Source organism: Ammospiza caudacuta, chromosome 5 (genome assembly GCF_027887145.1).
Source record: "Ammospiza caudacuta isolate bAmmCau1 chromosome 5, bAmmCau1.pri, whole genome shotgun sequence".
NCBI lineage: Eukaryota > Metazoa > Chordata > Aves > Passeriformes > Passerellidae > Ammospiza > Ammospiza caudacuta.
Genome location: NC_080597.1, coordinates 78,086,863 through 78,147,542, shown reverse-complemented (window position 1 = coordinate 78,147,542; position 60,680 = coordinate 78,086,863). Strand labels below are relative to the sequence as shown.

The 60,680-nt window shown below is 69.4% G+C and overlaps 4 protein-coding genes across 4 annotated transcripts; 3 read left to right on the top strand and 1 right to left on the bottom strand.

The window, feature by feature from the left end:
- Positions 1-23,024: 23,024 nt before the first annotated feature.
- IMPDH1 (inosine monophosphate dehydrogenase 1) lies at positions 23,025-34,686 on the top strand. The gene is made up of 16 exons (XM_058805143.1): positions 23,025-23,059; positions 24,295-24,390; positions 24,837-24,885; positions 25,067-25,168; positions 26,078-26,152; positions 26,788-26,994; positions 28,001-28,088; positions 29,887-30,086; positions 30,764-30,854; positions 31,556-31,651; positions 32,478-32,621; positions 33,083-33,227; positions 33,303-33,446; positions 33,529-33,612; positions 34,287-34,303; positions 34,455-34,686. Exons 1-16 carry the CDS (start codon positions 23,040-23,042, stop codon positions 34,553-34,555), a joined length of 1,659 nt encoding a protein of 552 aa, XP_058661126.1. The 5' UTR covers positions 23,025-23,039; the 3' UTR covers positions 34,556-34,686.
- A 3,555-nt stretch (positions 34,687-38,241) lies between these two features.
- Positions 38,242-43,517, top strand: LOC131558338 (collagen alpha-1(I) chain-like). The gene is made up of 9 exons (XM_058805988.1): positions 38,242-38,434; positions 38,499-38,789; positions 38,871-38,963; positions 39,746-40,169; positions 40,565-41,442; positions 41,845-42,442; positions 42,620-42,752; positions 43,286-43,329; positions 43,427-43,517. The coding sequence occupies exons 1-9, from the start codon at positions 38,242-38,244 to the stop codon at positions 43,515-43,517; spliced, it is 2,745 nt and encodes a 914-aa protein (XP_058661971.1).
- A 157-nt stretch (positions 43,518-43,674) lies between these two features.
- RBM28 (RNA binding motif protein 28) lies at positions 43,675-52,478 on the top strand. The gene is given in 19 exon segments (XM_058805569.1): positions 43,675-43,801; positions 44,445-44,710; positions 45,197-45,272; positions 45,354-45,447; positions 45,786-45,859; positions 46,046-46,273; positions 46,344-46,436; positions 46,811-46,874; positions 46,945-47,054; positions 47,765-47,838; positions 48,435-48,570; positions 49,220-49,284; positions 49,368-49,532; positions 50,153-50,287; positions 50,827-50,901; positions 51,016-51,455; positions 51,897-51,996; positions 52,128-52,208; positions 52,210-52,478. Coding segments are annotated over 19 exon segments (2,454 nt in total). The 3' UTR covers positions 52,261-52,478.
- A 954-nt stretch (positions 52,479-53,432) lies between these two features.
- Positions 53,433-54,448, bottom strand: LOC131558019 (leptin-like). Its single transcript, XM_058805568.1, is given in 3 exon segments — positions 53,433-53,554; positions 53,557-53,797; positions 54,293-54,448. Coding segments are annotated over 3 exon segments (519 nt in total).
- Positions 54,449-60,680: the final 6,232 nt, after the last annotated feature.

The window sequence follows — 60,680 nt, the reverse complement described above, 5'->3', positions numbered from 1 at the left end:
AGTTGAATTGGGACAATATGAGACCATAGAAACAAAGAGTTACGGACAGCCCGGGTACCTCTTATGGGCAGCACGAGCCCGAAAAAGGCTCCACGTGAACAGAGGATTAACCCTTAAAAACAATAGCCCGTTGCATATTCATACACCTCATCCATGATGCATAAATTCCATTTAAACACAGGATTCTGTCTGGTAAGTGTGAACTTCTTCCTCTGAATCTTAACATCACCTTCGAGGCGAGAAGAAGTTCGTTTCTTATGATAAGGGGGCAATAAATTATTTTTCTCTGAAAGATTCAGGTGTCCTGTGGCTGCCGTCTGGTGCGAGTACTTCATTCTTTTATTAAAAAAATAACTCACTTACAAAGTTCTTATTTTAACTACAAAAGTTACTTTTTAACCACAAGACTACATTTACCATATTATTAAAATGTTAATACAGCACTACTAATCAATACAACAAAATACATATGGTTAATATCTGCCTGGAGCCATATAATGTGCACTTTTCACACCAGTCCCACCGGGCTGTCCCACGGGGGTCCTGCTGCCCCTGTGAAAAATGCATATTTTATGATTGGCTTTTGTCAAGTATTAAAATGAATGTTATATGTGTTATGTTAGAAAGTAAAGCTGTGTTAATTCTCTTAAGTAGTGTGGTGAATATAGTTTCAGGTTATAACAAAATGTCGAAATAGAAACTGTGCTATGTAAGATACTGATCCTGCCTTGCTCCTCAATCAATGTAATTTTGGGGTGGGGGGGTTTCCCTGGAGCCCTGACCCCACCTTGTTCCTCATCTCGATGCTGGTTTGGTGACCAGCCCGGAGTCAAACCCAATGTGTCGGCAGGCAGGGGAACTGGATTGGGAAGGACTTTGGGGAAAAACTCCTTTAATTTCCTTTCCCCCACAATCACTGTTGAGTAACGCTGAGGTGGCTTCTGAGGCCACCAGTGCTCGCTGCCTCTGCCCAGGCTGGACAGCCCCGTCACCTCGTGGTGGTGCCCATGCCAGGGGTGGCACAAGGCCGTCTCATGCTCTTTGCCAGCCCAGACCATGGTGAGACTCCACGATTCTGTGGTCAGCCCATCTGCAATTGTGATTTCCCTGGTGGTGCCCATGGTGGTGCCATGGCAGGGGCGTGGTGGTGGTGCTCATGGTGGTGCCCATGCCAGGGGTGGCACAAGGCCGTCTCGTGCTCTTTGCCAGCCCAGACCATGGTGAGACTCCACAATTCCACGGTCAGTCCGTCTGCAATTGTGATTTCCCTGCTGGGTCACGGGTCAGGTCACCCTGTGGGATGCTGAATTTGGGTGCTGAGCAGAACAAGCGTGCTGGTGTCACCCCGAGCTGGGGCAATCCTGCTCAGCTCCCGGTGACGGAGCTCGGGGCATTCAGGTGCCCCAGGGCACGGCTTCAGCCAGGCAGGAGGGAGCTGGGGTAGTTAACGCCCAGCCTCCATCGCAGCCAGCTCCCACGGCACACACAAACAATTACCCACCAATCCGAAATGGAAACGGTGTTTCTGATAGCCTGGAGCTCTGGCCCGCGGCGCCGGGTGTGACAGGGCTGGCCGAGGATGCAGGAGTGGAACCGGTCCTTGCCCCGAGCAGCTCCCAGCAGGGTGGTTGGGGCACACCGTCCGGGCAGTGCCACCCTCCCCTCTGGGTGAGGCCAATCGAGCCAGTAACGGGCTGTGGCTGCTCTGCCGGCCCACAGCACCCACGTGGGCAGCGCCACCACGGCCACAAGCGGAGCTGGTGGCCCAGCCTCTCCCAGGGCAGGTGGCACTGCCTGGGTGGCACCGAGGGCCCAGGATCCCCAGCCGTGGTGGGCAGGGCCATGCTGTGTTCTGTGCCTGGCTCTGTGCCGGGTCTGTGGCCGGGTATGTGCCCGCTCTGTGCCTGGGTCTGTGCCCGGCTCTTTGCCCGCTCTGTGCCTGGGTCTGTGCCCGCTCTGTGCCCACTCTGTGCCCGGGTCTGTGCCCGTGTCTGTGCCCAGCCTGTTCCCGGTCTGTGCCCGGGTCTGTGCCTGTGTCTGTGCCCGGCTCTGTGCCCCCTCTGTGCCCGCTCTGTGCCCGGCTCTGTGCCCGCTCTGTGCCCGCTCTGTGCCCGTGCCTGGCTCTATGCCCGCTCTGTGCCCGCTCTGTGCCCTCTCTGTGCCCGCTCTGTGCCCGGCTCTGTGCCTGTGCCCGGCTCTGTGCCTGTGCCCGGCTCTATGCCCGCTCTGTGCCCGGCTCTATGCCCGCTCTGTGCCCGGCTCTGTGCCCGGCTCTATGCCCGCTCTGTGCCCGGCTCTGTGCCCGCTCTGTGCCCGGTCTCTGCCCGGTCTCTGCCCACTCTGTACCTGTGGCCGGCTCTATGCCCGCTCTGTGCCCGGCTCTGTGCCTGTGCCCGGCTCTATGCCCGCTCTGTGCCCGGCTCTGTGCCCGGCTCTGTGCCCGCTCTGTGCCCGGCTCTATGCCCGCTCTGTGCCCGGCTCTGTGCCCGGCTCTGTGCCCGCTCTGTGCCCGGCTCTGTGCCCGCTCTGTGCCCGGTCTCTGCCCGGTCTCTGCCCACTCTGTACCTGTGGCCGGCTCTGTGCCCGCTCTGTGCCCGCTCTGTGCCTGGCTCTGTGCCCGGCTCTGTGCCCGGCTATGTGCCCGCTCTGTGCCCGTGCCCGGCTCTATGCCCGCTCTGTGCCCGGCTCTGTGCCCGGCTCTGTGCCCGCTCTGTGCCCGCTCTGTGCCCGGCTCTATGCCCGCTGTGTGCCCGCTCTGTGCCCGGCTCTACGCCCACTCTGTGCCCGGCTCTGTGCCCGGCTCTGTGCCCGCTCTGTGCCCGCTCTGTGCCCGACTCTGTTCCCGGCTCTATGCCCGCTCTGTGCCCGGCTCTATGCCCGCTCTGTGCCCGCTCTGTGCCCGGCTCCGTGCCCGCTCTGTGCCCGCTCTGTGCCCGCTCTGTGCCCGGCTCCGTGCCCGCTCTGTGCCCGCTCTGTGCCCGGCTCTACGCCCACTCTGTGCCCGGCTCTGTGCCCGCTCTGTGCCCGCTCTGTGCCCGCTCTGTGCCCGCTCTGTGCCCGGCTCAGGCCGAGCGCAGGAGCTGCCCCCGGGCGATCCCGGCACAGTTCCAGCCCGGGAATGGGGGCACGGCCCTGGGACGGGGCCGCAGCCCCCCGAACCTGCTCGGTGGGATTGCTGCCCGCAGGAGCAGCGGCCCCAGCACCGGGGCCGGCCATCCCCGGTGCCCGAGGAACCGGCACCGGCACCGGCACCGGCACCGGCACCGGCACCGGCACCGGCACCGGCACCGGCACCCCGCCCCTGCCCTGCCGCCCCCGAGCCGCAGCCCCGCCCGGGTGCAAATAACGCTGCTCGTGCTCCCCGTACACACACAGCTGGCTCACACACCTGTGCACACACACACCTGTGTCACACACACACACACACACACACACACAGCTGGCTCACACTCCTGTGCACACACACACCTGTGTCACACACACACACACACACACACACACACACACACACACACACACAGCTGGCTCACACACCTGTGCACACACACACACCTGTGTCACACACACACACACACACACACACACACACACACAGCTGGCTCACACACCTGTGCACACACACACACCTGTGTCACACACACCTGCACACACACACACACACACACACACACACAGAGCTGGCTCACACACCTGTGCGCACACACATGCCTGTGTCACACACACACACGCACACACACACACACAGAGCTGGCTCACACACCTGTGCACACACACACGCCTGTGTCACACACACACACACACACACACACACACACAGCTGGCTCACACACCTGTGCACACACACATGCCTGTGTCACACACACACACGCACACACACACACACACACAGCTGGCTCACACACCTGTGCACACACACACACCTGTGGCACACACACACACACACAGCTGGCTCACACACCTGTGCACACACACATGCCTGTGTCACACACACACACGCACACACACACACACACACACACAGCTGGCTCACACACCTGTGCGCACACACATGCCTGTGTCACACACACACACACTCACAGCTGGCTCACACACCTGTGCACACACACACCTGTGTCACACACACCTGCACACACACACACACACACACACACAGCTGGCTCACACACCTGTGCACACACACACCTGTGTCACACACACCTGCACACACACACACACACACACACACACACAGCTGGCTCACACACCTGTGCGCACACACATGCCTGTGTCACACACACACACGCACACACACACACACACACACACAGCTGGCTCACACACCTGTGCACACACACATGCCTGTGTCACACACACACACACACACACACACACACACACACACAGCTGGCTCACACACCTGTGCACACACACACGCCTGTGTCACACACACACACACACACACACACACACACACACACACAGCTGGCTCACACACCTGTGCGCACACACATGCCTGTGTCACACACACACACGCACACACACACACACACACACACAGCTGGCTCACACACCTGTGCACACACACACGCCTGTGTCACACACACACACACACACACACACACACACACACACACAGAGCTGGCTCACACACCTGTGCACACACACACGCCTGTGTCACACACACACACACACACACAGCTGGCTCACACACCTGTGCACACACACACCTGTGTCACACACACCTGCACACACACACACACACACACACACAGCTGGCTCACACACCTGTGCACACACACATGCCTGTGTCACACACACACACACACACACGCACACACACACACACAGCTGGCTCACACACCTGTGCACACACACACGCCTGTGTCACACACACACACACACACACACACACACACACAGAGCTGGCTCACACACCTGTGCACACACACACGCCTGTGTCACACACACACACACACACAGCTGGCTCACACACCTGTGCACACACACACCTGTGTCACACACACACACACACACACACACAGAGCTGGCTCACACACCTGTGCACACACACATGCCTGTGTCACACACACACACACACACACACACACACAGCTGGCTCACACACCTGTGCACACACACACGCCTGTGTCACACACACACACACACACACACAGCTGGCTCACACACCTGTGCACACACACACCTGTGTCACACACACACACACACACACACACACACACACACACCTGTGCACACACACACACCTGTGGCACACACACACACACACACACACAGCTGGCTCACACACCTGTGCACGCACACACACCTGTGTCACACACACACACACACACAGAGGTGGCTCACACACCTGTGCACACACACATGCCTGTGTCACACACACACACACACACACACACACACACAGAGCTGGCTCACACACCTGTGCACACACACACACCTGTGTCACACACACACACACACACACACACACACAGAGCTGGCTCACACACCTGTGCACACACACACGCCTGTGTCACACACACACACACACACACACACACACACACACACACAGAGCTGGCTCACACACCTGTGCACACACACACACCTGTGTCACACACACACACACACACACACACACACAGCTGGCTCACACACCTGTGCGCACACACACGCCTGTGTCACACACACACACACACACACACGCACACGCACACACACACACAGAGGTGGCTCACACACCTGTGCACACACACACGCCTGTGTCACACACACACACACACACACACACACACACACACACAGCTGGCTCACACACCTGTGCACACACTCACAGAGCTGGCTCACACACGTGTGCACACACACCTGTGGCACACACACACCTGCACACACACACAGGTGTCACTCACATACCTGCACATACACACAGCCGTCTCACACACACACACACACACACACACACACACACACACACACACACACAGGTATCACACACACAGGTGTCACTCACACCCATGTCACACACACACAAGTGTCACACACACAGGTGTCTCACTCACCTGCACGCACACACAGGTGTCACACACACACCTGCACGCGCACTCTCACCTCATTTTCACACCGCGCTCCCCCCCCTTGGTGGCCCCCGTGTCATTTCCCCCTCCCCCAGCTCATCCTCTTTGTCCCCAAAGCGGATTATGGCGCTGGCTCAGCGGGACACGAGTGTGCCAGCGGGGCCACACCCCCGCCGGCCGGGGGCCTCAGGTGTGCAGGGGGGTCACGCCCCTCACAGGTGTGCACAGGGAGTGACAGCCCTCACAGGTGTGCAACGGGGTCACGCCCCTCCCAGGTGTGCACAGGGGGTCACGCCCCTCCCTGGGCCCACACCTGTGCAGACAGCACGGGCAGGTCATGCACAGCCCAGCAGGGCAGGCAGGGCAGGTACTGTGGGCAGGGAATGGCCCAGGTGTGCAGGGAATATCCCAGGTGTACAAGGCATGTTCCAGGTGTGCAGGGGATGTCCCAGGTGTGCAGGGGATGTTCCAGCTGTGCAGAGGATGTCCCAGGTGTGCAGGGAATGTCCCAGGTGTACAAGGAATGTTCCAGGTGTGCAGGGGATGTTCCAGGTGTGCAGGGAATGTCCCAGGTGTACAAGGAATGTCCCAGGTGTGTAGGGGATGTTCCAGGTGTGCAGGGAATGTCCCAGGTGTGCAGGGGATGTTCCAGGTGTACAGGGGAAGCCCCAGGCAGAGCCCTCGGGCAGGTGGCAGGAGTGGAGACAGCAGGCAGGTGCCAGGGGCTGCTCTGGCAGCACAGACAGGTGGCATGTCCTGAATGAGGCAGTGCAGGCAGGGATGGGGCACACAGGTGATCCCTGGGCACGGCAGGTGGGGCAGGTGCGGCTCAGGGCAGCGAGGGCTGAGGGCAGGACAGGTGATGCCCAGGGGGTGCCCTAAGCTGGGCAGGTGCTGCAGGTGATGCCCAGGCATTGCAGGGGATGCCCAGGAGAGAGACGTGATGTTCAGGTGGTGCACGTGATGCCCAGGTGGTGCCCAGGCTGAGCAGGTGGTGCAGGCAATGCTCAGGAAGGACAGGTACTGCCCAGGTGGTGCCCAGATGGTGCAGGTGATGCCCAGGCAATACAGGTGATGCCCAGGAGATGGAGGCGATGCCCAAGCGACTCAGGTGCTGCCCAGGTGATGCCCAGGCAGTGCCCAGGCGATACAGGTGCTGCCCAGGCGGTGCCCAGGTGATACAGGCGGTGCCCAGGCGGTGCCCAGGTGATACAGGCGGTGCCCAGGTGCTGCCCAGGCGATACAGGTGGTGCCCAGGCAGTGCCCAGGTGATACAGGCGGTGCCCAGGTGCTGCCCAGGCTATACAGGTGCTGCCCAGGCGGTGCCCAGGTGATACAGGCGGTGCCCAGGTGCTGCCCAGGCGATACAGGTGCTGCCCAGGCGGTGCCCAGGCTATACAGGTGCTGCCCAGGCGGTGCCCAGGTGATACAGGCGGTGCCCAGGTGCTGCCCAGGTGATACAGGTGCTGCCCAGGCGGTGCCCAGGTGATACAGGCGGTGCCCAGGTGATACAGGCGGTGCCCAGGCGGTGCAGACCCCGCCGGTCGGGCCCAGGCCGCAGTCCCGGGTCAGCCCCGCCCCCGGCGCGGCCCCGCCCGGTGCCGCCCCCGCCCCCCCCGTGCCGCCGGGCCGGGGCAGCAGCGCCGGGGGCGGCGGCGCCGGGCAGGTACGGGGGGGCGGGGGCCGGGGGAGGGCACTGGGGGGGCCGAGAGCCCGGGGAGGGGGTCCCGGGCTGGGGGGGGGGGCCCGGACACGGACGGGTGACACCGGGGAGCGCACGGTGGGAACGGGAGCGCCCCGACCCCCGGCCCCTCCTGTGCCCCCAGCAGGGAGGGGGTCCCGGGGAGCAGAACGGGGACCCCGCACCGCGGGCCGGGGGTGGCAGACGGGGAGCGCCCCCCTTCCCCGCCCTAATTAATTACCTGCCGCTAACTGGGGGGGGGGGGGGGGGGGGCGCGCGCCATTTGTCTGCCATTGCCGAGCGCGGGCAGTGTCCCCCTGCAGACCCCCCTGCAGACCCCCCTGCAGACCCCGGGCTGGGGACCCGCACAGCGCGGGGGGGGGGGCGGCATCAGTGGGGTCGGTCCCGGGGACACGGAGGGGACACGGGGAGGGGGGGGACACAGGTTGAGATGCCGGGCTGGCACCTGCCGGTGAGACCCTCGGGGGGGACAGGGACACCCTGGGGACACGCTGGGGACAGGGACACCGCCCTGGGGTCTGGGGAAGGGGACGGCGGCCCGGCTGGGTGACACGGGCAGGGACAGCCGGGCATTGAGGGGAAGGGGAGCCCGGAGCGGTGACAGCGCTGGGAGAGGGCAGGGGGACAGGGATGGGGACGCGGGCACAGGGGCCCGGGGAAGGGGAGCCGGGGCGGTGTCCGCGCTGTCCCGGGGCTGTCCGGACCGGGGGTGGCAGCCCCGCTCGTGCCTCCCCCGCCGCAGGCGCCCCCCGAGGTCCCCGTGTCCCCATGGCGGCCGCGTCCTGCCCGGCGCTCCTGGCCGCCTGCCTGGCGCTGCACCTGGCCACAGGTGAGCTCCTGGGGACACTGAGGGGACACCGCGGCTGGGAGGGACCCGGGGGGACCCTGGGAGGGGCAGCCGCGAGAGGTGGAACCCCGGGCACGGGGACACAGGGACCTGGGGGGGACCCAAAGGTGTCACCCGAGCGCAGGACACTGGCGTTGGTGGCCCACCGTTCTGGGGACCGCGACTCGGGGTGGGGACCCTGGGGACACACGAGCGACCACGCCGGGGGGTGCAGCGAGCGGGGCTTGGCTGCGGGGGACACGGGGGGGACCGAGGGGGGCGGTGGCAGTGCCGGGGATACGGGGACCCTGGGGGGGGACACGAGGGACCCCGGGGGGGTCAGCAGGACTGGAGAGGGGCCGGGAGTGGGACACGGGGACCCCCATGTGTGTGTCCCCCCCGGACACGCGTGTGCCCCCCGGCAGCCCGGGGCGACAGCTGCAGCGGCTTCGGGAACCTGTTCACGGAGATCGCGGAGAACAGCGCGCACGGCAGCCTGGTGGCGCGGCTGCCGCCGCCGGGGGACGCGGGGGGCGCGGGGGGCGGCCCCGGCCTCCAGCTCTGCCTGGTGGGCGCCGACGCCGCCTGGTTCTACCTGGACGGGCGCAGCGTGCGCCTCAACGTGTCGGCAGGGCGGGCGCTGGACCGCGAGGTGACGCCGCGGGGACACCCCGGGCCTGTCCCGTGTCCGTCTGGTGTCTGTGTCCGTCCTGCATCCATCCTGTGTCCGCCGTCCGTCCTGAATGCACCCCCATCCGCCCTGTGGCCATCCTCCACCCACCCGTGTCCATCTACCTCCACCATCCATCCCTCCATCCCTCATCCTTCCGCGTCCATCCTGTGTCCATCTGTCCATCCTGCATCCTTCTGTGTCCATCCTCCATTCATCCTATGCCCATCTTCTGTCCATCTGTCCATCCTGCATCCTTCTGTGTCCATTCTCCATTCATCCTGTGTCCATCTGTCCGTCCTGCATCCTTCCCTGTCCATCTTGTGTCCATCCCTCCATCCCTCATCCTTCCGTGTCCATCCTCCATTCATCCTGTGCCCATCTTGTGCCCATCCCTCCATCCCTCACCCACCTGTGCCCATCCTGTGTCTGTCATCCATAGTCCATCTATCCTGGGGCCTGCCATCATCTGTCCATGTTCCATTCATCCTCCTTCTTCTGCCCATCCTGTGTCCACCCCATACTCCTGTGCCCATCCCGTGCCCATCCCGTATCCATCCCATGTCCATCCTGTGCCCATCCCGTGCCCATCCCGTATCCATCCCATGTCCATCCTGTGCCCATCCCGTGCCCATCCCATGCCCATCCCGTATCCATCCCATGTCCATCCTGTGCCCATCCCGTGCCCATCCCGTATCCATCCCATGTCCATCCTGTGCCCATCCCGTGCCCATCCCATGCCCATCCCGTATCCATCCCATGTCCATCCTGTGCCCATCCCGTGCCCATCCCGTATCCATCCCATGTCCATCCCATGTCCATCCCCTACTCCTCCTGTGCCCATCCCGTGCCCATCCCGTATCCATCCCATGTCCATCCTGTGCCCATCCCGTGCCCATCCCGTATCCATCCCATGTCCATCCCGTGTCCATCCCCTACTCCTCCTGTGTCCATCTCGTGTCCATCCCACACTCCCATGTCCATCCCATGTTGATCCCGTGTCCATCCCGTGTCCATTCCTTCAAGCTCCCTCTGCGCTGTGTCCATCCCCCAGCCCCTCTCTCCCAGACCCTCCTGCCCCACCCCATGGGACCCTCCTGTTTGGCTGGGGACCCAGCATGTCCCCGTGGGGCACCCCCTGTCACCCCTGTCACCCCTGTCACCCCCTGTCCCCACAGGAGCTGGAGTCCCCGGTGCTGATGGTGGCCCTGACGTGTGCCGAGGACGGCTCCTCCCCGGTAGGGCCACATGCGGTGGGGACCCCGGGGGGCTCTGGGGGCCCCGTGCCACCCTGGTCACCGCCGGTGTCCCTGTCCCACCCCGGTCACCGCCTGTGTCCCTCCCCAGGTCGAGTTCCGGATCATTGTCCAGGTCCTCAACGAGAACGACAACCGGCCCCACTTCCAAGGGGCCGCAGTGCTCACCCACAACGTCAGCGAGGTGACAGGGCCACGTGCTGGGGACAGGGGGGGGGACACGTCCTGTGCATGGTCACGGTGCTGGGGCAGGGATGGGCACCGGGACGGGGAGCGGGATGGCTGTGTGCTTGGACTGGGGACGGGGACAGGGATGGGCACCAGGACGGGGAGCGGGATGGCTGGGGCATGGACTGGGGACGGGGACAGGGATGGGGACAGGGACGGGGAGCGGGATGGCTGTGTGCATGGACTGGGGACGGGGACAGGGACGGGGACCGGGACGGGGAGCGGGATGGCTGGGGCATGGACTGGAGACGGGGACAGGGATGGGGACGGGGAGTGGGATGTCTGTGTGCTTGGACTGGGGACGGGGACAGGGATGGGGACAGGGAGCGGGATGGCTGTGTGCTTGGACTGGGGACGGGGACAGGGATGGGGACAGGGACGGTCGGGGTCATGGGCACAGTGATGGGCACGGGCACAGGGACGGTTCGTGCCAGGTGGGTGCCCAGGAGGGATGGGGACACCAAAAGCAGGAACGGGGATATCGGGTGTGTCTGCGGGTTCTGGGGGTGTTGGGGGACCCCCGGTGATCCCCGCGAGGCAGCTCAGGGGTGTTTGGGGGTGCGGGGTGTGTTTGGGACTCCCGGGTGCGCTTGGGGACCATAGGGGGTGCTTAGGGGTGCGGGCACTGGTGCGGGGGGCGCTGGTGGCGCCGGCGGCCCCGGGGCGTGCCGGCCCCTCGGTGACCCCCTCGGGCAGCTGGCTCCGGTGCACTCGGTGGTGTTCAGCGCCCAGGCCGAGGACGCGGACGGGGACACGCTCATGTACGTCATCGAGCCGGCCTCGGTGAGCCGGGGCGGGGGCGGGGGGCGCGGGGGGGCCGGGGCCATCTGCCGGCCTGACCGACCCCCCCCCAGCCCGACGCCCGCTTCTTCCGCATCGACCTCCCGAACAGCGGCCGCGTGGTGCTGGCCAGGGCCCTCGACTTCGAGAGCCGGCGGCACCTCGAGGTGGTCGTGACCGCCGTGGTGAGCCCCCCGCGGGCCCCCGCCCCTGCCCACGGCCGTGGGACCCTCCCCCGGGGCGCTCGGACACGGGGCCCCCTCTGCGAGCCCCCGCTGTTGGGCCCCGGTGCGGGACCCTGATATGAGACCCCTCCTGTGGGACCCCTGCCCACCCCGCCCGCGGGTCTGGGGTTCCCGCGCCCCCCGCCCCTCTCGGGGTCACGGCCCCGCCGCGGGGGGGCTGCACAGGGGGGACCCCCCGGCCTGGCCGCCCCCCCACGCCCGCCGCCCGTCCCCGCCCGCCCCGCTAATTGGGGGTGACGTGATCCCGTCACCTGCCCTCAATCCCCCTCATTTCCTTAATGGGCCACCTGCGCCCCCTCCCCCCGCCGGCGCCCCGCCCCCTCCCGGCCCCCCCCCTGCACCCATGGTCCCGCAGGGACCCGCAGGGACGCCCATTCCTGCCTGGGGCCGGGGGCTCCTGTCCCTCCAGGTCCCCTTTACACGGGGGTCCCTGTCCCGTGGGGTCCCTGTGTGTCCCCACGCCCTGAGGGTCTCTGTACCTGGGGGTTCCCTGTCCCTCCAGGTCCCCTTTACACGGGGTTCCCTGTCCCGTGGGGTCCCTGTGTGTCCCCACGCACTGAGGGTCTCTGTACCTGGGGGTTCCCTGTCCCTCGGGGTCCCCTTTACACGGGGGTCCCTGTCCCGTGGGGGTCCCTGTGCCATGACGGTCCCTGTACCTGCAGTGTCCCTGTGACCGTGGGGTCACCATGCAGTGGGGTCCCCATTCCCTGAGGGCTCCCGGACCCCCAGGTGTCCCTGTGACTGTGGGGTCCTGTGCCGTAGGGTTCCTGTCCCACGAGGGTCCCTGTGCCATGGGGTCCCCATGTCGTGGGGGTCCCGTGCCCCCGTGTGCCCCCAGCAGGTTTTGGGGCCCCGTTTCTCCCTGTGCCCTGGGGGTCCCCGTGCCCCCGTGTGCCCCCAGCAGGTTTTGGGGGCCCGGCCCCGTTTCTCCCGCAGGAGATGAACACCCGGGAGCGGTTCAACGCCTCGGCGCGGGTGCGGGTCAACGTGCTGGACGGGGATGACCAGTACCCCCAGTTCCTGCCCTGCACCCCCCGCGCCCCCCACGGGCCCCCGGTCTGCACCAGCCCCGTGTACACGGCCAACGTCACCGAGGGACAGCTGCAGGTGCGACACGGGCCCGGGGACACGGCGGGGACGGGGCAGGGTGAGGGGACATGCAGGGCTCAGCCCGACACCCCCTGTCCCCTCCTCGTCCCCAGGGCGGACCCCTGAGCTTCAGCCCCGGCGCCGTCTATGCCGAGGACGGGGACAGGGGGCTGCGGGCGGCCATCACCTACTCCCTGCTGGCAGGTAGGGCACACCGGGACACGGGGACACGGGTAGGCCACGGACGCGTGGGCAGGAACACAGGGACAGGGGTGTGCGGTGGGTGGGGACATGGGAACCAGAGGGGCCATGGTGCCCGGGGAGGGTCCCAGGGCCGCCCTGTGCCCCCCGGTCCCTGGCACTGCCGGGGTCCCCATGCAGTGGGGGGGTCTGTGGTGAGGGGTGTCCCCACACTGGGGGGTGTCTCTGCCAGGGGTCCCCGTGCCGGGGGGTCCAGGCCAGCACAATCCAATTGCCAGATCCATCGGGGCAAATTGAATAAAGGGATTGAGCTGGGGGGGCCCTAATCCCCCCTCTGCCGCGGGGGGGGGGGGGGTGAGGTCAGCCCCCGGGGCACCCAAGGGTGCTCCAGCACCAGAGGGGTTAAACCTCCTCCACGCCGGGGTTCAAAGGGTTAATAACGCCCTCCCCGTGTGCGTCCCCCAACTCAAAACAAGGGGGTCCGCTCGCCATGGTGGCCCAGGAATGGATGGGGGGGACATCAGGGCTGCCCCAGGGGAGTTTCCCACAGTGCCCCGGGGCAGGAGGCGGGGGGGGGGGTCCGGGGGGGTGGGGGGGTCTCGGGGGTCCCCATGTCCGCGCCCCCCCAGGCCAGGAGAGCAGCAGGTTCCACATCGACAACGTCACCGGGGCCATCACGCTGCTGCGGGCGGTGGAGAGCAGCCGGCAGACCCCCGAGATCTGCCTCAGCGTCATGGTGGGCGGGGGGCGTCACGGGGGACACGGGGGCTGGGAGGGGGGGCTGGGATGGGGGGCTGGGACGGGGGGGGTCCCCGGGGAGATGGGGGGGCTGGGACGGGGGGGGTCCCCGGGGAGATGGGGGGGCTCTCCAGGGAGATGGGAGGGCCGGGCTGGGGGCTCTGCAGGCATCTGGGGGTCCCCAGGGAGATGGGGGGGCTCTCCAGGGAGATGGGGAGGCCCGGGCTGGGGGTCCCCATGGGAGGGGGTCCCTGGGATGGCGGGAGCTGCGCGGGGTGCTCCGGGCAGCCCCCGTGGGTGCGGGCAGCGGGTGGCGGTGGGCGACACCCGGGTGTCCCCCGTGTCCCTCCCCGCCCCGCGTGCCCCCCAGGCGTCGCAGGTGAACGACCCCTCCAAGTACGCGGTGGCGCGGGCCCTGGTGCGGGTGCTGGCCCCGAACCGGCACCCGCCGCGCTTCCCCCGCGCCCGGTACCGCGCGTTCGTGCCCGCGGCCCCGCGCCGCGCCGCGCTGCTGCTCACCTTCGGCGGGCAGGCGCTCGCCCTGAGCGCCCACGACCCCGACTTCCCCGAGGTGAGCGGGACAGGGCGCGGGCTGGGGCGCTGGAGGCGGGGGGGGAGCGGGGGATGCAGGTAGGGGCGGGCAGGTGGGGCTGCCGACAGGGCGGGAGCGGGGGGCGCAGGTAGGGGCGGGCAGGTGGGGCTGCGGACAGGGCGGGAGCGGGGGCGGGCAGGTAGGGACGGGCAGGTGGGGCTGCGGACAGGGCGGGAGCGGGGGGCGCAGGTAGGGACGGGCAGGTGGGGCTGCGGACAGGGCGGGAGCAGGGGATGCAGGTAGGGGCGGGCAGGTGGGGCTGCGGACAGGGCGGGAGCGGGGGGCGCAGGTAGGGACGGGCAGGTGGGGCTGCGGACAGGGCGGGAGCGGGGGCGGGCAGGTAGGGACGGGCAGGTGGGGCTGCGGACAGGGCGGGAGCAGGGGATGCAGGTAGGGGCGGGCAGGTGGGGCTGCGGACAGGGCGGGAGCGGGGGGCGCAGGTAGGGACGGGCAGGTGGGGCTGCGGACAGGGCGGGAGCGGGGGATGCAGGTAGGGACGGGCGGGGTGCAGGGAATGGTGCAGGTAGGGAGGAAGGCAGGGATGGATGCAGGTGGGATCACAGGCAGGGGTCACAGGTAAGGATGCAGGTAGAGGTCACAGGCAGGGGTCACAGGCAGGGATCACAGGTAGGGGTCACAGGTAGGGGTCACAGGTAAGGAGCACAGGTAGGGATCACAGGTAGGGATGCTGTAGGGATCACAGGTAGGGGTCACAGGTAAGGAGCACAGGTAGGGATCACAGGTAGGGATGCTGTAGGGATCACAGGTAGGGGTCACAGGTAGGGGTCACAGGTAGGGGTCACAGGTAAGGAGCACAGGCAGGGGTCACAGGCAGGGGTCACAGGCAGGGGTCACAGGTAGGGGTCACAGGCAGGGATCACAGGTAAGGATGCTGTAGGGGTCACAGGCAGGGGTCACAGGCAGGGGTCACAGGTAGGGGTCACAGGTAGGGGTCACAGGCAGGGATCACAGGCAGGGGTCACAGGTAGGGGTCACAGGTAAGGAGCACAGGTAGGGGTCACAGGTAGGGGTCACAGGTAGGGGTCACAGGTAAGGATGCTGTAGGGATCACAGGCAGGGGTCACAGGTAGGGGGCACAGGTAGGGGTCACAGGTAGGGATGCAGGTAGGGGTCACAGGCAGGGGTCACAGGTAAGGAGCACAGGTAGGGATCACAGGTAGGGGTCACAGGTAGGGGTCACAGGTAAGGAGCACAGGGAGGGATCACAGGGAGGGATCACAGGTACGGGTCACAGGGATCACAGGTGCGGGTCACAGGGATCACAGGCAGGGATGCTGTAGGGATCACAGGTACAGGTGTGGGCAGCGATCAGGTGCCTGCCCTGGGGGATGCAGGTAGAGCTGACCCCCCCGTCCCGCAGGGGGTGAATCCCCAGGTGCGCTACACCCTGAGCCACGGCGCCAACCAGAGCCAGCAGCTGTTCCAGGTGATGCCCAACGGGCTCCTGGTGGCCCAGGCGGATCAGCTGCAGCCCGGGCAGAGCTACAGCCTGCAGGTGAGGGGGCAGCAGGGAATGGGGGGCAGCGGGGCCTGGGGGCACTGAGTGGGCATGGTGGGGCTAGAGGCTGTGGGTGTCAGAGGGCACCAAGGGCTGGTGGCACCAGAGAGGGGACACGGGGTGCAACAGAGGGGACACTGAGGCTTGGGGGCACCTCCATGTGCCCTTGTGAGGCTTGGGGGCACCTCCATGTGCCCTCCCGTGCCACAGCCGTGTCCCTGCGCACCCCCCTGTCCTCACCACGTCCCCTCCCTGCCCCTTCCCCTCAGGTGCTGGCACGGGACGAGGAATCGGGCGAGACCACAAACACGACGGTGGAGCTGGAGGTGCTGTGGCCGGGGCAGGCAGGTACGGAGGAGGGGGAGCCCCCAGAAAGCCCCTAAGCGACCCTCTGTGACCGTCCCCATCCCCACAGCACCGGGACACTGAGACACCCTCCAGGGACCCTTTACAGGGACCCCCTGCCCCGTGGCACTGGGAGACCCCCCTAGGGACCCTTTATGGGGACTCCCCTGCCCCACAGCGCTGGGCACCCCCCAGAGACCCCCTGCCCATGGTTATGGGGTCACCCCAGAGCCCTGCCCAGTGAATAGGAGCCCCCCAGCACTGCATCCCTCTGTGGATGGGGTCACCCAGAGCCAGCCCTGTGTCCCCCCCGGGATGGATTTTCCCCAAGCTCCCCACAGTGACAGAGTCCCCAGGCCGTCCCCGTGGGGTCCCCCCCCCAGGATGGGATGTGTCCCCCCTCCCCTCGGAGCCCCCTGGGATGGGATGTGTCCCCTGCTCCCCGCACCTCCCGGGACCCCTCGGAGCCCCCCGGGCTGTGCCAGGGTTTGTCCCCCCCGTTTCTCACATGTCCCCCCGTTACTGTCCCCCCGTGTCTGTCCCCCCCATTGCTGTCCCCCCGTGTCTGTCCCCGTGTCTGTCCCTGTCTCTGCCGCCCCCCGTGTCTGTACCCCCGTGTCTGTCCCCCCGTGTCTGTCCCCCCGTGTCTGTCCCCCGGTTACTGTCCCTGTCTCTGCCGCCCCCCTGTTTGTCCCCCCGTGTCTGTCCCCCCGTTACTGTCCCCCGGTTACTGTCCCTGTCTCTGCCGCCCCCCGTGTCTGTCCCCCCGTGTCTGTCCCCCCGTTACTGTCCCCCGGTTACTGTCCCTGTCTCTGCCGCCCCCCTGTTTGTCCCCCCGTGTCTGTCCCCCCGTTACTGTCCCCTGGTTACTATTCCTATCTCTGCCGCCCCCCGTGTCTGTCCCCCCGTGTCTGTCCCCCCGTGTCTGTCCCTGTCCCTGTCACCCCCCGTGTGGCAGCGCCCCGGGACCCGGCGGAGGCGGCGGCGGGCCGGGCGGTGCCCGCGGGGGCGCTGCTGGCGGCGGCGGGGGCGCTGCTGCTGCTGGCGGCGCTGGCGCTGCTGGCGCTGCTGGCGCTGCGGGCGCGGCGGCGGCGGCGGCGGCGGCAGCGCACGGCGGACCGGGCGGCGCTCGCCATCGAGAAGCACCCCAACGTGGTAGGGGCCCCCCAGCCCCCGGACACCCGCCTGCCCCCCCGAGACCCTCCTGCAGCCCCAAGACCCTCCTGCACCCCCCGGCCTGCCCATGAGCCCACCGAGCCCCCCGAGACCCTCCTGCAGCCCCCGGCCTGCCCCCCGCTCCCCCAGAGCCCCCCGAGACCCTCCTGCAGCCCCCGGCCTGCCCCCCGCTCCCCCAGAGCCCCCCGAGACCCTCCTGCAGCCCCCGGCCTGCCCCCCGCTCCCCCAGAGCCCCCCGAGACCCTCCTGCACCCCCCGGCCTGCCCCCAGAGCCCCCCCAAACCCTCCAAAGCTTCCCCAGTCTCCCCCGCACCCCCAAACCGCTCCAGAGCGCCCCCAAAGCTCCCGCACCCTGATCGCCCCCCCGGGTCTGGAGTCGGGGAGGGGTCCCTGGGTCAAGGGGGGCGCTGCGGATCGGGGACCCTCCGGGGGGGAGAAGGGGGTCCTGTTTTGGGGGGCTGGGAAGGAAGGGGGGCTCCTGGGTCTGGGGGCGGCTCTGCCGGTTTGGGGGGCCGTAGGAAGGCGGTTCCCAGGCCTGGGGGGGCTGAAGGGGCTGCGGGAAGGAGGGAGACCCCCCGTGCCTCAGTTTCCCAGCTGACCCCCCCGTTCCCCCCCACAGAGCCTGAGGTGGTTCCAGCCGGTGAGTGGGGGGCGAGGGAGGGGACCCCCAAAAACTGCTGGGGGGGGGGGAAGGGTCACCCTGCACTGAGCCCCCCCAAAAGGGGGATGCGGGGTCCCTGTGCCCGGGGGTCCCATCAGGAGGGTCCCATGGGGGGGTCGGGGTGATAGGGGGGGTCCCATGGGGAGGGGGTCCCGTGCCGGTCCTGCCGGGGGGAGTCGGGGTGATGGGGGCTCCCAGGGGGGTCCCGGGCGCTGGGGAGACACTGGGGGGTCCTGGGGGGGTCCCGTGGTCGGGACTGGGGCAGTGAGTGAGGGTTCCTGTGCTGGGGGGGGTCCCTGTGCTGGGGTGTTCGGGGTGCCCGGGGGGGTCCCACGGGGGTCCCCGGTCTGGGCAGGGTTTGGAGCACTGGGGGTGCCCATGGGGGTCGCGGTGCCGGGGGGCTCCATGGAGGGTCCCCGCGCGGGGGATGGGGGGGTCCCGCGGGGGTGTCGGGTGCGGGGCCGCCCCCCTGACACCGCCGTGTCCCCCCCCGCAGGTGCAGGCCGGCAAGTCCCCCCCGAGCCCCCCCCGGCTGTACTACCCCAACGAGGGCTACAGCGAGGTGGGCGAGGTGCCGCCCCCGCCGCCGCCCCCGCCGCCGCCGCCGCCGCCCCCCCGCGCCCCCCGCGCCCCCCAAAGCCCAGGCCAACTCGCTGGGGGCGGCGCGGCCCGCGGGGGGCGAGCCCGGGGCGGGGTCCCCGGCGGGGTCGCCCCAAGGCAGCCCCGGGCCCCCCCAGCCCCCCCAGCCCCGCGCCCCCAGCCCCGCGGAGGGGCCGGGCGGGCCCGCGGAGGGCGGCGGCAGCCCCGGGGCCGGCGGGGGGCTCCGGGGGGCGCCGGGGGCGCTGCCCGCCCTGGAGGAGCTGAGCGAGGAGAGCCTGGAGGAGGCGGCGGGCGGCGACCCCCGAGCGGCGCCCCCGCTGCTGCAGCTGCTCGAGGACTCCATCGAGTGCTGAGGGGGCGAGGGGCAATAAACAAACACTGGAACCGCGGCTGGTGTGACTGGGATGGACTGGGATGGACTGGGATGGGCAATAAACACTGGAACCGCGGCTGGTGTGACTGGGATGGACTGGGATGGACTGGGATGGGCAATAAACGCTGGAACCGCGGCTGGGTGTGACTGGGATGGACTGGGATGGGTGTGACTGGGATGGACTGGGATGGGATGGGATGGGCAATAAACACTGGAACCACGGCTGGGTGTGACTGGGATGGACTGGGATGGGATGGGATGGGCAACAAACACTGGAACCGCGGCTGGGTGTGACTGGGATGGACTGGGAATTGGGATGGGATGGGGTGGGCTGGGAACGGGGCAGCACTGGGATGGACTGGCATGAACTGGGATGGGCTGGGTGTGACTGGGATGGACTGGGATGGGATGGGCTGGGAACTGGGATGGACTGGGATGGGCTGGGTGAAACTGGGATGGACTGGGATGGGATGGGCTGGGAACTGGGATGGGCAATAAACACTGGAACCACGGCTGGGTGTGACTGGGATGGACTGGGAACTGGGATGGGATGGGCTGGGAACTGGGAACTGGGCAGCACTGGGATGGACTGGCATGAACTGGGATGGACTGGCATGAACTGGGATGGACTGGGTGTGACTGGGATGGGCTGGGTGTGACTGGGAACTGGGATGGACTGGCATGAACTGGGATGGACTGGGTGTGGCTGGGGTGGACTGGGATGGACTGGGATGGACTGGGATGAACTGGGATGCACTGGGTGTGACTGGGAACTGGGATGCACTGGGTGTGGCTGGGGTGGACTGGGATGGACTGGGTGTGACTGAGAACTGGACAGCACTGCCATTGGCTGCTGGGGACTGGGTAGCACTGGGATGGACTGGATGCGACTGGGAGACACTGGGGGTCACTGGGATGCACTGGCTGGGACTAGGAGACACTGGGGGGGACATTGGGGGTCACTGGGATGCCCTGGTTCGCACTGGGGGGAGTCACTGGGGGTCACTGGGGGATGCTCACGCTCCCCCCGTCCCCGCTCGCCTTTGGGCGTTTCCCGCGTTCCCTTGGCCCCGCCCCCGGGGGCGGTGTGTCACTGGCCGCGCCCCTTAAAGGCGCCGCGTCCCTTAAGCGTTCCTGCCCGCGCTGCCCCATGCGGGGGGCGTGGGTGCCCCTGCCCCGCGTGGGGAGGGTCCCGGCCGGGGCTGATGGGGCCGGGGGGGCCGAGTGTCCCCTGGGCGTCCCCGGGTGCCACCAGGGCGCCGTGGGGTCCCTGCGCCCCGCGCGCAGGGCTTTGGGGGCCCTGGGGTGCCCGGGGGTCCCCGGGGTGCCCTGGGTGCCGCGGGGGTCCCCGGGGTGCCCTTCCCCCACGCGTGACCCCGTGGCCGTGGGCGGCCCCCGCTAAGAGGCTTGAGCGGGAGTTTGCCGCTAATCCGTGCCGGGGTCACCGGCACCGCGGGTCACCTCCGGCGGGGGCACCGAGCGGCGACACCGCACCGGCACCGCGGGGCTGCGGGACAGCGGGGGCCGCGGGGCACTGGGGGCTCTGGGGGCTCTGGGGGCTCTGGGGGCTCTGGGGGCACTGGGGGCTCTGGTGTGTGCTGGCAGCACTGGGCACACCGGGCTGCACTGGGAGCACGGCGAACTGGTGTGTACTGGGACATACTGGGACACCCTGGGGGTGCTGGGCGCTCTGAGAGCACTGGGGTGTACTGGGATGTACTGGGGTGTACTGGGATGTACGGGGAGCGCCGCGCGCAGCGCGCTGTACCGGCACGCACTGGGGCAGCTCGGTTATACTGGTCCATACTGGTCCATACTGGGAGCGCTGGGCGGAGCCGCGCCGCCCCCCCATTACCTTCCCGCCCCTCCCCCGCCCCGCGCCCCCCCCAAATCCCCCCTAATCCGGGCCGCGTTAATCCCCGGCAGCTGCCGCGGCTGCAAATGGCCCGGGGGGGCGGGGGGGCACAGGCTGCCACCCCCGAGGAGCCCCCGCGACCCCCGCGTGTCGCGCTCCCACGCGTGTCCCCCTGCGCCCCTCGGGGGGCTGCGAGTGCGACCCCCGCCCCGCGGGCCGGGGGAGGGCGGAAGGGGGCACGGAGGGACCCCCTGTGCGTGACCCCCCCCTGTGTGACCCCCCCTCCGTGACCCCCCCCGAGCGTGGGGCGCACCCCGCGCCGCCCCGTGCCTCAGTTTCCCCCGTGCGGTATCGAACGCCGCGGGGTGGGCGGAGCCCAGGGGGCGGCACCGCCCCCCCGTCCCCCCTCCCTCGGCAGCGGGTCCCGGCGGCAGCGGCACCCACGGACCCCCCCGGCACCCGCGGGACCCCCGGGACCCCCCCCGCCATGGAAGCGCCCCCGGAGCCCCCCGAGGGCGAGGCGACCCCCGCGGGACAGGGGGAGGGCAGGTAAGGGGGGCACGGGGGGGGCGGGGGGGCTCTGTGGGGGCCGGGATGTTGGGGGGGGGGGGCTGTACCGGGGGGTCCCGGGGGTCAGAGCCGGGGGAAACGTCCGTGACAGGGGGTCGGTGTGGGGGGGGTCAGTGGAGGGTCGTGTGGGTCAATGTGGGGGGGTCGGTGGGGGGGTCATTGTGGGTCCGTGTGGGGGGATCAGTATGGGGTCATTGTGGGGGGGGGTCAGTATGGGGTCATTGTGGGGGGGTCAGTATGGGGCGTCAGTATGGAGGGGCCAATATAGGGTCATTGTGGGGGGGGTCAGTGGGGGTGTCCGTGCCGTGTCCGTGCCTCGGGTGGGCTCCGTTCGCCCCCCGCGGGTCCCTGCGCCGGGGGGGTCGCCCGGGGACACGGGGGGGTCACCTTGGAGGGGGCGGGGAGCGCTGCCCTGGCCGGGGGGGGCGCAGTGCCCCCCTGCCCTGCAATGCCCTGCAATGCCCGGCCCTGCCTGCGGGGGGCGCAGCGCCGGCCCCGCACCCACTTTGGGGGGCGCCGAGCCCCGGGAGCGCATGGGGGTGACCCCCGGGCAGGGGGGTGAGCGCTGAGGGGAGCGGGCAGGGCACACACCGGGCACACAGGTGAGGGCAGGACACTCAGGTGAGCACACAGATGCAGGCAGGGCACACAGAGGTGATCCATCGCAGGAGCTCACACAGGTACACACACAGGTACACAAACAGGTGCAGGCAGAGCACACAGGAGCTCACAGGACCTCACCCAGGTGCTCACAGGTGTGCACAGGTGCAGGCAGAGCACACAGGAGCTCACAGGTGCTCACCCAGGTGCTCACAGGTGTGCACAGGTGCAGGCAGAGCACACAGGAGCTCACAGGTGCTCACCCAGGTGCTCACAGGTGTGCACAGGTGCAGGCAGAGCACACACACAGGAGCTCACAGGTGCTCACCCAGGTGCTCACAGGTGTGCACAGGTGCAGGCAGAGCACACACAGAGGAGCTCACAGGTGCTCACTCAGGTGATCACAAGTGCGCACGGGGCTCCCAGGTGCGGCCGCTTTGCCGCCCCATCCCCCGGGTCTCGTTACGGGCGCACGGGCTGTCCCCAGAGTCACCCGGGGCAGGGGGACCCCGAGGGACACCCAAGGCAGAGCAGTGTCCTCCCAAAGGGGCGGCACCCCGAAATCAGGGGGGGCACCCCAAACACGGTGGGCACCCTAAACAGAGGATTGCTCCCCAAGAAAGGCAGTGTGCCCAAAAGAGAGGGTACCCGAAACAAAGAGGCGCACCCCAAAAAGGGGAGGACACCCGAACGCGAGAGGCGCGCCCGTACCGGAGGCATGAACCCCCCCAAAAACGGGAGCCCCCAAAGTAAAGGATTTCCCCCCAAAGCGGGGTGTACCCGCAGAGGGGGGCGCTCAGCGCCGCCCCCAGGGCTGCCCCGACCCCCAGAGCGGGGGTGCCCCAGTCCCGGGGCTCGGGGCGTCCCCGTCGCTCGGGGGGCGGGGTCCGGCGGGGCGGGGCCGAGGGCGTGGTCGCGGGGCGTGGTGCCGAGGCCCCGCCCCCGGCGGCGCTCAGCGCCATGGGCGAGGGGGAGCCCAGGTACTGGGGTTACTGGGGGGCACTGGGGGCGCTGGGGGCGCTGGGAGCCGCTGGGGCGCGCCGGGGGCACCCCGGGGGCACCCCGGGACCGGGGCGGGGGCACCGCGGGCACCGGGGGAGGGCAGGGCTCTACGGGGGGCACTGGGAGGGACTGGGGCGGTACCGGGGCGGGAGGGAGCGAGGCGAGGGGACACTGCGGGTGTTACTGGGGGGCTACTGGGGGGTGTGGGGCACCATGGGGGGGTGGGAGCTGGGGGGTACCGGGGGGTACCGGGGCATGCGGGAGGGGCTGCTGTGAGCGCTGGGGTATGGGGGGTCCCCGGGCTGCGGGAAAGGTTACTGGGAGTGCTGGGGGGGTCCCTGGTGTCCGGCGGGGGTCACTGGCAGCGCTGGGGGTTACTGGGAGCGCTGGGGGTTACTGGGAGCGCTGGGGGGGTTACTGGGAGCGCTGGGGGGGTTACTGGGAGCGCTGGGGGTTACTGGGAGCGCTGGGGAGGTTACTGGGAGCGCTGGGGGGGTTACTGGGAGCGCTGGGGGTTACTGGGAGCGCTGGGGCCGCTCCCGGCGCGCTGGGAGCGCTGGGCAGGCTGGGAGGGGGGGGGGGCTGCGGCGGCCACTCACGGCCCTGGCCACGCCCCCGGCCACGCCCACGGCCACGCCCTGCGCCGGGGCCGCTGCGGGAGCGCAACGCGCGGGATTGGCACGGGAACGGGACCCCCGGGACCCCCGCGGGAACGGGACAGCCCCACGGGACCCCCGGGACCCCCGCGGGATCGGGACAGCCCCACGGGGACCCCCAAGACCCAGCAGGACCCTCCCGAGGACCCCCACGGGACCCCTCCCCCGGGACGCCCCTCGAAAGAGTGACCCCTCCGTGAGCCCCTCAGGAACCCCCCACGAACCCCCCGTGATCCCCCCGAGACCGGGACTCCCCTCAGCCCGGCCCGGTGCGGGTGGGGGTCCCGTTCCTGATTTGGGGGGTCCGGGTGGGGATCCCGGTGCAGTTCGGGGGTCCCGGCCCCAGGTGGGGACGCTCGTGGTGCGGGTGGGGGTCCCAGTCGTGGTGGGGGTTCCGGTGTGAGGGAGGGGACCCGGGGGGAGTCCCAGTCCTGGGGAGGGGGCAATCTGTCCCGGTCCCGGGAGGCTCCTGGTCGGGGGTCCCGGGGAGACCCTGGGGCTGGTCCCGGTCCGCGGGTCCCGGTGCCGGTGCCGGTGCCAGCCTCGCCCGCCCGCAGCATGGCGCAGCAGCTGATCAGCGGCGCCGGTTACGTGCCCCAGGACGGGCTCACGGCCCAGCAGCTCTTCGCCTGCGCCGATGGCCTCACGTACAAGTGCGGGTGACCCCACCCCAACACCCCCTGAAAACCCCCTGGGCACCACCCGACCCTCACAGGCGCCTGCAGACCCCCCAGGCGCAGCCCGGCACCCCCAGAGACCCCCAGGGAAACCCCAACTCCCCCCTTGGCAGCCCCAGGGAATCCCCACAAAGACCCCCCAGGAACCCCCCAGGAAACCCCTGACACCCCCCGCACCCCCACTGCCAACCCCCCGGGAACCCCAGAAACCCCTCCAGACCCCCCAGAAACCCCTCCAGACCCCCCAGGAACCCCAGAAACCCCTCCAGACCCTCCAGATCCCCCAGAAACCCCTCCAGACCCCCCATAACTCGCACGTCCCCCCTCCCTCGGTGCCTCCCCATTCCTCGAGTGCCCCCCACCCGGTGGGCTTGGGTCAATTTGGGGGGGCCAGGGGTTCCCAGCCCTGTGTCCCCCCACAGTGACTTCCTCATCCTCCCCGGCTACATCGACTTCACGGCCGACGAGGTGGTGAGTGACCCCCAGGATCCCCCCAAGCTCCCCCTGGGACCCCCCTGTGCCCCCAAGCTCCCCCTGGGACCCCCCCGTGCTTTTGGGGGTGCTGGGAGGGCAGGGGGGAGGGCAGAGTCGGGGTCCCCCATTCTCGGGGGGGGGGGGGTTGTCAGGATTTTAGGGGTGCTCCCCTCCCCAGGACCTGACCTCTGCGCTGACCAGAACCATCACCCTGAAAACACCGCTGGTGTCATCGCCCATGGACACGGTCACCGAGGGGGACATGGCCATCGCCATGGCTGTGAGTGGGGGGGACACTGAGGGGACACAGGAGGGACATGGCCATCGCCATGGCTGTGAGCAGGGGGGACATTGGGGGGACAGGGGGGACAGGGGGGACATGGCCATCGCCATGGCTGTGAGCAGGGGGGACATTGGGGGGACAGGGGGGACAGGGGCGACATGGCCATCGCCATGGCTGTGAGCAGGGGGGACATCGGGGGGACAGGGGGGACAGGGGGGACATGGCCATCGCCATGGCTGTGAGCAGGGGGGACATTGGGGGGGACACTGGGGGGACATGGCCATCGCCATGGCTGTGAGCGGGGGGGACATCGGGGGGACAGGGGGGACAGGGGCGACATGGCCATCGCCATGGCTGTGAGCGGGGGGGACAATGGGGGGACAGGGAGGGGACAGGAGGGACATGGCCATTGCCATGGTTGTGAGTGAGGGGGACATTGGGGGGACATTGTGGGGACAATATGGGGACACGGTCACCAAGGGGGACATGGCCATCGCCATGGCTGTGAGTGGGGGGGACACTGAAGGGACACAGGGGGGACATGGCCATCGCCATGACTGTGAGCAGGGGGGACATTGGGGGGATACTGGGGGGACAGGGGGGACATGGCCATCACCATGGCTGTGAGCTGGGGTGACATTGGGGGGACAGGGGGGACAGGGAGGACACGGTCACCGAGGGGGACACGGCTGTCCCCATGGGTGGGGATGCACCCACAGGGGTGGAGGCGTCTTGGGGACATCCAGGGGTTGTGGGGGGTCTGGGGGAGCTCTGTCACACTTGGGGGGCACCGGGAAGGGGGACACAGTCCCCAGGGGGTTTGAGGGCACATGGGGGACACGGCTGCAGGGGGTGCCCATGAACCCACGCCCCGTGTGCCCCCCGTGTGCCCCCCGTGCCCCCCAGCTGAACGGCGGCATCGGCATCATCCACCACAACTGCACCCCCGAGTTCCAGGCCAGCGAGGTGCGCAAGGTCAAGGTGAGCTGGGGACCCCGTGGTGGCCCTGGTGTCACCTGGGACGGGCTGGGCACCTGCTGGGACGGGCTGGCACCTGCAGGGCTGGGCTGGCACCTGCAGGGCTGGTGGCCATCAGCACCCACGGTGGGAGTGCCCTCCCTGTGCCCTGGCCTTGTGCCCTGTGTCCCTGAGCCGCCTGTGACCCTGGTGACAGTCCCTTGTCCCTGAGCCCCCCAGTGACAAGTCCCTTGTCCCCATGCCCCTGGTGATGCTGTGCCATGTCCTTGTGCCCCCAGTGACGCTGTCCCTGTCCCCATGACCCCGGTGACACGGTCCCATGTCCCTGAACCTCCACATGTGCCACTGTCCATATCCCCATGCCCCCGTGTGACACTGTCCTGTGTTCCCGTGCCCCCAGTGATGCCATCCCATGTCCCTGAGCCCCCCAGTGACACAGTCCCATGTCCCTGAGCTCTCTGGGTGACACTGCCCTTGTTCCCATGCCCCTGGTGACGCTGTCCCATTGTCCCCGAGCCCCCTGGGTGACGGTCTCTTGTCGTAGTGCCCCCCAGTGACCCAGCCCCGTGTCTCTGAACCCCCCGGTGACGCTGTCCCTGTCCCCGAGCCCCCACGTGTCGCTGTCCCCGTGCCCGCAGCGGTTCGAGCAGGGTTTCATCCTGGAGCCGCTGGTGATGAGCCCGGCGCACACCGTGGGGGACGTGTGGGACGCCAAGGCGCGCCTCGGCTTCTCGGGGGTCCCCGTCACCCACTCGGGGCGCCTGGGGGGGCGGCTCGAGGGCATCGTCACCTCCCGCGACATCGACTTCCTGCGCGAGGGGGACAGGGCCACCCCCCTGGCACAGGTGGGCGCGGGGACAGCGGGACAGGGTGGGCTGGGGTCCGTGGGGTGGGATGGGATGGGATGGATGTGGGGCAGGGATGGGTGGGTTGGGGAATGTGCAATATGGGGCAGGATGGGATGGGATGTGGGGCAGGGATGCAGGATGTGCAGTGTGGGGTGGGATGGGGTGCAGGATGGGATGAAGGGATGGATGAGGGGCACGGATGCAGGATGTGCAGTGTGGGGTGGGATGGATGTGGGGCTGGGATGGAGGACCGAGTAATGTGGGGCAGGATAGGATGCAGGAGTTGGAGGATGTGGGGCAGGGATGTGGGGCAGGGTTGGGAGATGGAGTAATGTGGGTCAGGGATGGATGTGGGGCAGGGATGTTGGGGTGGAGGATGTGCAGTGTGGGGCAGGGATGGATGGATGGATGGATGGATGGATGGATGGATGGATGGATGGATGGATGGATGGATGGATGGATGGATGGATGTGAGTCAGGATGGGATGGAGGATGTGCAATGTGGGGCAGGATGGGATGTGGGGCAGGATGGGATGCAGGGCAGGGATGAAGGGATGGATGTGGGGCAGGGTTGGAAGATGTGCACTGTGGGGCAGGATGGGATGTGGGGCAGGATGGGGTGCAGGAGTCGGGGGATGGAGAGATCCATGGCAGGGCGGGGGCTGCCCGCGGTGGCCCTGGGCCCCCCAGTGCAGGTGACAGTGACGGTGACAGTGACACACAGTGCAGGTGACAGTGCCTGGGCTGGTGCCTGTGACAATGCCAGTGCATGTGACAGTGACAGACAGTGATGGTGACAGTGCTGGTGGCCGTGCAGGTGACAGTGCCAGTGCTGGTGCCAGGATCAGTGCCAGCCCTGGTGGCAGCCCTGGTGACAGTGCTGGTGACGGTGCCGGTGCCAGGATCGGTGCCAGCCCTGGTGACAGTGACAGTGGCAGTGCCAGACAGTGCTGGTGCCAGTCCCTGTGCTGATCCAGTGACACGCGGGTCCCTGTGTCCCCAGGTGATGACCAAGCGCAGGGACCTGGTGGTGGCCCCAGCCGGTGTCACCCTCAAAGAGGCCAACGAGATCCTGCAGCGCAGCAAGAAAGGTGCGGGGGGCACCTGTCCCACCCCCTGAGTCCCCTGTCCCACCCCCCTGAGTCACCTGTCACCCCCTGAGTCACCTGTCAGCCCACAGGGCCCCCACAGCACCTCCCTGGGTGTCACCTCCCCTCAGGGGCACCTCGGTGCCACCCTGGGCGGCCCATGGGGGATGTCCCCTGTCCCCGTTCCCCTCACATTGTCCCCCGCTGTGTCCCCAGGGCTGCTGACAGTGACCAGCACTGGTGAGCTGGTGGCTGTCACCGTCCCATCCTTCAGGTCCCCTCCTTGTCACTGGGGTCAGCTCCGTCTCCCTGTTCCTGTTTGTGGGGTCACCTCCATGTCCCCATTCCTGTCCTTGGGGTCACCTGCGTCCTTGTTCCTGTCCCTGGGGTCAGCTCCAAGTCCCCGTGTCCCTGCAGCCCCCTCAGTGCCCTCCAGCCCCTGGTGACCCCACTTTCCCCCCTGTGTCCCCAGTGACGAGCTGGTGGCCACCATGGCCCCGCTCTTGGGGTCCCACCTGCACCCCCTGTCCCCGCACTGTCCCCTTGCTGTCCCTGCTCGGTGTGACTGTCCCCGCACTGTCCCCTCACTGTCCCCGCGCTGTCCCCTTGCTGTCCCTGCTCGGTGTGACTGTCCCCTTGCTGTCCCCTTGCTGTCCCCTTGCTGTCCCCGCTCGGTGTGACTGTCCCCGCACTGTCCCCTCACTGTCCCCTTGCTGTCCCCGCTCGGTGTGACTGTCCCTGCACTGTCCCCTCACTGTCCCCTCACTGTCCCCTCGCTGTCCCCGCTCGGTGTGACTGTCCCCGCACTGTCCCCTCACTGTCCCCGCGCTGTCCTCTTGCTGTCCCTGCTCGGTGTGACTGTCCCCTTGCTGTCCCCTTGCTGTCCCCTTGCTGTCCCCGCTCGGTGTGACTGTCCCCGCACTGTCCCCTCACTGTCCCCTTGCTGTCCCCGCTCGGTGTGACTGTCCCTGCACTGTCCCCTCACTGTCCCCTCACTGTCCCCTCGCTGTCCCCGCTCGGTGTGACTGTCCCCGCACTGTCCCCTCACTGTCCCCTCGCTGTCCCCTTGCTGTCCCTGCTCGGTGTGACTGTCCCCGCACTGTCCCCTCACTGTCCCCTCGCTGTCCCCGCTTGGTGTGACTGTCCCCGCACTGTCCCCTCACTGTCCCCGCACTGTCCCCTCACTGTCCCCTTGCTGTCCCTGCTCGGTGTGACTGTCCCCTTGCTGTCCCCTTGCTGTCCCCTCACTGTCCCCTTGCTGTCCCCGCTCGGTGTGACTGTCCCCTTGCTGTCCCCTTGCTGTCCCCTCACTGTCCCCTTGCTGTCCCCGCTCGGTGTGACTGTCCCCATGCTGTCCCCTCACTGTCCCCTCACTGTCCCCGCCTGGTGTGACTGTCCCCTCGCTGTCCCCGCTCGGTGTGACTGTCCCCGCACTGTCCCCGCACTGTCCCCTCACTGTCCCTTCGCTGTCCCCGCTCGGTGTGACTGTCCCCGCACTGTCCCCTCACTGTCCCCGCACTGTCCCCTCGCTGTCCCCGCTCGGTGTGACTGTCCCCGCACTGTCCCCGCACTGTCCCCTTGCTGTCCCCGCTCGGTGTGACTGTCCCCTTGCTGTCCCCTTGCTGTCCCCTTGCTGTCCCCGCCCGGTGTGACTGTACCCATGCTGTCCCCTTGCTGTCCCCTCACTGTCCCCTTGCTGTCCCCGCCCGGTGTGACTGTACCCATGCTGTCCCCTTGCTGTCCCCTCACTGTCCCCTCGCTGTCCCCGCCCGGTGTGACTGTCCCCTCGCTGTCCCCGCAGGGAAGCTGCCCATCGTCAACAGCCGTGACGAGCTGGTGGCGCTGATGGCGCGCACGGACCTCAAGAAGAACCGCGAGCACCCGGCGGCCTCCAAGGACGGGCGGAAGCAGCTGCGGGTCGGGGCGGCCATCGGCACCCGCGACGACGACAAGTACCGGCTGGACCTGCTCGTGCAGGCGGGCGCCGACCTCGTGGTGCTGGTGCGGGACCCCCGGACCGGGCACCCCGAAAACGGGACACCCCCGAACCGGGGCACCCCAAAACCCGGGGCACCCCCTAACCGGGGCACCCCAAAACCCGCGGGCACCCCAAAACTCGGCGCTCTGGGCACGGGGGATGAGGGGAGGAAGGGCACGAGGCTTGGGTGCCGGTGGGTGTGGAGGGGTCCCCAGAAATGGGGGGGTGAGGGCACCCCAAAAATGTGAGACCCCAAAATGGAGGCATGAAAAAGGGGGGACATGGAAATGGGGGAACATCCCAAAAACGGGGGGATGAGGATGGAGGAGTGGGGGGGGATGGAGCTGCTGGTGGGGGGGGGGTGACCTCAGGGGACCCCGAAAATGGGGCACCCCAGAAACGGGGATCCCCAGAAATGGAGGAGCCCAAAAACAGGGAGGGATAGAAGGGAGGGGAAGGAGATGGGGGTGGAGCCGCTGATGCAGGGGAGGACCCTAAAAATAGGAGGGTGGGGGCACCCCAAAAGCCATGGGACCCCAAAAGGGAGGGGATGGGGTCTGGGGATGGGGATGGAGCTGCTTGTGCCCCAGAAAAGGAGGGGGCTGGGGGGTACCCCTGCTCATTGAACCCCAACCCTCTGCTCCCCCTGTGGCACCCCAAAACCTGCCCTGCACCCCAAAACTGCACCCCAACCCCGCAGGACTCGTCGCAGGGGAACTCGCGGTACCAGCTGAGCATGATCCGATACATCAAGGCCAAGTACCCCGAGCTGCAGGTGGTGGGGGGCAACGGTGAGACCCCAAATGGGGCTGGGGGGCACGGGAATGGTGAGACCCCAAATGGGGCAGGGGGGCACGGGAACGGTGAGACCCCAAATGGGGCTGGGGGGCACAGGAAGGGTGAGACCCCAAATAGGGCAGGGGGGCACGGGAACGGCCTGGGCTGCAGCCGGGGGGACACTGAGGAGTCGAGGTGACCCCAAAAGAGAGAGGGGGAAATGGGGGCGGGAATTGGGGTGTCCCTGCAGGGGTGAGGTGGGATTTGGGTGACATTTGGGGGGTTATTTTTGAGGTGCCCTCATCATAGTGGGGCAGGATTCAGAGAGGGTGGGGATGGATTTGGGGTGTCACTTTTGGGCTGCTGTTTTGGGGTACCGTGTTTGGGGTGCAGTGCTGAGGTGGGATACAGGGTGCTCTGGGCAGGGTTTGGGTGCTGTTTTGGGGCACCATTTTTGGGGTGCCCTGGGCACTGTCAGGGTGCCATTCTGGGGTGCCCTGGGCAGTGTCAGGGAGCCGTTTTGGGGTGCCCTGGGCACTGTCAGGGTGCCGTTTTGGGGTGCCCTGGGCAGGGTTGGTGTGCCATTCTGGGGTGCCCTGGGCAGTGTCGGGGAGCCGTTTTGGGGTGCCCTGGGCAGGGTTGGTGTGCCATTCTGGGGTGCCCTGGGCAGTGTCGGGGAGCCGTTTTGGGGTGCCATTTTGGGGTGTCCCCGCAGTGGTGACCGCAGCCCAGGCCAAGAACCTGATCGATGCCGGGGTGGATGCGCTGCGGGTGGGGATGGGCAGCGGCTCCATCTGCATCACCCAGGAAGGTGGGTGACCCCTGAGCCACCCTGGCACCGCTGGACACCCTGCAGTGTCCCCATTGTGCCCTTCGGGGTGGCCCTGTACCCGCTGGCCCCCTGTCCCTGTGACAGTGTCCCTGATCCCCTGTCCCTGTTACGGCCCTGTCCCCACGGCAGTGCTGGTCTGTGGCCATGCCCAGGCCATGGCCACGTCCCTTACAGTGTCCCTGACATGTCCCTGTCCCCATGGCGGCTGTGGCCTGGGCATGGCCACACTGTGTCCCTCACAGTGTCCCTGTCCCTGTCCCCATGGCGGTGTGGCCATGTCCAGGCCATTTCCATGTCCCTTACAGTGTCCCTGACATATCCCTGTTTGCATGGCACTGTGGCCATGTCCAGGCCATGCCCATGTGCCTCACAATGTCCCTGTCCCTGGCAGTGTTGTCATGTGGCCGTGCCCAGGCCAAGTCCCTCACAGTGTCCCTGACATGTCCCTGATGTCCCTGTCCCCGGCATTGCTGGCATGTGGCTGTGCCCAAGCCGTGCCCATGTCCCTCACAGTGTCCCTGACATGTCCCTGTCCCATGCAGTGCTGGCGTGTGGCCGTGCCCAGGCTGTGTCTCTGTCCCTCACAATGTCCCTGTCCCTGGCAGTGCTGGCATGTGGCCGTGCCCATGTCCCTCACACTGTCCCTGATGTCCCTGTCCCTGTCCCTGGCAGTGCTGGCGTGTGGCCGTGCCCAGGCTGTGTCTCTGTCCCTCACACTGTCCCTGATGTCCCTGTCCCTGGCAGTGCTGGCATGTGGCCGTGCCCATGTCCCTCACACTGTCCCTGATGTCCCTGTCCCTGGCAGTGCTGGCGTGTGGCCGTGCCCAGGCCACGGCCGTGTACCGCGTGGCCGAGTACGCGCGGCGCTTCGGTGTCCCCGTCATCGCCGATGGTGGCATCCGCAGCCCCGGGCACGCCGTGAAGGCGCTGGCACTGGGCGCCTCCACCGGTGAGCAGGGGGCACGGTGGGGGGCACAGGGGGCACCCACAGGGGTCTGGTGGCCACCCACGAGGGGATCCTGCGCTCCAGCCCCGCAGCCCCCAGCCCACCCTGGTGCCCCTGAGGGGATCCTCCACTCCAGCCCAGCCTGGGGGGTCTCACAGCCCCCAGCCCACCCTGGTGCCCCTGAGGGGATCCCGCACTCCAGCCCAGCCTGGTGATGGCCCTGTAGCCCCCAGCCCACCCTGGGGGATCTCACAGCCCCCAGCCCACCCTGATGTCCCTGAGGGGATCCCGCACTCCAGCCCAGCCTGGTGATGGCCCTGCAGCCCCCAGCCCATCCTGGGGGGGTTTCACAGCCCCCATCCCATTTTGGTGCCCGTGAGGGGATCCCTCATTCCAGCCCATCGTGGGGGTGTCTCAGCCCCCAGCCCCACCAGGGGGGGTCCCTGACGGGGTGTCCCCCCCAGTGATGATGGGGTCGCTGCTGGCGGCCACCACGGAGGCTCCGGGCGAGTTCTTCTACTCGGAGGGCGTGCGGCTGAAGCAGTACCGGGGCATGGGCTCGCTGGACGCCATGGAGCAGGGCCCGGGCAGCCAGAAACGCTACTTCAGGTACCGGGGGGTCCCCTGGGGAGGGGATGGAGCCCACCCGGGCGCCCCCCAGCCCTGTGTGTGCCCATCCCACAGCGAGGGGGACGCGGTGAAGGTGGCACAGGGCGTGTCGGGCTCCGTGCAGGACAAGGGCTCCATCCACAAGTTCGTGCCGTACCTGCTGGCCGGGCTGCAGCACGGCTGCCAGGACCTGGGCGCCCGCAGCCTCTCGGCGCTCCGGTCAGTGCGGGGTGGGGGCTGTGGGGGGCTTGGGGAGGGGGCCCGGCCCCGCACCGACCCCTCGTGCCCCCCGTGCCCCCAGGTCCATGATGTTCGCGGGGGAGCTCAAGTTCGAGCGCAGGACGGTGGCGGCGCAGGTCGAGGGGGGCGTGCACGGGCTGCACTCGTGAGTGGGGACGGGGCTGGGGGCGTTTGGGGGGGCTTGGGGGGGGGGCTTTGAGGGGCTTGGGGGCCTGGGGAGGGTTTGGGGCGGCTGGAGGGGTTTGGGAGAGCTGGGGGATTCGGGGCAGATTTTGGGTGGTTGAGCATGGTTGGAGGAGCCTTGAGGGGCTGAGGGGCCTTGGGGTACTGGGCGGGATTTGGGGGGACTTTGGAGAGGTTTTGGGGGCTGGAGGGGTTTGGGAGAGCTGGGGGATTTGGGGCAGATTTTGGGTTAAGCGTGGTTGGAGGAGGTTTTGGGGGACTGGGAGTCTGGGGGGCTTTGCAGGGGCTGAGGGGCTTTGGAGAGGTTTGGTGGGCTGGAGGAGTTTGGGACAACTGGGGGATTTGGGGCAGATTTTGGGTAGCAGAGAGTGGTTGGAGGGGGCTTGGGGGACTGGGGGATTTGGAGGAGGTTTTGGGGGCTTTGGGGGCTGTGAGGGGTTCAGGAGATGGGGGGATCTTGGGGGGGCTTTGGGGGGTTCTGGGGGGCTGAGGAAGGCACCACTTCAGATGCCACCTGTAGGGCCCCCAGTGGCGGCTCTGGGGCAGCCCCAGTGCCCCCCGTGTCGGGGATGGGGTTGTTTGGGGTGTGGGGGTCCCTGTGCCCCCCTGACCCCCCTGACCTTCCCTCCCCTGCAGCTTCACGGTTCTGCCCTGTAAGTACCGGCTGCCCCCGGGATGGGGGTCCCCTTTACCCCCCCTTTGTCCCCTCCCCGGGGGGCTGGGGAGGGGGCGCCCCCATGTCCCAGCCAGGATCTGGGTTTGGGGGTTCCCTTCCCCCCTGTGACCCCCCCCTTGTCCCCCCAGTGCCCAGAGGAGGCTGCTCTGAGGAGGGGTCCCCCCGGGCCGGCGCCCCCCGCCCGGAGCCTGCGGGGACCCCCCCGGCCCCCCGACACCGGCGCTGCTGAACGGGGCACCCCACAGTGGGGCACCCCCAATAGAGCACCCGCAATGGGGGCACCCCGCAATGGGGGCACCCCGCAATGGGGCACCCCCAAACCCCCCGAGCACAGGGGCTGCGGGGACCCCGGAGCCCTCCCGGAGCCCCAAATCCCCCCGGGGCACTCAGGGGAGGGGGATCCCCAGGGCCCTCAGAAATGGGGGTGCAGAGACCCCCCCAAATGTCCCGGGGCACCACGAGGCTGCGGGGACCTCCCCGGCCCCCCAAAGAGGGGATGCAGGGACCCACAGCCCCCCAATAGTGTGGGGACCCCCAAACCCCCCCGGCACTGAGGAGCTTGTGGAGCTGTGTCCCCCTGTGCCCCGAGTGGGGATGGGGGGACCCCAGCACTGCAGGGACCCCACAGAGTCCCGGGGGACCCCACAGTGTCACATGGGACCCACAGTGTCACAGGGACCCCACAGTGTCCCGGGGGACCCACAGTGTCACAGGGACCCCACAGTGTCACTTGGGACCCCAGAGTGTCACAGGGGACCCCAAAGTGTCACATGGGACCCACAGTGTCACAGGGACCCCACAGTGTCCCGGGGGACCCCACAGTGTCACAGGGACCCCAGAGTGTCACAGGGACCCCACAGTTTCACACGGGACCCACAGTGTCACATGGGACCCACAGTGTCACCAGGGACCCCACAGTGTCACCAGGGACCCCAGAGTGTCCCGGGGGATCCCACAGTGTCACCAGGGACCCCAGAGTGTCACAGGGACCCCACAGTGTCACAGGGACCCATAGTGTCACCAGGGACCCCACAGTGTCACCAGGGACCCCACAGTGTCACAGGGACCCCACAGTGTCCCCAGGGACCCACAGTGTCACAGGGGACCCCACAGTGTCACAGGGACCCCACAGTGTCACAGGGGACCCCACAGTGTCCTGGGGGACCCCAGAGTGTCCCCAGGGACCCCACAGTGTCCCAGGGACCCCACGGGCCTGTGGCCTCCCGGTCTGGGGGACCCCGGACTCGCTGTGTCCAGGGTGAATAAAAGTCTTGGAGCATCGGAGCCTGGCTTGTCCCTGTCCTGTCCCTGTCCCTGCCCCGGGCTGGCCCCGGCCCTGTCCCTGGTCCTGTCCCTGTCCCTGGAGCGGGCCCGTCCCCGTCCTTGGCCCTGTCCATGGTCCTGTCCCCCGGCTGGCCCCTGGAGTGTCGCTGTCCCTGCGGGTGCCACGGGGACCGAGGGACACACGTGGCACCAGGAGGGCGCGTGCTGTGACACAGGGTGGTGGCACACACGGGGCACGGGTGGCACACGCTGTGACACAGGGTAACACATGGCACGGGTGGCACACACATGGCACGGGTGGCACACGCTGTGACACAGGGTAACACATGGCACGGGTGGCACACGCTGTGACACAGGGTAACACACATGGCACGGGTGGCACACGCTGTGACACAGGGTAACACATGGCACGGGTGGCACAGGCGGTCACACGTGTCACGGGTGGCAAAGGTCGGGACACACCTGGGACCCCCCACAGGTGGCGCCACCCAAATAGGGGCCCCCAAATGTGGCACCTTCTCAGAAGTGAGACCCCCGGCCCCCCCCAAGTGTGGGACATCCCCCCCAAATCTGGGACAAACCCCAAACACCGGATATTCCCCTCGACAAGCGTGGGACCCCCTCCCCTACGGGGGGGCACCCCAAATGGGGGAGAACCCCCCAAAATAGGGACCCCCTTCAAATGTGGGACCCCCAGGTGTGGGACCGCTTCAAAATGTGAGACCCCCCCCAAATCTGTGAACCCCACCGTGACTCCCCCCGCAGTGTAGCCCCCACCCCAGGAGGGGACCCCTCAATCCTGCCCACCCCCCCCCGGCTGCGGGACCCCCCGAACGCCCCCCCCGCTCCAGCGGGTCCCGCAGCCGGGGGGGGCGGGGGCTGGGGCGGGGGAGCCCGGGGGGCGCGGGGGGTGGGAGGAGGAGGAGGAGGAGGAGGAGGAGGAGTGGGGGGGGGGCTCGGCCCGCCCCTCCCGCCGCTGCCGCCGCCGGGGCCGGGCCGGGGCTGGAGCCGCCGCCGAGGCCGGTGGGTGCGGGGGGTGCGGCGGGTGCGGGCTTTGGGGGTGCGGGTTTGGGGTGCGCGGGGTGCGGGGGGGCCCGCGGGGCGCTGCTGAGCGGGGCTGGGGGTGCGGTGGGGGGAGCTCGGGGGGGGGGGGGTGCGGGTTTGGGGGGCGGGGCGTGCCCGGGTCGGGGTCCCCAGCGGAGGGGGGGGCGCGGATCGCGGGGTGCCGGCTGCCGGGGGGGGGGAGGTGAGCGGGGTTTGGGGGAGCGGGGGTTCGGTTCGGGGGGCATGGGTGTGCGGGGGCGCCCCGGGGACGCGGGGGTGGCGAGCGGGGTTTGGGGGGCTCGGGGGGGGTCCTGGGGGTTCGGGGGTGCCCCCCCCGAGCGGTGCCGAGCCCCGCGCCCCCCCCGCGCCGCCCCCGCGCGCGCTGTCCCACGCACACGCGCTGGCACGCGCCGTCACGCGCGCGCACACGTGCGCGCACGCACCCACGCGCGGGAAATGGGGGGGCAGGGCCGCGGGGGCTCCGGGGTGGGGGGGCGGGGTGGGGGTGCGGGGGGGACGCGTGGGAGCGCGGGGAGGGGGGCGGCACAGGTGGGGGGGGGGCACAGGTGTGCAGGGGTGCACAGGTGGGGGGGTGCAGGAGATGCCCACCCCGGGCCGTGCCCGTGCCCCCCCCCGGCAATGTCCCTGTCACACGCGTGGGCACGGCGGGAGGGGGCGGGCGGGCGTGCGGGGAGCGCGGTTGTGACCCACGGGTGACACCGGCGCGGGGACGCGGCGTGGGGACCCCGTCCTTTGCCGTGGGGGTCTGGGGCTCGCGGGGGTGCGGGGGCGGCAATTCGGGGGGTGGCGAGTGCGGGGGTGTCCGTTGCGGGGGTGTCAGTTCGGGGGCCGTGCCGCGTTTCGGGGCGCCGCTCCGGGGGCGCGGGGCGCGCTGTCCTGCGCGGGGGCCGCGGCTCCCCGCGTGTCCCGCGTGTCGCTTCGCATCCGTCGCGCCCGCGCCGCCGCCGCCCTGACGGGCGCGGTGCCGGCCCGCGGCGACAGCCCCTGTCACCCCGATTAGCGACCTGGCGCTGTCGGGGGGGGCTCCGGGGGAGGGGACACCTCCGCGCGCCCCCGCGTGCCCCCCGTCCCCGAGTGCCACCGCCGCACCCGCGCCGCTCCCGCCCCTTCCCTGGGGGGCTCTGTGTCCCCACGGGCGCTCCTGTCCCAAACTCGGGGTGTCCCTGCTCCCCCTCGGGCCGGTCCTGGCCTCCCCCAGCGGCTCCTGTCCCCAGGTGCCCCCGTGTCCCCCCCGGGTGCCCCTGTCCCCGCTCTTGGAGCGCTCCCGTGGGTCCATCCTCGAGTGCACCTGGCCCGTCACATCGTGTCCCTGTCCCCGGGGCGCCCCTGTCCCCCCAGGTGCCGCTGTCCCCTCCTGTCCCTGTCGCTCCTCAGAATGCTCCCTGGGTACCGGGGGCTGCCGGGGCTCCAGGGTTTCATGGGGGGGCTCTGGGGTGCCATGGGGGGCGTTCTGGGGTGCCATGGGGGGCTACAGGATGCCATGGGGGGCTATAGGATGCCATGGGGGTCTCTGCGAGGCCGGGGGTGACACCCTGTCCCCCCGGCCCCCCGCCCGCAGCCGCTGCGATGTCGCCGCTGTGCCCCGCGGGGGGGGCGGCCGCCCCCCGGCTGCTGCTGGCGCTGCTGTGCGTGGCCCGGGCCGCCGCCCCCCCGCCGCCCAGCGCGCCCCCCGGGACGCCCCCCGCCCCGCACAGCGACTCCCCGGTGCTGTCCCTCAACCTGGGCCTCAACTTCAAGATCAAGGTGCGGAGCCAGGGCGGCCCGCGCCCCCCCGCGCCCCCCACCCCCGCGGGCGCCCCCCGGAGCCCGGGCCCCCCCCGCAGCGCCGCGCCCCCCCACCCCGCCCGAGCCCGGCGAGGGCTCCGCGGGACCCCCGGAGGAGGCGCCGGCCCGGGGGGGCCCCCCCGCCCGCGGGGCCGCGACCCCCGGCCCGGGGCGGCCCCGGGACAAGCAGCTGGAGCTGGACATCGCCATCGACCTGACGGCGGGGCTGGACCCCCCCCCGGGCGGCGCGGGGCCCGCCGTGCCCCCCACCAGCCTCCTGCGGGGCCCCCCCGGCCGCCCCCGGCTGCTGCCCGGCCTCTCGGAGCTGGCCGGGAGACTCAGCGCCGCCGGTGAGTGCGGGGGGCGGGACCCCCCAGAGCCGGGGAGCCCCCCGACACCGACACCGACACCGACCCCTCGGTGCCCCCCAGGGTTCCTGTTCCCCACGGGGCCCCCCAGCATCGGAGCCGAAGGGGGAAACGCGTCCCTGGAGACGGACGAGGCGGGGAGCGGCGCCGAGCCAGGTGGGGGCGGATTGGGGGGGCGGGACTTGGGGGGCTGGATTTGGGGGGGAGAAGGATTTGGGGGGGGGGGCCGGGAACTGGGGGGCCAGGATTTGGGGAGCAGGATTTGTGGGGCCGGGATTTGTGGGGGCGGGATTTGGGGGAGGAGATTTGGGGGCGGGATTTGGGGGCAGAAGTTTGGGGGTGCCGGAGTTTGGGGGCCGGGATTTGGGGGGGCGGGGAACTAGGGGGGCGGGGATTTGAGGAGGGAGAAGGATTTGGGGGGCGGGATTTGGGGGGACGGGGATTTTGAGGGGCGGAGATTTGGGGGCAGGGATTTGGGGGGACCGGGATTTGGGGACCGGGATTTGGGCAGAGCCTGGGGGGTTTATGGAGATGGGGGGCTCTGGGAACTGGGGTAGTTCTGGGGGATGGGAGTGTCCTGCATTTAAGGGGGGGCTGGGAAACAGCGGAGCCCTGGGATTTGGGGGAGTCCTGGGGTTTGGGGGGTTCTGGGAGGCCGGGGGGGGGGGTGCTGCGGTTTGGAGGGGCAGGGGGGAATGCAGGCTCTGAGGGGGGGCTGAGGAGTTCGGGGTCAATGGGGGGCATCTGGGCTTTGGGGGTCCTGCGGAAATGGGGAGATGTGGGAGTTTGGGGGTGCTGGGGAGGGGGCGCCGCCTCCCTCCGGACTCGGGTGAGATGCGGGATGTGGGGGGGTACCTGGGGGGTCCTGGGAGGAGCGGGGGGGGGGGTTCGGGATGTGAGGACCCCCACTCCCCCGCTGACCCCCGCGTCTCCCGCAGCGCCGTCCCCCGGCCGCCAGCCCTCCCGGGGGGCCGCGCCGCCGCCCGCCGCCGCCTCCGCCTGCACGCCGGGCTCCGCCTGCGGCTCGGGGGTCCCGGAGCCCGGCGGGGCCTCCCCCGCGCCCCCGTTCCCGTGGCCGCCCCACTTCGCGCCGCTGGGCGCGCCCTGGCCCGAGGCGGCGGCGCTGTGGGGCGCGGCGTGGCCCGGGCACGTCTATGGGGCGGGGGCGGCCTTCGCGCTGCTGGGGGGGCTGGGGGCGCTGCTGCTGCTCGGGGGGCGCCGCCCGGGGCTGGCGCGGCTGCTGGGGGCGCTGCTGGCGCTGGCCGCGCTCGCCCGCGCCTTCCCGCTCTTCTTCGACCCCTACGAGCTGGGGGGGCGTCTGCCGCCCCCCGCCGCCCGGGCGCTCTTCGAGCTGCCCTTCCCGTGCCTGGGCTGGGGGCTGGCGCTGGCGCCCCCCGCCGCCGGCCCGGTCCCGCTGCTGCTGGCCCTGGGGGTGCTGCACCTGGGGGGCGTCCTGGGGGCGGTGGGCGCGCTGGCGGCGCTGGGGGGGCCCCCGCTGCTGCTGCTGCTGCTGCCCCGCGCTCTGTTCGCCGCGCTGGCGGCCGCGCTGGCGCTGCGGGGGCTGCGGCGCTGCGGGGCGGGCGGGGGGCGCGACAAGCGCGGGGCGGCGGCGGGGGGGGGCGCGGGCGGGGGTCCCGCGGGCGCTGGGCGCGGCGGCGGCGGCGCTGAGCGCGGGGCTGCAGCTCTTCGGGGCCCTGCAGGCCCGGGGCTGGGCCGCGACCCCCGCGCCCGGGCCCTGGGCGTGGTGGGGGCTGCAGCTGGGGGCGCGCCTGGCCGAGCTGGCCATGGGGGGGGGCGCTGGCCGCGCTCGCCTTCGCCGCCCCCCCGAGCGGCCGCGCCCCCCCCGGCGGCCCCGCGGAGCCCCCCGAGGGCGGCGGCGGGCGGGCGGCGGGCGAGGAGGCGGGGGCGCCCCCCGAGTCCCCCCTGGACGCGGACGGGGACCCCACGGCCGGGTTCCGGCCCCCGTCGCCCATCGACCTGCGCCGCTCCATCGACGAGGCCCTGGGGGCGCCGGGCATGTTCCGCGCCGGGAACGGCGGCATCGGGGGCGCCCGGATCGGCCTCACCGGCAACGCCGCGGGCGCCGGGAACACCGGCAGCGCCGTCACGGGCGGCGCCGGTAACGGTGGGAAAGCCAAGAGCAACGGGGTCAGCGTGCTCGGCGGCACCGGCAGCACCGAGATCAGCGTCATCAGCGCCGCCGGCAGCGCCCGCAGCGCCCCGAGCACCGGCAGCACCGGCACCAGCAGCACCGCGCTGCCGGGGGGCGGCAGCACCGGGAGCGCCGGCACCGGCAGCACCGCCATGCCCGGGCTGGGCGCCGGGAGCGCCATCGGCACAGCCGGGGCTGCGGCAGCGGGCGGCACCGGCACCGCGGGGGCGGGCACGGCCGGAACGGGTGGCACGACCGGCACGAATGGCACGAATGGCACGAATGGCAAACCTGGCACGGCTGGCACGGCGGGCAAACCTGGCACGGCTGGAACAGCCGGCACCACCTGTGCTCCTGACTCAGCTGGCACAGCTGGAACACCCAGCGCAGCTGGCGCGGCTGGCAAACCTGGAACAGCTGGAGCACCTGGAACAGCAGGAACAGCTGGCAAACCTGGCACGGCCGGAACACCTGGAGTAGCTGGTAAACCTGGTACAGCCAGCACAGCCGGCACACCTGGCACAGCTGCAACAACCAGCAAACCTGGCACAGCCAGCACAGGCGCAGCAACCAGCAAACCTGGCACAGCCGGCACAGCTGGCACAGCCGGCACACCTGGCACAGCCAGCACACCTGGCACAGCTGCAACAACCAGCAAACCTAGTACAGCCAGCGCAGCCACCATACCTGTCACAGCCAGCACAGCCGGCAAACCTGGCACAGCTTCAGCAACCAGCAAACCTGGCACAGCTGGCACAGCCACCACACCTGGCACAGCTGCCAAACCTGGCACGGCCAGCGCAGCCAGCACAGCCAGCACACCTGGCACAGCTGCAGCAACCAGCACACCTGGCACAGCCGGCACAGCCGGCAAATCTGGCACAGCTGCAGCAACCAGCAAACCTGGCACAGCCGGCACACCTGGCACAGCCAGCACACCTGGCACAGCTGGCGCAGCCGGCGGGACAGAGCGTGGCACCCCCGGCACAAGCAGGGACAGCAAAACCGCGCCCCCGGGAACTGGCAGCGCCAGCACCTCAGGGACGGGGACACCGGGCACCGCCAGCACCGCCGGCGGCACACCTGGAGCAGCTGGAACCCCTGGCACGCCTGGAGCGCAGGGCCCTGCGGCGCCTGGCACCGCTGGCCCGTCAGAGCCCGGTTGCTCGGGCACAGCTGGCACAGCTGGCACAGCTGCGGTCACCCCGGGTACCCCCGGCAGCTCCGCCCCCCGCGGCCCCCCCACCGCCCCCCGCCCCTCGGGGCTGTCCCGCGCCGCCTCCTGCGGGGGGGGCCCGGCCCGGGGGGCGGATCCCGGCGCGGCCCCCCCGAGCCCCGCGACCCCCGCGCAGGGCCCGGCCCGGGCGGCGCCGCCCCCGCTGCGGCCCTCGCAGAGCTGGGCCGAGGGGAGCCCCCGGGCCGCGCCCCCCGAGACCCCCGCGGGCGGCCCCGGCCCCGGCCCCGGCAGCGACGCCATTGACTTGTAGGGAGCGGCGGGGAGAGCCCGGCCAGAGCCCCCGAGCCCCCCGGGACCCCCGAACGAGAGTGGCAACCTCGGGACCCCCTGAGCCCCCGGGACCCCCGAACGAGGGGGCGACCTCGGGACCCCCAAACTCCTGAGCCCCCCCCAAGTGCTGGTGACAATCTGGGGACTCCCCAGGCCCCCTGAGACCCCCCCCCCCCATACGGGTGACAATCCGGGGATCCCCCCCATGTCCTTGAGACCCCCAAGTGTTGATGACAACCTGGGGACCCCCACGGTGCCCCCCAGGCCCCCGAGACCCCAAATACGGGTAACAAGCTGCCCCCCACCCCCCGTGTCCCTGAGGCCCCCCCAAGTGCTGGTGACAATCTGGGGACTCTCCCCCAAGTTCCCGAGTCCCCCCGAAGAGAGGTGACAAACTGCCCGCCCCAAGTGAGCCCCCCAGGTGCTGATGAGGACTTGGGGACCCCCAAGCCGCCCCCCAAGTCCTTTAGACCCCCAAATACGGGTAACGAAGTGCCCCACCCAGAGCCTCGAGCCCTCCCATCGCTGGTGCCAATCTGGGGACCCCCCTAGCTGTCCCCCAAGTCCTCGAGACCCCCAAGTGCTGGTGCCAATCTGGGGACCCCCCAATTCCATGAGACCCCCAAATACGGGTAAGAAACGCCCCCTCCCCATATCTTTGAGCCTCCCAAGTGCTGGTGCCAGGCTGGGGACCCCCCAGACGCCCCTCAGGTCCCTGTGACCCCCCCAATACGGGTAACAAAGCGCCCCCAAACCCCCGAGACCCCCAAATGTTGGTGACGACCTGGGGCCCCACAAACTCCCCCACGGCCCCCCCAGTTCCCCCCCCACGTGTACCCAATAAAGTGCCACGTGCGAAGGATGTGTGTGACACCCCCTGAGCGCCCCCAGACCTGGGGAGGGACCCTCGGACCCCCCAGCTCCGACACGGGACCCCTGAGCCCCTCTGACCCCCCCCAGCTCCGACATGGGACCCCCGAACGCGCCCCCATCCCTGGAACGGTGCCCCAAGGGCCTCTCGACCCCCTTCCCGCGGGGTGGGACCCCCTGAGCCCCCCCTCCCGACCCCTCTGGGCTGTGCTGGGGGGTCCCGGAGCCCCCCGACCCCCCGTGCCCCCCAGGTCCTCCCAGCCGCCAGGGGCGCCCTCAGCCGGCGCCGCCATCCTCGGGCCGCTCCGCCCCGCTCCCGGCATCCCCCGCGGGCCAAGATGGCGGCGCCCGAGGCGCGCACGGTGCTGGTGCGGGGCCTCCCCGCCGGAGCCACCGCCGCGCTCCTGGAGCGGCTCTTCGGGCACCTGGGGCCGCTCCGCCGCTGCTTCGTGGTCACCGAGAAGGGTCCGAGCCGGGAGGGAGCGGGGGGCTGCGGGGAGCGGGGTGTGGCGGGGTCGGAAGCAGTGAGGGAGCGAGCTCTGGGGCTGGGAGCGGGGATTGGGGGGGCTGCAGGGGCTGGGAATGGAGTCTGGGGGGGCTTTGGGGCTGGAAACGGGGTCTGGAGGGAGGCTTTGGGGCTGGAAATGGGGTCTGGTGGGGCTGTAAGGGCTGGGAATGGGGTTTGGGGGGCTGCAGGGGCTGGGAGTGGGGTTTGGGGGGCAGAGGTTGGGAACTGAGTGGCCGGAGGGGCTAAACGCGGGGTCTAGGTGGGGGGGATCTAGGGACACAGAGGGATTTGGGGCTGGGGGGGATAAGAGCAGGGCTTTGGACGGGTCGGTGACATTTGAGATTCGGGTCTGAGCTGGGGGCTGGGACTGGGATTTGGGGCTGGGGGACACAGGGGGGGCTGGGGAGCTGTGGGAGCAGGAGTTTGGGGAGGAGGAGTTCGGGGGAGCAGGAGTTTGGGGAGGAGGAGTGTGTGAGGTCATGAACTGGGGGCAGCATGGGGTGACTCGGCGGCCTGCACGGCGGGGCTCTGGGGCAGGGCTGGATGTGGGGGTGCCGTGCCGGGGGTGTCGGGTCCCTGACGCCCCCCCGGCCCCCCCAGGCTCCCCGAAGTGCCGCGGGTTCGGGTACGTGACGTTCTCCTTGGCCGAGGACGCGGCGCGGGCGCTGCGGGAGCCCCCGGAGCTGGGCGGGCACCGCCTGCCCGTGAGCCCCGCCCGGCCGCGGGCCCGGCCCGCCCCGAGGGCCACGGACACCCCCGGGGCACGGGGGGAGCGGGGGGAGACCCCCCCGGGACCCCCCCGCGCCAAGAGACCGCGGGCACCCTCCCGCAAGGCGCGGCTGATCCTGCGCAACCTCAGCTTCCAGGTGAGGGGGGCTCCGAGGGACCCCCAAAGTGCCCTCAAACCCCCAGAGACCCCCCGAGTGCCCCCAACCCCCTAGGGACCCCTGAGCACCCCCCGAGTGCCCCCAGTCCTTCAGTGACCCCCTGAGTGTCCTCAACCCCCCAGGGATCCCCAGTGCCCCTCAGGCTCCCCAGGCCCCACGCTCTTCCCAAGGGACCCCCCATTCCCTGGGGACCCCCGTTCTTCCATGGACCCCCCCAGGGATCCCCCCAGCACTCCCCCATGCCCAGGACCCCCCAATTCCCCCTAGACCCCCCCAGTGACCCCATTCCTCCCAAGGCACGTCCCCAGCACCCCTGATGCTCCCAGGACCCCCAAACTCCTGATGTCCCTCATGTCCACAGTGCTGCCCTCTCCCCAGGGCCCCCCAGCCCCCACAAACCCCATAGTGACCCCACAGTGTCCCCCCTGACCCCTCGCTGACCCCCTGTCCCCCCCGTCCCCGCAGTGCTCCGAGGAGGAGCTCCGGGCTCTCTTCGCCCCCTTTGGCCCCGTGGTGGAGCTGAACCTGCCCCGCAAGCCTGGTGAGCCCCTGGCCCCCCGAGCCCCCCGGGTGCCCCCCAGCCCTGGGCTCACTCTGGGGTCACTTTGGGGGGCTCTTGCAGATGGGACCCCGAGGGGCTTCGCCTTCGTCCAGCTCCGCAACCTGCGCGAGGCGGCGGCGGCGCTGCGGGGGCTCAACGGGGCCCAGCTCAAAGGTCTGGGGGGCTGGGGGATTCTGGGGGGCTAGGGGGTCTCAACGGGGCCTGGAGGGTGTTTGGGGGATCCTGGAGAGAGGGCTCAGTGGGTCTCAGGTCTGAGCTTTGGGGGTTCTGGGGTTCAGCAGGGCGTCCCTGGGAAGTTGGGGCTGCTGGGAGTCTCCACACATGGGAGATCAGAGGTTTGGGGGCTCTGGGGGAAATGGGGGGTGAGGGGAGGGAGCTGGGGGATCTGGGGGTGTTGGGGGTCTCTGGGGAAGGGGCACATGGAGGGAGGGGGCTCTGGGGGGCACAGGGACCCTCAGGAATTTGGACTCTAACCCCCCGTGCCCCCCAGGGGCGGCCCCTGGCTGTGGACTGGGCCGTGGCCAAGGACAAGTACCAGGGGACACAAGGACCCCCAAAAACGCCTGGTGAGACCCCAAAACTGACCCCAAACCCCCCTCAGTGAGACCCCAAACCCCCAGTGAGACCCCAAACCCCCCTCAGTGAGACCCCAAACCCCCCTACCGCATGTGAGGGGCTGGGCTGGGGTCCCTGGGGGTTCGGGGGGGCAGAGGGAGGCAAGGTGACTCCCCCCACACCCCCTGTTCTTACAGAGAGAAAGGAGAAAGGGCAGGAAAAAAAGGAAATAGAGGAAGAAGAAGAAGAGGAAGAAGAAGAAGAAGAAGAGGAAGATGAAGGAAAGGATGAGGAGAATGAAAAAGAAGAGGATGAAGATGAAGAGGAAGAGAAGGAGGAGAAAGAGGCTGCCCAGGCACCCCGGCAGACCCCAAAAAGGGGATCAGGAGCCAGAGCTGGGCTGGGGCACAGGAAAAAAAAAGAAGGTAGAGGAAGATGAGGATGAGGATGAGGAATGTGAAGAAGAAGAAGAGCAGGAGGAAGATGAAGAAAAAGATGAGGATGAGGAGGATGAAGATGACGAAGATGAGGAGGATGAAGATGAGGAAGATGAGGAGGATGAAGATGAAGAGGATGAGGATGAGGAAGGTTTGTTGGGTACTGGCATGGCTGGGGCTGGGGGGGTCGGTGGGGTCTGGGGGGGCTTGGGCAGAGTCTGGGGCTTTGTGGCCTGGGGGGGGGTTGAGGGGAGGTTTGGGATGGGCTGGGGGGCTTTGGAGAGGTTGGGATGGGCTGGGGGGGCTCCTGGGGAGGTTTGGGGGGGTCTGTGGGGGAGGTTAAGGGGCCTGGGGAGGTTTGAGGGAGGGGCTTTGGGCAGTGTGAGGGGTCTTCCAGGGGATGGGGACATTTCTGAGGGTCCAGGGGTGTCCCGGGGGTCTCCCATGTGCCCTGGGGGTTTGGGGGGTGTCCCTGGGGGTGTCCCGGGGGTCTCCCATGTGCCCTGACCCCCCCCCCCGTTGCAGAGGAGCCCCCCCGCAGGCGGCAGCGCCCGTCGGACGTGGCCGAGGGCAGGACGGTGTTCATCCGGTGAGTGAGGGGGCTGGGAACGGGGGACCCCCGCCCTGGGCACCCCCCTGAGCCCCCCCAACCCCCCCAGGAACCTCTCGTTCGACACCGAGGAGGAGGAGCTGGAGGAGAGCCTGGCAAAGTTCGGGGGGCTCTGCTACGTGCGGCTGGTGCTGCACCCCAACACGGGCACCCCCAAAGGTGCGAGGGGAACGGGGGGCTCTGGGTGCTGCACCCCAACACAGGGACCCCCAAAGGTGGGACGGGAATGGGGGGCTCTGGGTGCTGCACCCCAACACAGGGGACCCCCAAAGGTGCGAGGGGAATGGGGGGCTCTGGGTGCTGCACCCCAACACGGGCACCCCCAAAGGTGCGAGGGGAATGGGGGGGCTCTGGGTGCTGCACCCCAACACAGGGACCCCTAAAGGTGGGACGGGAATGGGGGGGCTCTGGGTGCTGCACCCCAATACAGGGACCCCCAAGGGTGCGAGGGGAACGGGGGGACCCCCAAAGGTGGGACGGGAATGGGGGGGCTCTGGGTGCTGCGCCCCACACCGAGACCCCCAGAAAGGGAAGATCTGGGTGGGCGCTGCACCCCAGACATGGGGAGGAGTCTTGGGGAGGGGTCCCAGAGGGTCCTGGGGTATTTGGGGGGTGATGGCAGCATGGGGGGAAGGGTCTCAGATTTTGGCGGGTAGTGTATTTGGGGGTATCTGTTCTACATTTAGGGTGCCTGTCCCACATTTGGGGGTGTCTGTCCCACACCTGAGGGAGGGTCTCCACAATGGGCAATGTCCGCTGTTGGGGTGGAGGGTTATCCCATGTTTGGGGCGCCCCCACATTGGGGGTGTCCCACGTTTGGCCTTGGCTCCCACCCTGGGGGCTCCCCCTGAACCCCCCTGCCCCCCCAGGCTCTGCCTTTGCCCAGTTTGAGACCCCCGAGGGGGCCCAGAAATGCATCCAGGCTGCTCAGGAGGGGCCCGAGGTGAGGGGGGACCCCGGAGTGACAGAGACCCCCGGGGGTGGGGGGGCAGAGGGGGGTCAGGGCTCGGGGGGGGACTCAGGGGCAGCACCTGGGGGGGGTGTGGGGTTTTGGGGCTGGGATTGGGGGGGGGGTCTGGGGAATCCTGAGGGGATTTGGGGAGGGGTTTGGGGCAGGGCTTTGGTTGGACTGGGGGGGTTTGTAGGGTTCTGAAGGGGTTTGGGGGCAGTTTGGGGTTTTGGTGGGATGGGAGTTTTTGGGAGAGTTTGGGGGATTTTGGGGGGTTTGGGGGAGGTTCTGGGGGATCCTGTGTGTTAGGGGGGGGGTCGGGGAGGGTTCAGGGGGGTTTGGGGGTGTTTGGGGGTGCCCCATGCCCCCTGTCCCCGCTGTCCCAGGGCGGGGGGCTGCACCTGGGGGGGTTTAAGGGGATGTGGGATGGTTTGGGGGTGTTTGGGGGTGCCCCATGCCCCCTGACCCCCCTGTCCCCGCTGTCCCAGGGCGGGGGGCTGCGCCTGGCGGGGTGTAAGGGGATGTGGGATGGTTTGGGGGTGTTTGGGGGTGCCCCATGCCCCCTGACCCCCCTGTCCCCGCTGTCCCAGGGCGGGGGGCTGCGCCTGGGGGGGCGGCAGCTGCGCGTGGACCCCGCGCTGAGCCGGGAGCAGGCCCGGGGGCTCCCGGGGGGCTCGGCCCGGCCCCGAGGCGGCACCAGGAACCTGTACCTGGCCCGGGAGGGGGGTGAGTCTGGGGCCGCGGTGCCCCCAGCCCTCCCTGAGCCCCCATTCCCCCTCTCTGAGCCCCGTTCCTCCTCCCTGAGCCCCCTTTCAGCCTCCCCGTTCTCCTGGGGACCCCCAACCCCTATTTCCACTTGCTCCCCAAATCCCCCACCCCCCATTCCCTCTGCCCCCCCAGTGCTTCTCAAACCCTTCCCAAACCCCCCCGAGCCCCCTCTTTTCCCCGCCACATTTCTCTGACCCCCCCAGCACGCTCATTCCCAAATCTGCCCCAGCTCTCCATTATCCCCTGACCCCACAAATTCCCAAAATTATCCCATTTCCCCATTCCCAGCCACCCGCCCGGGCTCCCCCATTCCCCCAAATCCCCCCCAAACCCCTGTGGCCCCATTTCCCACCCCAATTCCCATCCTAGCCATCCATCCAGGCTCCCCCATTCCCCTGAGCCCCCCAGAGCACCCCCAAATCCACTGACCCCAGTTCCCACCGCAGCCATCCCCCCGGGCTCCCCCATTCCCCTGAGGCCCCCAAATCCCTGGACCCCAAATCCACTGACCCCATTTCCCATCCCAGCCATCCCCCCGGGCTCCCCCATTCCCCTGAGCCCCCCAAAGCCCCCCAAATTGCCTGAGCTCCCCCATTTCCATTCCCAGCCATCCGGCCGGGCTCGCGCGCTGCCGAGGGCGTCAGCGACTCGGACATGGCCAAGCGGGCGCGGGTGAGCGCGGCCCTGCGGGGCTCGGGGGCTGTGCGGGGCTGTGCGGGAGCGTCCCCAGCCCCTGACCCCCCGTGCCCCCCCAGTTTGAGGAGCTGAAGCGGCGGCGGCTGCAGGACCCCAACGTGGCGGTGTCGCGGACGCGGCTGTGCCTGCACAACCTGCCCAAGGCGCTGGACTCGGCCCGGCTGCGCGCCCTGCTGCGCAGCGCCCTGCGGGGCACCAGCCGTGCCGCCCCACGCATCACCGAGGTACGGACAGGCTGGGCATGGTCACCCTGGGTCACTCTGGGTCACCCCGGGTCACCCTGTGTCCCTCCGCATCACCCTGGGTCCCTCTGTGTCTCCCCCTGTCCCCCTCTATGTCCTTGTGTTCCCCTTGTGTCCCTTCATGTTCCTCTGTGTTCCTCTGTCCTCATCGGTCCCTATATGTCCTTCTGTGTCCCTCTGTGTCCCCCTGGGTCCCCTTATGTCCCCCTGTGTGGCCCTAGATCTCTTTATGACCCCCTGTGTGCCCCTGGGTCCCTTTATGTCCCTCCGTGTCCCCCCACCATGTCCCCCTGTCCCCCTTGTATCCGCCTTGTGTCCCCCTTGTGTCCCAGTGTGTACCTCTGTGTTCCTTTGTGCCCCTCTGGGGGATGCCCTGGGTGGGTTTTGGGGTGACCCAGGGGGTGTTTTTGGGGTGACTCCATCCCATCCCCAGTGCCAGGTGATGCGGGAGCTGCGGGGTTGTTTGGGTTGGGTTTTGGGGTGACCCAGGGGATGTTTTGGGGGTGACCCTATGCCTTCCCCAGTGCTGGGTGATGGGGGGCTGTCAGTGGGATTTGGGGTGACCCAGGGGGTGCTTTGGGGTGACCCCATCTCCTCCCCAGTGCCGGGTGATGCGGGAGCTGCGGGGCCAGGGCAAATCTTTGGGGTTCGCCTTCGTGGAGTTTGGGGAGCACGAGGAGGCCCTGGGGGCCCTGCGGCGCCTCAACAACAACCCCGAGCTCTTCGGGGCCCACAAGGTCAGTGCGGGCACCCCAAATCCAGGGGACCCCGTTTCCAGAGCCTGGAGCTGCCCCTGGGATTTCCTGGGACCCCCCGGGGGTTTTGGGGTGCCCTGGGGAGTTTGGGGTTCCCATGGGTGTTTTGGGTACCCTCTAGTTTTTGGGGTGTTCTGGGTTAGCCCGTGGTGTTTTTAGGGAGGTACCCCCTGGATTTCAGGGTGCCCTCGTTGTGTTTGGGTGTCGTGGGGTTTCCCTGAGGTTTTGGGATCTCCCAGGGGGTTTTGAGGACCTCCCCATTGCTCAGGGGGGAGGGACCCCTGCAAGTTTGGGGTGTCCCCCACAGAGTTTTGGGAGCTTTAGAAGCGTCCTCTTGGTTTTGGGGTGTCTCCCTAAGTACTTGAGGGGATTTCAGGATGCTCCCCAGTGTCTGGGGGGTTTTGGGGTGCCCTCTTGTTGTTTGGGGTATTTGGGGGGTGCCCACCGTGGTGTGTGGGGTATTTGGGGGGTGTCCCCCCCGTTTTTGGGGCGTTTTTGGGGTGCCCACCGTGCCCCCCCAGCGCCCGATCGTGGAGTTTGCGCTCGAGGACCGGCGGAAGCTGCGGCTGCGGGAGCAGCGGATCCAGCGCGGGCTGGTACGGACACCCTGACCCTGTGCCCCCTGACCCTGTGCCCCCTGACCCTGTGCCCCCTGGGGCTCTCAGTGCTGACCCCACACTGACCCCACACTGACCTTTCTTTCCCCACAGCTCAAGGCCAAGGCCAAGGCGGCTGCAGGAGCCCCAGAGGGTCCCCAGGAAGGCCCGAACCCCCCCAAGGAGCAGCCAGCCCGCCCCAAGGGGCACCCAGCGCCCCCCAAGGGGCACCCAGCGCCCCCCAAGGCACAGCCAGCCCCACACAAGGGGCACCCAGCGCCCCCCAAGGGGCACCCAGCGCCCCCCAAGGCACAGCCAGCCCCACACAAGGGGCACCCAGCGCCCCCCAAGGGGCACCCAGCGCCCCCCAAGGCACAGCCAGCGCCCCCCAAGGGGCACCCAGCCCCCCCCGCAGGCTCGGGGGCCCCCCCGGCCGCCCCCCAGCCTCCCCCCGGGACCCCCTGGGCCGGGTTCCGCACGCAGGGCCCGGGGCTCCGGGGGGCTCCCGGCACCAAGGTGCTGGCCCTGCCCTCCCACCGCGGGCCCAAGATCAGGTGAGGGGGGCCCTGTGCCCCTGGGCTGAGCCCTTTGCTCCCCTTCACCCTCAGTGTTCTCCCCATTCCCCTTTTCCCCTTTTTATTTCCCCATGTGTCCCCTTTTTCCACCCTTCCCTTTTCCTCTCCTTCCCCCTTCCACCCCTTCTCCTACCTCCCATTCCCTCATTTCTCCCCTTTTCTCCGCCCTCTTTTTTCCCTCATTTCCCTTTCTTTTCCTTCTCCTTTCCCACCCTTTTTCTGCCCCGTTTTCCTTCCCTTCCCCATCCCCATTCCCACCCCATTCCCTCCCTTTTCCCTCTCTTCTCTCCCCTCTTTACCCTAAACCTTTTTCCTTTCCCTCCCCATTTCCTTTCCCCCTCCCGGGTGTCTCTGCCCCTCGGGGCACCCCGGGGTCTCCCCCCAGTTCCCCCTTTTCCCAATTTCCCCCTTTTCCCCCAGGAAACGGGACAAGGGCAAGAAGGCTCAGCAGCCCCCCAAGCCCCCCAAAGCCCCCAAGGCCTCTCGGCGGCGGGAGAAGCTGCGGGTGCCCCCTCCCCAGGTAGGCATTTGGGGTCTCCTCTGGGAATTGGGGCCCCCCAGCCCAGCTTTGGGGGTCCCCCTGACCCCCCAGTGCTTCCCCCAGCCCCCCCGGGGTTTTGGGGTCCCCCTGACCCCCCCGTGTGTCCCCAGGGCCAGCGGCGGCGCCGGGGGGGCCCCGGGGGGGCCGAGGCGCGCTTCCAGGAGCTGGTGGAAAGGTACAAGAGGAAGATTTTTGGGGAGCGACCCCCCCACGGCCCGGGGGGGAAAGTGGTTCGAGAGCTGAGGCTCCGCCAACCCCCCCCGGCACCCCAAAACCCTCCTGGGGGTGCCGGGGGTCCCGCACCTTACAGGGGGGTTTGGGGCGCTGCCCCCACGTGCTCTGGGGGGGGCTGGGGGTGGGACCCTGCCCTGGGTCCCTCCTGGCTCCCCCCAGGATTTGGGGGGGCTCCCCCCCCCTATGGCTCTGTGTCTTCCTGGGTTGTAATAAAAATGGGTTGTAATAAAAATGGGGTTTTTTGAGGAAAATTTGGGCTCTTGGTGCCACCCCTCACCTTGGGGACCCCAAAACATCTCCCGGGGCTGGGGGGCAGGGAGGGGGGCTGGAGACCCCCAGGGGGGATCGGGGAGGGGGGGTCCCATGAGTTTCAGGTCCCGTGGGTCCCCCCCGTGTGTGACACGCCCTGTCCCCCTCATCCTTGTGTCCCCTTTGTCCCCCTGTTCCTCTCTCCCTGTCCTGGGGGTCCAGCCCCATCCCGTGTCCCCAGACTGGGTCACACCAGGCCGGGGGTGGCAGAGCCACCAGCGACTCATCAGCTGCCACTGAGTCACGGGCGTGTCCCCGTGTCACCCCTGCCCTGGGGCCAGCACATCCCAGGGCCCCACTGTCCCTTGTCCCCAGGTACCCCCATGTCCCGAGGGGTCCCTTGGCCCCGTGTGGCCGCTGTCCCAAACGTCCCTTGTCCCCAGGGGTCCCATATCCCTGCAGTGTCCCTTGTCCCCAGGGGTTGTCCCTTGTCCCCGTGTGGCTGCTGTCCCTTGTCCCCAGGGCTCCCATGTCCCACAGGTGTCCCTTGTCCCCAGGGGTGTCCCTTGTCCCCAGGTGCCCCTGTGACCCATTTGGGGCACCTGGGGACCCCTGTGGATCCCATTTCTCAGGGGAGTCCCTTGTCCTCGTGTGGCTGATTGTCCCCAGGGTTGTCCCTTGTCCCCAGGGTTGTCCCTTGTCCCCAGAGTCATCAGAGACACGCCTGAGGCTGCTGGAAAAGGGGCTTTAAGTTAAATAAATTAATAATAACGGTAACAGTAATAATAACAATAGCAGTAACAGTACTGTTGTAGAAAAAGGTGCGGGCAGCAGCTGGAGTCGCTCCGGTGTCCCCAAGGAGCTCCTGGTCCTGTCTGGGTCCTGCTGAGCCCGGCTGAGGTCCTGGCGGTGTCCGGGGGTCCCGGGGGTCCCTAGCACGCGGGGACCCCCTCGAGGCGGGCGGCGACGCCGTCCAGGCAGCCGCGGAGCCGCGCCAGGGCCACCCCGGCCAGCGTGTGCGGGGCCTCGCCGTGCGGGGCGGGGGGGCGCGGGGGGGCGCGGGGGGCGCGGGGCAGCCCAGCAGCGCGCCCAGCACGCCCAGCACGCCCAGCAGGTTCTCCAGGTCGTTGCTCACCTGCGCCAGGCGCGCGTCGGGCCCGGGCAGCGCCGCCAGCAGCCGCTGGAACAGCTGGAGCCGCTGGGCGGCCCAGCCCAGCCCCGGGGGCGGCCCCCCGTCCGGGAGCGCCCCCTCCGGGACCCCCTCCAGGCCCGAGATGCGCAGGGTCAGCGGGAACAGCTGGGGGGGCGCGGGGTGGGGGCGTCAGGGCAGGGGGGACACCCGGCCAGCCTTGGGGAGCCCCCTGGGCACCCCGGTTTGGGGCACAGAGCCCCCCCAGCTATGGCTGTCCCTGCTTGGGGACCCCAACCCTCGGGGGACAGACCCTGGACCCCCTCCGTGGAGGTTCAGACCCCAAATCTCCCCGAGACCCCATCTCTCAGGGTGCAGACCCCAAATCTCCCCCAGACCCCATCCCTGGGGTGCCCGATTTGGGGTCATAGCCCCCAGACTCACCCAGCCCCAGGCGCCCCTTCCTGGGGACCCCCCAAATCTGGGCACGGGGTCCACCCCCCGGAGACCCCACCCCACTTTGGAGAACAGGATCCCCCCACAGTGAGGACCAGCCCCCCAGTGTGGGGCACGTCCCCCCACAGTGTGGGTGTCCCCCAGCCCCTCCCGGGTGTCCCTGCTGTGTCACAGCCCCAGCCCCCCCGTGGGTGTCCCCGGTGTCACCTGGAGCTGCTGCAGGCGCGTGCTCAGGGTCCGGGTCAGGGCCCGCGCGTCCGCCCGGACCCTCTCGAGCCGCACGGGGCGACCCCCGCCCGCCGGCACCGCCGCGGCCACGGCCAGGCACAGCAGCGCGCACAGCGACGCGCCGGGAGCCCGCATCCCCCCCGCGGCCTCTGCGGGGACGCGGCTGTCACCCAAACGGCCCGGGTCACCCCGGGGTGCCGGGGCAGCGCCGGTGTCCCCGGGACAGCGCTCAGGGACACGCGGGAAGCGGCGCCGCGGGCACACGGGGCGCTCGGCACGGTGGCACCGTGTCCCCGCTGGCACGTGCGCCCGGGCCGTGTCCCTGACGCCTTCCCGGAGCCCTTTGGCACCTGTCACCAGCGCCACCACCGCGGCCTGGCCCTGGCCACGCGGGGACAGCCACAGTGACAGTGACGGTGACAGAGCGGGCTCGGAGCGGGGACGGGAGGGACGCGGTGGCGTTGGGTCCCCGGGGCTGTGTCACCTCCCTGGGGGTGCGGGACGGACACTGGGGGGACCTTGTCACCCACAGCTCGGGGATGGGGGGGACGCGGGGACATGGGTGACACAGGGATGAGGGGACACGGAGGACCTGGGGTGCAGAGGACAGGGGGACACGGGTGACACAGGAACGGGGGGCACACGGGAGGGGGGGACACAGGGATGCGGGAACACGGGGCTGTGCTGGTGACGCGGGGTCAGGGGGACACCGAGGGGACACGGGGACAGTGCCACTCACCGGAGCCTCGCACGCCCTCGCTGAGCCTGGAACGAGACGGCGCCGGTGACGGAGGGACACGGGGGCCCCGCCGGTGCCACCAGCCCACCGGCCGGGGCGGGGGCCGCCCGTGGTCCCTTGGGGCACCCCCGGTGTCCCCGCGGGCCGAGGGACACGGCCGGGGCACTGCCACCACCTCGGGGACAGCAGGGGCCGGGGGGACAATGACGGGGACAAGGGGGTGCCCAGAGCCCCCGGGAGCTTCGGTGCCAGCCAGGCCCGGGAGAGCGAACCCACAGGTCCCTGGGGAGGGGGGGACACTGGGGACCCCTGGGGGTGACACAGCCCGGGACCCCCAGGGTGAGGGGACCGGGGGGGATACCCTGGGGTGGGGGTCCCTGGGAGGGGCTGGGGTGTGTCTGAGCACCCGGCGTGTTTGGGGTGCCCCTCCGGGGGTTTGGGGTGTCCCTGAGCGGGGTGTCCCTCCGCGGGATTTTGGGGGTCCCTCCGAGGTTTGGGGTCGGGCTCACCTGGTGGTCCCGCGGGTCCCGTCGCTCGCGGCCGTGGCTCCATCGCGCCGCCCCCGTTTATAGCGCGGGGCCGCTCCCGGAGCGCCGCCCGCTCCCCCCGGGCCGCCCCCCCGGCCCGACACGGCCCGAGCAGCGCGGGGGGGCCGGGACGCCGGCAGGGGGACCCGCAGCGGGAGGGGCGGGGACACCGGGGGGGCTCAGGGGGGACACGGGGACAAGCGGGGGCTCCAGGGGGGTCCCGGTTTCCCATTGCCCCCCCCGCATACGTGCCCAGGTGAGCGCAGCCCCGCGGTGACACATCCCCCGCGCGCCGTGACCGCGCACAACGCGCCCGTGTCCCCCCGTGTCCCCCCGTGTCCCCTCCACGTCCTCTCCGTGTCCCCCCGTGTTCCCCCGCCCGTGGCACTCACACACCTGGCACGGGATGGGGACAGAACAGGGACAGCAGCGATGTCCTCAAGGGTCCCAGGTGTCCCCAGGTGTCCCCAGATCCAGGTCCCCCCCACGCTGGGGACATCGCCAGGGTGATACGGGGGGGGGGGGGGGGGGCGCTCTGTAGGGGCAGGGGCGACCCCCGCCCTGTCACTGGGGGGCTCCTGTCCCCACCTGTCCCTGTCACCCCGGCCCGGGTGTCCCCAGAGGGAGGGCTGTCCCCGCGGGGGTCCCCGCGCAGGTGACGCCGCCGTTGGTGCCACCACGGTGGTGACACCGGGCAAAGAGCGCGGTGGCCCTGCCGGGAAGGGCGGCGGTGACACCGGTGACACCAGTGCCCGGCAGCCGCTGGCAGCGCCCCGGCTGGGGACACACGGAGTGCCAGCACGGTGACCCGCGTGACGTCACGGCTGTCCCCTCCCACCTGGCATCCCTCGTGCCCCGCTCCCCGTCCTCTCTGCCAGCGCCCCGTGTGTCCCCAAACCTGTCCCAGCGCCCTGTCCCGCATGTCCCGCATGTCCCCATCCTGTCCCCATGCTGTCCCGCTCCCCGTCCTCTCTGCCAGCACCTCTTGTGTCCCCAAGGGGTCCCAGAGCCCTGTCCCCACTGTCCTGCATGTCCCCATCCCTGTCCCCATCCTGTCCCCGTCACCGAGTGTCCCCCGGGGGTGGCTCGGCCACCGGGAGCCCTTGGTGTCCCCCCAGCACCCCCAGTGTCACCTCCCCAGGCCCTGGGTGTCCCCAGTGTCACCCCCTGGATGTCCCCGGCCGTGCCAGGAGCTGCGGTGGCCTCGTGCCCCCAATTCCCGCTGTCCCCCCTGCCCAGCACTGTCCCCCCGTGTCCCCGCTGTCCCCTCGCTGTCCCCCCCAGCACTGTCCCTGCTGTCCCCACAATGTCCCCGCTGTCCCCTCACTGTCCCCCCATGTCCCCGCTGTCTCCCCCGTGTCCCCGCTGTCCCCTCGCTGTCCTCCCCAGCACTGTCCCCTCACTGTCCCCCCGTGTCCCCGCTGTCCCCTCGCTGTCCCCCCAGCACTGTCCCCGCTGTCCCCTCGCTGTCCCCGCACTCACCTGGGTCCTGCTGGCTCGGCCCCCCGCGGATGCTTTTTGGGGTAAGGGCTTCCTGGCTGGGGAGGGACAGCAAGCCCAGACCGCAAAAAGACCCGAGAGGGACAGCGACGGCGGCCCCCGGTGGCACCGCGGTGACAAGGAGGGACGGGGACACGGGAGCCCCCGGGGACGGGGCCTGCGGTGGGACACGGCCCCCAACAGCCCCAGGCTGTCCCTGCGCTGGGGGGACAGGGGACACTGCCACCCACCCCCCTGTGCCACACGTCACCCGCCATGTGCCACCTGCCACGTGTGCGCTGCCACGGCCCTGGCACCCGTGAGAGGCGGCACAGAGGGACAGGGACGTGCCACGCAGTGATGGGGACAGGGCACAGCACCCTGGGGATGTGGCACAGAGGGATGGAGGTGACAGAGGGACAGGGATGTGGCACGGAGTGACAGGGACATGGCACCGAGTGATGGGGATGTGGCACAGCCCAGGGGGGACACGGGACAGCGTGGAGGAGATGTGGCTGTGATGGGGATGGCACAGAACGGCAGGGATGTGGCACAGAGGGACAGGGACGTGGCACAGAGTGACAGGGATGTGGCACAGAGTGAGGTGACATGGCACAGAGGGACATGGATGTGGCACAGAGGGACAGGGACGTGACACAGAGTGAGGTGACATGGCACAGAGTGACATGATTGTGGCACAGAGGGACATGGATGTGGCAGAGTGACATGGGTGTGGCACAGACCCACGGGGACATGGCGCAGAGCAATGGTGACATTGCACAGTGAGGTGACACGCACAGAGCAATGCTGATGTGACACAGAGTGATGGGGACACAGAACAGACACTGGGGACATGGCACAGGGTGACATTAACATGGCACAGGGTGACATTACCATGGCACAAAGTGATGGTGGCACAGGACAGAGCAGTGCCACCAACTCCTACCAGCACATCCTGGGTGTCCCCAGGCTCCTGTCCCTCGGCCACCAGAGCACCCGGGGGTGGCAGGAGGCCACCAGAGGAGCCAGTCCTTGGCGTCACCAGTGGAGCCGTGCTCGGTGTCACTGCAGGAGCCACTGCTCGGTGTCACCGTGGCTGCCAGGTCTGTGTGTCCCCCAGCACTGCAGGGACATGGCCCGTGGCCGATCCTGCCCTCGGTGGCACTGGCTGGGTGGCAGTGCCCAGTTCTGGGGTGTCCGAGCCGTGTCCCAGGGTGGTGACAGGACAAGCCCGAAGCTCCATGGCCGGGCAGTGTCCCCATGGCCCTGTGGTCCCAGGGTGGCTCTGGATGGTCAGTGTCCCCATGGTTGGTCTCTGTCCCCATGGTCACTCCATGGCTCTGTGGATGGCCGCGGTCCCCACGGTTGGTCGCTGTCCCTGTGGCTGCTCCATGGGTCTGTGGCCATCCATGGCGATGTCCCCAGCTCGGGTCCCGGTGTCCCCGAGGTCCTCTGTGGGTCTCCCCCGCTGGTGGCACTCCGGGATCCCAGGGCAGCTCCAGGGCTGGTGCCACCTGAGGCGCCACCGCAGGGACAGCAGGAAGCGGCTCCGCGGCCACCACTGATGGCTCCTCACCGACGTCACCTGGGCTGGGCTGAGGTGCCACCATCACCTGCCAGCAGTGAACGTGTCCCTGCTCCAGCCCACGTCATCCCCAGCCCGTGATCCTGCTCCGCCCCGTGTCCCTGTCCCCATCCATGTCCCTGTCCTCATCCCACATCCCCATCCCCATCCATGTCCCTGTCTCCATCCACGTCCCTGTCCCCATCCCACATCCATGTCCCTGTCCCCATCCATGTCCCTGTCCCCATCCCACATCCATGTCCCCATGCATGTCCCCATCCCCATCCATGTCCCCGTCCCCACCACAGGTCCCCTCTCTCACCCTGTCCCCACCCTGCAGCCCCACCAGGCCGGTGACAGGGACGGTGACACTTTGCTGGCTGCCACCCCCATCCCTGCGCCCCCCCGGGCCAGCTCCAGCCAGAGTGGGACAGGCTGGGGGGACACGGCCAAGGCCACACTGCCCTGTCACCCCCCAATCCTGAGGGGACATGCCTGTCACCCCCGGTCCCGGGGGACATCCCTGTCACCCCCTGGTGCCGAGGAGCCCCGTTTGGGGGATGAAGGGGACATCCCTTGGTGGCTGTGCCGGTGGGACCTGGGGGTGTTTCCCCCTCACCCGGGGGTCCCCCAGAGCTGGGGAGGGGGGGACGCAGAGGGTCCCTGAGCGGTGCCAGCCCCGCGGGTGACAGCACGGGGACAGTGACGGTGGCAGTGGCGTGAGTGGCACAGACCTTTCCAGATCTGCCAGGGCCGTTTGGGGGTCCCTGGTGGGGAGGGGGAGGGCGGTGTGACCCCCCCGGTGGCAGCTGGAGCCGAGGGACCCCCGGTGCCCTGGGGACAGAGGGGACACGGGGGGGGGGGGCAGGGAGGGGCCCGGGGGTGTCGCGGGGATGGGGAGGGGGCTGTGGGTGCAGGGGGGCACCCCCGGTGGGGTCCCGGGGGGTGACACTGGGCGATCCCGGGCCGCGGGAGGGGGGACACGGCCGGGGGGCCGGGGCAGACCCGGGGGAGGGGGTCACAGGCCGGGGCGGGGGCTCCCGCGGGTCCGGGGGTCCCGGGGGGCTGCAGAGCGGAGCTCGGGGTCCGGGGGCTCCCGGGGAGCGGGAACGGGGCTCGGGCTCCCGGGGGGCTCCGGCGGGCACTCCCCGTGCTGTGCTCGGGGCCGGCAGGGCGGGGGTCCCTGAGGCGGGGGTCCCGGGGGGGTGCGGGGGGGATCCCGGGGTGGGGGGGGCCCCTCGGGCGGGGCGGGGGCACAGGGGGATCCCGACCCCCCCCCGGCCCCTCGGTCCTACCTGGAGCTGCAGCCGCGGCCGCGCTGCGCCGGGGGCGGGCCCGGGGGGTCCCGGGGGGCCCGGGGGGTCCCGGGGGGGGGTCCCGAGGTGCGGGGGGGCCCCGCGGCGGCCGCGCGCGCCCCGGCGGCGGCGATTGACCCGCATTGACGTCACTGCGTCATCAGGGTTCCCCTGGAAACACGCGGGGGCTAAAAATAGCCCGGGGGGGGCGGGGGGGCGGGGCGGGGGGCGGCCCCCTCCCCCGCGTCTGCCGCTATTCTGGGGACACGGCGACAAATATAGCGCGGGAGGCCACGCCCGGCACGGGGACACCCCCGCGGGGGGGCTGCGGGACACGGGCCGGGCACCGGGACACCCGGGGGGCACGGGGGCACGGACACGGGGACACGGACACGGGGACAGGGACGGACACACCGAGGGGGACACGGGGACACGGACACGGGGACGGACAGACACCCCATGGGGGGGACGGACACGGGGACAGCGACTAGAGGGGACACCGCCACAGGGGAAGGCGAGAATCGGGGATCAAGGGGACACCGGGACATGGGGAGACCGGGAGGCAGGGCAAGGGGACACTGGGAACTGGGGACACCGGGACAGGGGGACATGCGGGTACTGGGACACCGGCACGTCAGGATATGGGGACACTGGGACACCGGGACATGGGGATACTGGGACACCGGGAAGTGGGGACATTGGGACACGCAGACACGGGGACACCGGGACATTGTGGGGACGCTGGAACACGGGGACATGGGGG

Excerpts from the sequence above, each read along its gene's own strand:
- LOC131558338 (XM_058805988.1), top strand. The coding sequence starts at position 38,242 with ATGTCGCCGCTGTGCCCCGCGGGGGGGGCGGCCGCCCCCCGGCTGCTG. Across the intron at positions 38,790-38,870 it reads CGGGAGACTCAGCGCCGCCG|GGTTCCTGTTCCCCACGGGG; the intron begins GTGAGTGCGGGG and ends GGTGCCCCCCAG. Across the intron at positions 43,330-43,426 it reads AAGTGCCACGTGCGAAGGAT|CTCCGACATGGGACCCCCGA; the intron begins GTGTGTGACACC and ends GACCCCCCCCAG.
- IMPDH1 (XM_058805143.1), top strand. The coding sequence starts at position 23,040 with ATGGGCGAGGGGGAGCCCAG. Across the intron at positions 24,886-25,066 it reads ACTTCACGGCCGACGAGGTG|GACCTGACCTCTGCGCTGAC; the intron begins GTGAGTGACCCC and ends TCCCCTCCCCAG. Across the intron at positions 30,087-30,763 it reads GCGCCGACCTCGTGGTGCTG|GACTCGTCGCAGGGGAACTC; the intron begins GTGCGGGACCCC and ends CCAACCCCGCAG.